The sequence below is a fragment of the Crinia signifera genome, chromosome 1, assembly GCF_055691185.1.
Source record: "Crinia signifera chromosome 1, ASM5569118v1, whole genome shotgun sequence".
Taxonomy (NCBI): Eukaryota; Metazoa; Chordata; class Amphibia; order Anura; family Myobatrachidae; genus Crinia; species Crinia signifera.
In genome coordinates this window covers 246,229,215-246,301,303 of record NC_139217.1, presented here as the reverse complement: position 1 = coordinate 246,301,303, position 72,089 = coordinate 246,229,215, and the positions used below count along the sequence as shown (strand labels likewise).

General features: G+C 42.2%; 2 protein-coding genes across 4 annotated transcripts; one reads left to right on the top strand and one right to left on the bottom strand.

Moving 5' to 3' along the window:
* Positions 1–31,828: 31,828 nt before the first annotated feature.
* On the bottom strand, positions 31,829–54,850 carry LOC146072532 (uncharacterized). 3 transcript variants are annotated; one of them, XM_083179754.1, is made up of 6 exons: positions 54,760–54,850; positions 46,751–47,880; positions 44,811–44,980; positions 38,281–38,407; positions 35,249–35,357; positions 31,829–33,297 (listed from the first exon to the last, which is right to left on the bottom strand). In XM_083179754.1, exons 2-6 carry the CDS (start codon positions 47,824–47,826, stop codon positions 32,947–32,949), a joined length of 1,833 nt encoding a protein of 610 aa, XP_083035880.1. In that variant the 5' UTR covers positions 47,827–47,880; positions 54,760–54,850; the 3' UTR covers positions 31,829–32,946. The 3 variants fall into 3 exon arrangements, with proteins under 3 accessions (XP_083035880.1, XP_083035889.1, XP_083035892.1); XM_083179763.1 differs by lacking the exon at positions 54,760–54,850 and adding an exon at positions 53,509–53,603; XM_083179766.1 differs by lacking the exon at positions 54,760–54,850 and adding an exon at positions 53,459–53,592.
* A 65-nt stretch (positions 54,851–54,915) lies between these two features.
* Positions 54,916–68,305, top strand: LOC146072552 (THAP domain-containing protein 3-like). The gene is made up of 5 exons (XM_083179774.1): positions 54,916–55,108; positions 59,638–59,818; positions 60,826–60,916; positions 61,637–61,832; positions 64,302–68,305. The coding sequence occupies exons 3-5, from the start codon at positions 60,849–60,851 to the stop codon at positions 64,590–64,592; spliced, it is 555 nt and encodes a 184-aa protein (XP_083035900.1). The 5' UTR covers positions 54,916–55,108; positions 59,638–59,818; positions 60,826–60,848; the 3' UTR covers positions 64,593–68,305.
* The last annotated feature ends 3,784 nt before the right edge of the window (positions 68,306–72,089 follow it).

Genomic DNA, 72,089 nt, shown 5'->3' with positions numbered 1-72,089 from the left:
GGGGGGGTTCCTAACTTTTAGCATCTTATGGTGCCTAGAAACCTACATGGTGCCTAAAAAATAATCTCATAAAAAGGAGGCTCCAAAATCAAGTAGGTGCTCCTTCTATTATGAAGCCTGTGGTTTGGTCAACGTGCACACTAGGGCCACATATAGGATATTTATGAAAACAAAAGAATTGGGGGAATAAATTTTTAGTCACATTTCTCTAGTAAAATCTACTGTGTTCCTTAGAAAAATGTATTAAAATTGCAAATCTGCAAAAAAAATGAAATTTTGAAATTTCACCTACACTTTGTTTTAATTCCTGTGAAACACCTAAAGGGTTAACAAACTTCCAAAATGCTGTTTTGAATACTGTGAGGGGTGCAGTTTTTGAAATGGCATCATTTATGGGGGTGTCTCACATACAAGTCCCTCAAAGTCACATCAGAACTGAACTGGTCCCTAAAAAAATCAGTGTTTGAAATTTTCTTGAAAATTTGAGAATTTGCTATTCATATTTTAAGCCTCCTAGTGTCCAAAAAAATTAAAAGGATGTTGAAATAATGATGGAAACATAAAGTAGACATATGGTCTATGTTAGTTATTAACTATTTTGAGTGGTATGATTATTTGTCTCACAAGCAGAAAATTTAACATTTTGAAAATTGCTAAATTTTCCATTTTTTTACGACATTTTGGTATTTTTCACAAAAAAACACAGACTGTATCGACCCAAATTTACCACTAACTTGAAGTACAATGTGTCACGAGAAAACAATCTCAAAATCACTGGGATAAGTAAAAGCAAAAAAAAGTTATCCCCACTTAAGTGATACCTGTCAGATTTGAAAAAAAGGGCTCTGTCAGGAAGGCAAAAACAGGCTGCGGCGGGAAGGGGTTAAGGATACAAGCTTTGGCTGGGAAAACCAATTAGATCTGAGATGTAAAATATTTTAGTTGACCATTACAAGAGAAAGTGTACCATGTTGTTCTAGTCTGGCTTCTACTGTGGTCACAGCCCTGTACCTCTAGAAACACTTTCTGATAGATCTGCTTTCACACACGGACAGTTCCTCCTCCACTTCTTTCATTTTTATTTTTTTTTACGGTAGATTTCCTGTGAGTTTTCCAGATGCAGTCTATTCTTTTGCATTATGTTTCGTTATGTACTGATTACACTAGCTATGCCTTTGATGTTTAATCAGAGATTTATGTTTACCACAATCTTTAAAATTAATACAATAATTATTTAAAAAAACCTTTTAAGCAGCACATTTTAAATTTTATCCTATTCAGAAGTATTGCTATGAAAAACCTTACATTTTATGTGCCATTAATTATTTTGTGATAATTTGGATTTTCCTGTTTACTGTAAATTAAATATCACAACTATTCCAGTGATTTGAACACAATATATGGTTGACAAAGCAACCGTTAATTTTCTGATAATGAACTATTAAGTTTTGTGTTAGCTTGGGTGAATTGCAAACATCACACCAGATAAAACAAAGCATACTGGGGTATGAGTAGAATTAATTTACATACATTTGAAACATTCTCAGAATTAACCCTAGCAGAGAACAAATTTGCTGTTATGCAAGAGTATATACTTTCCATGTATTTAGACATAGTTCTGTGATTTTCTTTCTATTGGCAGATAGTCTTTTCAATTTATGATATAGATCTTTATAAATACATTTTAGATGACTACATTTCTTAAAAAATTATAAAAAAATGTAGCATCCCTGTATCCCATGCAACAAGCAAGTTCAATAGTACCTATTTTTTGTGTGAGTTTCTTTCACAACCACAGATGTTCCCTGAAAGACAACCAGTGAGCTAGCCATACAGCATACCTCCAAATTGTCCCGATTTTCACAGGACCATTACGTCGTTTTGAGACGGTCCCGTATCTGGCCCAGGGACGGCAGTGTACCAGGGGGGCAGTTTTGGGAGTCCCCCTGCTACCTGCTGCTTTGCTGAGCAGAGCCATGATGAATAGGCGCTGTATTCTCACAGAGCCACTGGCCATGCCCCCATAGCAATGGAAACAGATGTGGCCTTTCAGGGGTGAGGCCACGCTCCCTTATTAGTAGGCCACACTCCCACACTATGGCGTGCACAAAACTCATATTCAGAGACCTCAGATGCTGGTAGTAAGCGACTTTGACTAAGCAATTTAACTAGATACAACAGTGATTATGACTAAGCGATTTTGTCTATGGGCGATTTTGACTATACCAGAACTAACATACTTGTTTGGTATTCATTGCAGATCGCCTAGTAAATATCTCCCTCAGCAGTGAATATTTCCCTCAGCAGGGAATATCAGCGATTTTGACTAGACAGCCAGCGATCTAGTCAAAATATTCTTGCCTGGCAACTCTTTTTTACTAAGCGATATTATAGGGAGATTTGTCTTACCTTGACAGCGACCCTTACTAACCTTCTAAGCAATTTTTACTATGTAGTCAAATTTGCTTAGAAGGCTCGCTCCGTGTGTACACCCCTTAAGACCCATGAGGGCTGTTGCAGCAGATGCGTACACCTCTGTGCTGAGCATAGTTTGTTTGAATTTGCACCACACACTCCCTGAAAATGGGCGCATGCATATAATGGACTTTTAAAGTGTAAATGTAGACTCATAAACATTATCATTGCATCAACACTATGACCACTGGAACAAAATATCAGGGTAGCAGTAATAAATCATTAAGGAAATAAATTAATAAAGCTGCCAATAGAGAGGGGAAAAAAACATAACCAAAGGTGCACCTGAAGTAATGGCTATATAAGTAAGGAAACTGAAAAATAACTCCATAAAAGTGGCACACTGGAAAGTGGGAACATACAGCACAAAAATGATCATCATTTTTTTTAGACTGTTATAATCAATCATAACTAAACAATATAAGTAACTAAAAATGTGTATTTGGGTCACATGTGCAAATGTCAAATTCTGGGTGAAATGTAATAGGATGAGAGATTCAGAAAGTGAGAGATTTGGAAAGAAATCTCCAGTTTTTTTAAAGCAGCAATCACTTACAATTCAATATCAAACTGGCTTTGCAGTGTAAATGATTGCCGCTTTAAAAAAAATGGAGATTTCTTTCCAAATCTCTCACTTTCTGAATCTCTCATCCTATTACATTTCACCCTTTATGTTTATAACTGTGATACCAAGATAAATCTACAAATCTGTAGGTGATAGAGGTGCAAGTGCTCTCACAAAGAGATAGTGACAGAGGGGGACAAAATATATATAAAAAAAATCAAAAGTAAAATGCAAAATCTAAAAAAAAGCAACACAAATCTGGCTATGTATAAATATGGATAAATATTACAAATATGTGGCTCTGGGGATTATCAATTGGAATACTAGGCAGGGCTAAGAATTATACACCCTATAATAAATAAAATAATGATGATGATGAAGCATCCGCAACCTCTTTCTTGCCTGATTATTATCTGTAAATATCTGTGCGCCAGATTTACAAACTTTAGCCATGGTTATATTTTATCCCCATTGCAGTTGGTTGCTACTGTACCTCTTACTTCCCACCATGACCTTTAACTAAATGCTAATATTTTACTAATGGCTCAGTTGGCCCTAGAAATGGACCATTGTGCTGATGGTGTTCTGAATATTACTGGCTTTACAGTTATTGGGATGATCTACCGATAATTGGATGATTGATCAAAATGCTCATGCTTACACACTAGGCCAGTGGTTCCCAAACTTTTTTGAATCACGGCACCCTAGAGCATCAAAATATATTCAAGGCACCCCTAGGCCAAATGCTTCTTATCGAGAAATTCAGAAAAAAAATATTAAATTAAGTGCATTGTGTTTATATGTCACAGTTATCTGGTGAGGGACAGGATTTGCTTCTGTTTGTCCACATATGTTATGATTGGCAGCCACAAGCACTGGTTTTGCCTGGTACATTGACCATAAATAATATGAATTGATCTTGGTCCACCAACCCAAGGCACCCCTGCAAGTGTCCTGGGGCACCCCAGGGTGCCTAGGCACACAGTTTGGGAACCACTGCACTAGGCAATAAAACTTGTGAAACAGCCAAAAAAGTTACAAAAATATCCAGAATAGCTTGGCTTCAATTACCCATGTGGTCAGACCTAATAAAAGATATTAATACCAAGAGAAAGGGGAACCACAAGTGCTGCTAAAGCTGCTGTATCGGGAGAGTGTGAAGCTCCCAAATAATGCAGAATGAGAAAGAATATATATGATACAGCGCTGGGGTTTTTCTGAAAAGAATTTATTACAATATCTGAATATATTTAATAGATAAATATATAGATAAAAATATCACACATTATACATTTCATATGAGAATTCTCTTTGAGTAATAAAAGATTGTGAAAAATCAATAAAAGATATTGATGAAATATGGATTTTCCAGCTAGCATTCAATGTTATGGAGAATTAAATTTGTGTCCAAATCAACACCAATTTGTATATATTTACCATATAATATGGATATCCTTGTTTTGAAGAAGAATTTTACAAAGTCCCGGAGATTTCCCAGTGGTGGATTCCCAAATGTCACACAATGGTGGAATGATGCAGTCCTTGCAGGGTGTATCTCAATTATGGGATCCAAGATGTTGGTAGTAAAACTGGTCCGGATGAAGTCTGTTTGTGGAATTCCAAGGATTTTGGCTAAGGAGGTGTGAGATGGAATACTCTCCAATTGTATGCTGGAACAGGAATGCTGTGGCTCAATGCGTATCGGCGTGTTCATCAGGAGCTGGAGTGTTTCTCCACGAGTCAGCACACCACCAGTTTAAATGCAACACATGTTTAGTGAAAAGATATCATAAGCATAGCCAACGATGTAATTCCATAAACATGAATAGGCATCTACTTATCCGCATCTTAGGGAGCTCAATCCAACATGTCAATTCCCCATGTGGCCCGACAGCTGTTTCCTTCATCAAGGGCATAACACAAGTGACCACCACCATCGGCTAAAATAGGGAGTGAGTCGCCCGCCAAACGCAAACACACCTGTACTTTACCTGCACAATCTTAGACCATGCCCTGTGGAACGCCATTCCGCCATTCAGTTAGGGTATTATTTTTAATTGTGGGGGCTTTTGTTTTGTCACAGCAGTTTAAAGGTCTGGACTGCCAAGCATATTGACACCAACGGCTTCCACACAGGTGTAGTAATCCCATCTATTTTGGTGTTGGTTCTGCCTATGTTTGATTTGGTGAGGCCCCTTCTGGAAATGTTTCCATGTCCACTTTTCTATCCCAATCCGTCCTTTCTTATGTCAATGTCGACCTAGTGTATGTCTACCCTTTTCACGTGTTGACTTAATCATTGTCGACCATTAGTGGTCAGCTTAATGACTGTCAACCTAAACACTGTGTATTATTTGTACCAGAGCCAGATTAACAAAGGGGTGGATGGAGTTGCCATTTTTATAATATTATTATACATTACAGAAGTATGGGCATTTATGTCAAAGAAAGGTTAAAATAAAATGTTGCATCCTGTCCCTAAGTCTAAAGGGCCCTACATACGCAGAGATTCATAGCGGGAGATTCAGGATGGGAGATTTCACTCTCAGATAATGAGCCACATACAGAGATTTGTGTCAGAGATTCATAATGGGAGATTCAGCATGAGAGATTTCAAATCTGTCACAACTCTCAACTTTATCACACAAATAATGTTATATGGTATATACAGTAATTTCCTAAATAAACTTAAATAAATAAAATAAATTTCCTTTAATACACAATCGTTGGTGATATAGTGGGGATCCCTCCCAAACATAAATAAACGTTGGTGGCACAGTGGAAAAAATACTTACCCTGTCTTCAGTGGTCGCACGTCCTCACTCCTGCAGGCAGTGCTGAATGAAGATGGCGGATGAGGCAGGCGGCTCCAGGGAGGGATGAGTGAGGTGATTGGCTCTGGCAGCTGCAGCGTGTGATGTGCCGGGTGCACTGTGTACAGTGGGCGCTGCTGCTGCTGACTCCATGCTTGGTCTCCGGATCCAGACACATCGCAGGGGACCATGGTGGACAGCATGAACTGACCTGCTCCCTGGGGGTGGCGGTGGAGGGGCTTCAGGGTGAGCTCAGTTCAGCGTGTCAACGGGGCGGCATCCAGTGGGACTTCAGACGCTCAGAAGGCCCTGCTCATCTGCCCGTGGCCACACATATGGGAGATGAGCAGGAGCTTTTGAGCGACTGCTCTCAATTGACTGATGGGTCCGTTGTGAATCCTGGGCAGATTCAGAACGGCAGGGCCACGCATTTAAATCGCTGTGTGGGCTATACACACAGCGATTTACATGCGTTTTTAGGTATTTTCTTAGTGATTTATTAAAATCGCTCAGAAAATGCCTGAATAACGCCCAGTGTGTGGGGCCCATAATTGTGTCACATATAACGGATTGCTTTTTTAATTATTTTGATTGCAAAACAAATATATGCAAGCATTGGAATGTAGCAAACTAAGATTAGAATGTTACTGATTAGATTAGGTTTTCTCAGCTATAAAGCCCAATTGCCCACCAGGTCCTGTCTTGAGGATAAATAAAATAGTAACTTGTGGTAAGTTTGCATTTTTTATACAGAAATGTAATAAGTTTTTTTTTCTTGTAAATTTTTATTAGTAGTTTGGAAAACACAGCCAACGAGAAAACAAATAACAAAGATATGTGACATAAGGTGCCCATACATGCTGCAAGAATCACATACGTTATGGGCTAGATCGCATCGCACGACATGCGTTTTGCATGCAATGTGCGTGCGATCCGAAAGCAGTTCAAAAAATACGTGCAGCACCTATTTTTATACTATGCGATGCCCGCAGGAGCGCACATCGCTTCGCATTGCGCGCTGCTACCGCAATGTGTATGGGCACCTTCAGAATAATAAAGATCAAAACTTATTATTAGCCAATATCTTATAAGCAAAAACATTGTATGATTTCTAACAAAGAAGATTAAAGCTGTCCACTAACGTGCAGGTACAGTAGGTGGCCAAATTGGACAAATCGGCAATCCTTCACTCAGGCAGTGCAATCAGATTACATAATGGTGCATGTTCAGTGGCATAGCTAGAAGTTTTTTCCCCCCCTGCCAAAAAAATTTTTCATTGCACTTTAGTACACAACCATTTTGGCAATGGGATATTGGTATTGATGGTGGTATAATGTGACATTGGCTAGTTTGGCATGCTGGGAATAGTTTTCTTATCAGATTGGGAAGCACAGATTTACTTCTCCACACTTATCAGTTATTAGTAAGGTATTGTGCGGTTTATCATTTTATATCATTTGTTAGGTTCTTTGTTCCATTTTTTGTTCTTAGAAAAAGTATAACTCTAGGCCAATGTAGAAAATATCAGATAGAAACATAGAATTTGACGGCAGATAAGAACCACTTGGCCCATCTAGTCTGCCCCTTTTTTAAACATGTTACCTCAAACCATATTTGATCCTTATTTTTTTGTAAGGATATCAATATGCCTATCACAAGCATGTTTAAATTGTACTACTGTATTTGCCTCTACCACCTCTGATGGGAGGCTATTCCACTTATCTACTACTCTTTCTGTGAAGTAATTCTTCCTCAAATTTCCCCTGAATCTTCCTCCCTCTAGTTTCAGTGCATGTCCTCGTGTTCTGCTGCTCCTCTTCCTGTGAAGAATGTCTCCCACCTGTACCTTGTTAAAACCCTTGATATATTTGAAAGTTTCTATCATGTCCCCCCTTTCCCTTCTCTGCTCTAAAGTATACATATTAAGATCTTTTAGTCTTTCCTGGTACGTTTTGTGATGTAGGCCATGCACCATTTTAGTTGCCCTTCTTTGTACAGTCTCTAATGTATTTATATCCTTCTGGAGATATGGCCTCCAGAACTGTACACAATACTCTAGATGAGGTCGTACCAATGACCTATACAGTGGCATTATTACTTCTTTCTTTCTACTGCTGATACCTCTCCCTATGCAACCAAGCATCTGACTTGCCTTCTTCATTGCTTTGTTACATTGCCTACCTGCCTTTAAGTCCCCTGAAATAGTGACACCTAGATCCCTCTCTTCCTCAGTAGTTTCCATTATAGTGCCATTTATACTATATTTAGTCTTTGGATTTTTGCAACCCAAGTGCATGATTTTGCATTTTTTGGCATTAAACTGTAGTTGCCATGCTCTTGACCATTCCTCTAATCTACCTAGATCATCAATCATTTGTTTTACCCCTCCTGGTGTGTCTACCCTGTTGCATACCTTTGTGTCATCTGCAAAAAGGCACATTTTACCCTCAATTCCATTTGCAATATCACCAATAAAGATATTAAAAAGCACCGGTCCAAGTACAGATCCCTGGGGTACTCCACTTGTAACCTTTCCCTCCTTTGACTGTACTCCGTTTACTACAACTCTCTGTTTTCTGTCCTGCAACCATGCTCTTATCCATTCAACTATCTTAGAATCCAATCCCAAGCTTTCAAGTTTATTTAACAGTCTGCGATGTGGGACAGTGTCAAAAGCTTTACTAAAGTCTAGATAAGCTACATCTACAGCCCCACCTTGATCTATTACTTTAGTCACCCAGTCAAAAAAGTCAATAAGATTTGACTTTTTTGACTGGGTGACTAAAGTAATTTGTCTGTAGGGCCCCCACATTTTTGTTGTCCAGGGCCCCCACAGACCTTTATCCGCCCCTGCTCTCCAGCCACCATAGCTCTGAGAGATTGTATGAGTATATGCAATACTCCTATAGAAAGCGAAATGAGCAGCAGACTGTGTAATTCCTCACAAGCTTGTGTGCATTTACATGGTGTACAATTTACATTTTCATCTGTGCAGAGAGGTGAGTACAGTCCAATTAATATCAAGAAACAGATGTTTAGTGGTAGGATTAGCAGCTGGTATCCTCATGTGACACTAAATGAAATGCAGGAATTCTTTAATATACTCTTAATTCACAATCTTTCTTTACTTTATAATGATTGGTCAATCATTTTTATAGTCTTGTACTTATAATGCAGTTCTAACGTGTCTGTGACATAAGTCTACCCATTTATTTATCTTTCCAGATTCTCCTGCACTTTACGGAGAGTATTTAATTAATCACATCGGTACCCCAGTGGATTTAACAATTTATATTCCCTACCACATGGAAACGTACACTCTAGGTTTAATTTCATCCAAACCCAATTAACCTATTAATGTGAAGTATGGGAGGAAACCTGTGCACCCTGAGGAAATACAAACTGCAAACAGATACAGAACTGGTTGCAATCCATAACTCCAGTGCTGTGATGCAGCAGTAGTAGTCAACCTGTTGTCTATATCTGTAAAATAAACATAACACACACCAGGCCGCATAAAATTATCAGACAAAGAACATTAACACTAGATCAAAATATTTATCTGCCAAGATAAAGTTAATCTCAGTGCAAATGTGTTCTATACAATGATTGAATTGGATCTTGATAAAATACTAATGATCAGAACATTTATTTATTGCCAAGTGTATCAGAGATGCACAAGGAATTATTTCACATTAGCCAAAACTTTCATGTTGTCCTACATTTAACCCAGCCAATAAACACCCAACAATTTAAATGAAAGCAGGTGGCCCAGAAGACCTTGCTGTAAAATCCATCACTTGTTTATATCCTTCGCTAAATGACTGAATCACACCATGGCCCTTATTCTGGTTGGTGCGGCCAGAGCCGCACACGGGGCTCCGGCCGCACAAACCAATCCCCGCCCACCCTACGGATCGCCACGGCCGTCCGTACACGGACGGCTGGCGATCCGCATAAAAATGGTGGAGGCGTACGCCTCCACCATGGTGGGAGCTGCCCCCTGCATTCGATGGTCGTCGACCATCGAAGGCAGGTCCGCACGCCCCGGCAGCTCCCGCAAGCTGAGACCACACGGACAATCGTCCGTGTGGTAGCTTGTATGGGGGCTGAAAGCTGACATCCGGCGACGTCAGCTTTCCGCCCCCATGAGTTGCGTCATGCCCTCATTACCATGCGTACGCCCCGCGTTTGCATGGGAACGCCCATGAAACGCGGGGCGTATACATAGGGAAATGAGGGCATGAAGCCCCTCACTCCCCTATACGCCCCCTTTGCGGCGTAGTAACGTTATGTGCGGCGAATTCGCCTGCACATGCGCAGATTGACCTCTGCGCATGTGCAGACGGAAAACATCGGCGGTACGGCCGCACGCGGGCCGTACCGCTCGAAACAGAATAAGGGCCCATGTATGTGTAATGGTGCCACAACATACAGTACATACTGTAGTAGTTGAGGTTGAAAAAAAGACTTTCATCCATCAAGTTCAACCTTTTTGTCTAGGTGTGGTAACCCCAACTTGGTTTATTTACATTTCTTTTTATTAAAAAAGTTATGGGTTATACCCATGAATGTGGGTTTTTTCAGTACATACTTGTCCAATCTTATTTTAGATGTATTCAATGTGTCTGCCAACGCCACCTCCTCTGGCAGAGAGTTCCATTTAATGTCCTTAATGTAAAAAAAAAAAAAATCCTTTCTTTTTGTTGGTTCTTAATCTCCGCTTGGTCCTCCTCTATCTGCCTTTAGAGTATTGAGGTTGCCAGATAGGTCATTATATTGTCCCCTGATATATTTGTACATGTTGAGCATGTTTCCTCTTAAGCATATTTTTTCCAGAGTGAACATACTTATAGTGTGTACACATGGTCGACATGATGCCATGCGATGCGAGTCCCGATGCAATCTGATCGCATCGGGACTCGCATCGCACGGCATGAAGGAGAGAGAGGAGAGGGCAGTACCTGTCACCAAGTGCCGGGCAGGGGCACAGAGAGCAGCGTGAAGAGGAGAGGACAGTACCGGTCACCAAGTGCCGGGCAGGGGCACAGATGGCAGCGTGCTGCGACACCCCACAGCAACAGCTTCCCCCCGCCGTGCATACATCAGAGGCCACACCCCCGCCCTCCTCTTTAGTGCAGACTTCCGGGTCATCAGCCCTGCAGCCCCAGGAGAAGCCCCTCTGGCCGCTGGAGCTATAGTGAGTATTAGGCACAAAGACTATATAGTGCAGATCTGTACTATATAGTCTTGCCTGCCCTCACTATGTCGCTGATGATTTGCGCTCACTCGGGAGCGTGCATTGGGCTCGCAAGCCCTGAAAAGTACACAATCAGTATGCGATATGGCTTCCGATGTGCACTATATCGGCAACATCGGAAGCCATATCGCCCACGTGTGTACACACCATTAGTGTTCCTAATCTGTCCTCATTTCTTAAGGAATCCATCCTTGTTTTCAGTTTAGTTGCCCTTCGCCGAACTATTTCCAATCCTCTCCTATATTTCCAATCCTATAATGTCCTTTTTGAAGTGAGATGTCCAGAATTTTACCCTGAATCAAGGTGAGGTCTAACTAGTGCCTTGTAGAGTGGCATAATTACATTGACATCCTTAGCTGCCATACTCCTTTTATACATGCTAGTATCTTATTGGCCTTAGTGGATCAATTTTCATTTCAAGGTCCTTTTCTGATTCTGATTTGCCCTAGTCTACCCCATTTAGATTATAAGTAGCACCCTGGTTATGTCTCCCAAGGTGCATGACCTTATATTTATCCTAATTTTAAATTTGTTTGCCCATTTGTCTAGTTTATTTAGATCCTCTTGAAGTGTGGAAACATCTTGGCCAGTTCTGATCACCCTACATAGTTTTGTGTCATTCGCAAAGATGGACAGATAGCTTAGTATTTCGTCTTATATATCATTAATAAATATGTTAGGTACTTGCGTAGTTTCACGGCACCACTGCATGCACAGTCTGTGCCTGAAACTTGCCAGGTGTTAACCTGTGCGCGTGCCGCTCTAGATGTTCTCAGCGCAGCGTGTGCCTGCTTTACTTATGTAATCTATGTTATCGGCGTAGCGCTGGCAGCAGCAGCTGCCCAGCGCTGACAGGTCATTGTGGTACTTGTAGTCCCATAGTGAAATAGACAGTCCTGCACACCGCTGACAACGGGGGCAGTTAAACTGGACACCCCGGCACACCGCTAACGTATGGGGCTTCTAAACTAGACACCCCGGCACACGCTAAAATTTAGACGCTTTAGCATCTAAATCCAGACTCCCTGCACCCCGGCACACGCTAAAATTTAGATGCTAAAGCGTCTAAATCCAGACTCCCTGGAAACCGCTAAGAAGGGGGCATCTAAATTTAGACGCTAAAGCGTCTGAATTTAGTTGGGTCTTATAGGCAGAGCTATTTTTCTGCAGGCTCCAGCAGGAACTGTGGCCCTTATTCTAGTTCACTCTTTCTGACAAAATATTTCTTAGATGGACAAAAACCATGTGCACTGCAGGTGAGGCAGGTGTTACTTGTGCAGAGATAATTAGATTTGGGTGGGGTTTTACACCTGCCTCACCTGCAGTGCACATGGTTTTGTCCATCTAAGAAATATTTTGTCAGAAAGAGTGAACTAGAATAAGGGCCACAGTTCCTGCTGGAGCCTGCAGAAAAATAGCCCTGGGTATAGGGGTGCACTGTGCAAAACACTCTTAAAACTGTTCACAATGACACTAGTCGACGTAACAGCTGTCGACCTTGTTAATTCCACTATCCACGGCACCCCGAAGCGTGGCGAGCGGACGCGGTACGCATCCGACCAACCTTTTCATGCCCCCACTATCCACGTCAGCGTGGAGTTGATTTTATAAAGTGTGGCGAGTGCAGCAAGCCACCGAGCCCGAAGCATGGCGAGCGCAGCCGGATTACTTCACAGGTATACGCGTCCCCTTGTGGGGCTCGGTGGCTCGTCACACTTTATAAAGTCAACTCCACGCCGACGTGGATAGTGGGGGTATGAAAAGGTCGGTCGGACGCATACCGCGTCCCCTTGCGGGGCTAGCTGCCCTCGCCATGCTTCCGGGTGGCGTGGATAGTGGAATTAACAAGGTCGACAGCTGTTACGTCAACTAGTGTCATTGCGAACAGGTTTAAGAGTGTTTTGCACAGTGCACCCCTATGTACCCCTATACCCAACTAAATTCAGACGCTTTAGTGTCTAAATTTAGATGCCCCCTTCTTAGCGGTTTCCAGGGAGTCTGGATTTAGACGCTTTACCATCTAAATTTTAGCGTGTGCCGGGGTGCAGGGAGTCTGGATTTAGACGCTAAAGCGTCTAAATTTTAGCGTGTGCCGGGGTGTCCAGTTTACATGCCCCCGTTGTCAGCGGTGTGCAGGACTGTCTATTTCACTGTGGAACTACAAGTACCACAATGACCTGTCAGCGCTGGGCAGCGCGCGCTGCTGCTGCCAGCGCTACGCTGATCGCATAAATTACATATGGAAAGCAGCCACGCGCTGCGCTGAGAACAGCTAGAGTGGCATGCGCACAGTTAAACACAGAGTCTGGCAAGCTGGCAAGTTTCAAACACAGACTGTGCGCGCGGTGGCGCCGTGAAACTACACAAGTACCATATGTTAAATAGAAGAGGCGTTTGCACTGCGCACCCTGTGGTACCCCACTTAATACTGGTATCCAATTTGAACATGCCTCATTTACAACCACCCTCTGTTCTCTATCCTGCAACCAATTTCCTATCCAACTACAAATTTTTCCTCTTAGTCCTAATTCCTCCATTTTTTGGATCAGTCTCTTATGTGGCACCGTGTCAAAGGTTTTTGCAAAGTCCATTTAGACCACATCTACTGCATTGCCAATGTCTAGGTTCACACTAACTTTATCATAAAATCTAATTACTGTAGGTTATTTTGGCATAAACAGTTCCTTACAAACCCATGTTGGTTACTAATGATTACCTTATGTATCTCTAAACATCTAGAATCACACTTGCAGACTTCTGTCAGGGGTCTCTGGTAGGATCTCAAACAGGCATCTATCATCCAGATAGTTGGTATGGAAGTTATTCTATGAACGCCTTATCGTGACCCCTCTGCTATACACAGCTATGATTCCATTTTTTTAAAGCAGGGGGTGGATCCACAATAATACAGGTATATGTGTTTGAGTGAATCAGGGCTTCAAGCTACTTATACCACACATTTCACTTGTGCGGTGTGCTCTCAGCAGGCTGCAGAAGATTCTGAAAGACTTGTCTGCTCTTCCCAGAGTCCAGAAGAGCCATCTGAGACTCTGGTTGCTCAGGGAGTGTAGGCAAGTATGGTTAGAATGCTTGTTAGATTTTATTGTGAAGTCAAAGCAGTCGTGTGCAACTTGCAGCTCAATTGATGGGTAACACAACCCTCTAAACCAGAATAAGCTATTTTATCCATTTTGTGCCTCAGTTAAAACTCGAGTTAAAATATGTGTGTCTGCCTATGCAACACAATAACAAAATATGAAAAATGAAACATTTCAATAAAAATGTATACTGTATGTTATTTTGGGTCCTATATATATATTATCAATGCTGGATGGCCCCCAATAATTAAGCATCCTACTCGCTTTGAGTAGCAGTGGTGGATAAGACAAAATACTAACATCCAAAGATCATCGGGTCCTGCACCTTGTGTAGCAGTTAATGTTAGCCCTGCCGAGTCTGACTTATTATATTCATGTTATGACACCCTAGAGCTGGGGTAGCCAACCCTAGTCCTCGAGAGCTACCAACAGTGCATGTTTTGCAGGTCTCCTCACAGAATCACAAGTGAGCTAATTAGCTCCACCTCTGGATCTTCTAAAATGTGTCAGTGATTAATGAGTGCAGCTGTGCAGCAGCTAGGTTGTCTGGAAAATGTGCACTGTTGGTAGCTCTCGAGGGCTAGGGTTGGCTACCACTGCCCTAGAGTATCATCATTTTTTCACAGCACCCCTTGACCAAATGTTTTTAATAAGTGATGGTCAGTAACTTTTCTTTTACAAGTGTCATCCTTACATGGGGGCTGATACATAAAAAGTATATAAGGGGTGGGTGTTATGATAGCCATTTTTTGTATATAACTAGTGTTGGGGGTGTGTGATAGGCATATAATATATAAAAGGTGTGTGTGTGTGTGTGTGGGGTGGGGGATGATAAGACATCTATGTATAGGGACGAAGTGATAGGCATAAAGCATAAAAGGGGTGTGGGTGGTTTATATAGATGCTGCGAGCTGGCACTCGTGCACTGTAATTTAATACCCAGGTGCCTTTGCATTTTGGTATGCAGATTGCAGGTGGAGCCTTATTTTTATCCCTTATTTATATGGCGCCACAAGGGTTCCGCAGCACCCAGTTACAGAGTACACATAATCAAACAGGAAAAAAACTTAATTTACAGTTGAAGACAATACAGGACAAATACAGGGTAAATTATTATAGGTATATCAACCAATTACTGCAACACAAGTATCCAGATGGAAGCAAACAGAATGCTTTGGTGCAGTCGAAGAATGCTGAAGTAAGAAAGGATAAGCACATGTGGTAAGAGGTCCCTGCTCGTGAGAGCTTACATTCTAAAGAGGAGGGGCAGAAAGACAGGGGTGACACGGGAGGGGTCGACAGGGCGAGGAACTTATTAGATGTATACACGGCACTCCGGGATTTTGCAAATGAAGAAGTTTAATGCACATTAAACTTCTTCATTTGCAAAATCCCGTAGTGCCGTGTCATGCATACATCTAGTAAATTTCCACCTGCAATCTGAATACCAAAATTCAAAGACACCCAGGTATTCGATTACAGTGCCATTCGATAATATATATTTATATATATATATATATATATATATACATACATATATAGCGTGCGTTTGGTCCCAGCACTCTGGTGTCCCCGCGAACTGGCTGACTCGGGTGCCCTCCAATGGGATATGCAAGTGTCCTGGATATACAGCGTGGCATAGGCAGCACTCGGAGACTGTCTTAAATGCGTGAAAAAACTTTAATGGGTGGCATCTACGTTTCGGGGCTCTAGTCCCCTTCGTCAAGATGAGGAAGGGGACAAGCCCCGAAACGTAGATGCCACCCATTAAAATTTTTCACGCATTTAAGACAGTCTCCGAGTGCCGCCTATTCCACGCTGTATATATATATATAAGTATATGGTGCATAAAAAAATAATAAATAAATATATCTTAAGTTGTGTTGGAGTTGCAACATTTTTAACAAATTTTTTTGTGTGATAGCGTATATACACTGCTCAAAAAAATAAAGGGAAGACTTAAAACAACACAATGTAATTCCAAGTCAATCACACGTCTGTGAAATCAAACTGTCCACTTAGGAAGCAACACTGACTGACAATCAATTTTGCATGCTGTTGTGCAAGTGGAATGGACAACAGGTGGAAATTATAGGCAATTAGCAAGACACCCCCCAATAAAGGAGTTGTTCTGCAGGTGGTGACCACAGACCACTTCTCAGATCCTATGCTTTCTCGCTGATGTTTTGGTCACTTTTGAAAGCTGGCGGTGCTTTCACTAGTGGTAGCATGACAAGTGGCTCAGGTAGTGCAACTCATCCAGGATGGCACATCAATGCGAGCTGTGGCAAGAAGGTTTGCTGTGTCTGTTAGCGTAGTGTCCAGAGAATGGAGGCGATACCAGTACTTCGCCACCGCCAGTACATCAGAAGACGTGCAAGAGGCCGTAGTAGGGCAACAATCCAGCAGCAGGACCGCTACCTCCACCTTTCTGCAAGGAGGAACAGGAGGAGCACTGCCAGAGTCCTGCAAAATGGCCTCCAGCAGGCCACAAATGTGCATGTATCTACTCAAACTGTCAGAAACAGACTCCATGAGGGTGGTATGAGGGCCCGACACCGTGCAGGTGAACACACCAAGATTGGCAAATTTGCTACTGGCGCCCTAAGCTCTTCACAGATGAAAGCAGGTTCACACTGAGCATGTGACAGATGTGACAGAGTCTGGAGATGCCAAGGAGAACATTCTGCTGCCTGCAACATCCTCCAGCTTGACCGGTTTGGCAGTGGGTCAGTAATGGTGTGGGGTGGCATTTCTTTGCGGGGCCGAACAGCCCTCCATGTGCTCGCCAGAGGTAGCCTGACTGCCATTAGGTACCGAGATGAGATCCTCAGACCCCTTGTGAGACCATATGCTGGTGCGGTTTGCCTTGGGTTCCTCCTAATGCAAGACAATGCTAGACCTCATGTGGCTGGAGTGTGTCAGCAGTTCCTTCAAGACGAAGGCATTGATGCTATGGACTGGCCCGCCCGTTCCCCAGACCTGAATCCAATTGAGCAAATCTGGGACATCATGTCTCGCTCCATCCACCAACGCCACGTTGCACCACAGACTGTCCAGGAGTTGGTGGATGCTTTAGTCCAGGTCTGGTGGAGATCCCTCAGGAGACCATCTGCCACCTCATCAGGAGCATGCCCAGGCATTGTAGGCAGGTCATAAAGGCATGTGGAGGCCACACACACTACTGAGCCTCATTTTGACTTGTTTTAAGGACATTACATCAAAGTTGGATCAGCCTGTAGTGTTTTTCCAATTTCATTTTAAATGTGACTCCAAATCCAGACCACCATGGGTTAATACATTTGATTTCCATTGATATTTTTTGTGTAATTTTGTTGTCAGCACATTCAACTATGTAAAGAACAAAGTATTTAATAAGAATATTTCATTCATTCAGATCTAGGATGTTTTATGTTAGTGTTCCCTTTATTTTTTTGAGCAGTGTAAAATAATGAAATATTATTAATAATATATACATTTTAATTTTAGGTTCTTTGACTTGTAAGGAGGAAAGTTCCTCCCTATGAGAACAATGATAGACAGAACTGGGAGTATGTGCACTACTACTACTTTTTATACATTTTGTGACACAACTTCTGCACTGTGGTATTATGTGTAAGGACTGCAACTGTGTGGCTTAATGTGCAAGGAGCGTTACCACTGCTTTGTGGCATAACTTGTAAAGGGCACTACTACTTCAGTGTAGTGTAATATGTAAGAGCTTTACTGCTAGGGGTATGGCTCACAAGGATGGCAGAGTAGGTGAGGCCACACCCCTTGTAGCAAAGCCACATCACTTTTCTGGAAGCACGTGTACAGAAGGTGCACACAAATGTACCTAACTCCACTAACCACCACCTTTTTTTGTTGATGTATGTCCTTGCAGGTGTGCCTTTGGTTCAGGGGCGTATCCAGAAAAAAAGTATAAGGGGGGGGGGGGGGGTATACTTTTCTTCTGGATACGCTCCTGAACTAAAGGCACACCTGCAGGAGCCTTGCCATATCCTAGGGTGCATAAACACACAATTTCAGAACCACTGCTAAACGGGACAACCCTCGTAACTCGCTACACAACACTGGCTCATAAACACCTTAGCTCCTTAATATACTGCGCACAAGCTGCAATAACACATTCAAATTACCAGGAAGTCCCCTTAACACCATACTTGCCTACTTTTGAAAACTAGTTTTAGGGAGATTATATTTGGTAAAAGAATTTTGCAAAGTGCCACTTTGAGGAGTCGTGTCGGGAGTATCTAGTTCCATATATGGAGAGATTGTGAACGTGGCACCTAGAATTGTGGGTGTGTAGTGCTACATCTGAGAGGAATCTTTTAAAATGGCTTATATACAAATGTAGATGAGCCCAAAGCAGTTAGTAAGAGCTACTATACTTGGTAAAGTGCTAGGAAATTGTGGTGATGATTCAATGTAAATGTATATATCTCTCATTCCTTTTTCACAAAAAAATGTAGCAGTGTAATGTGGGCTAAGTGAAATGAGGGAGATTGCTAGACTAATGAGGGAGAGAGGGAGATTTCAGGGAGTCTCCATAGGGTAGGCAACTATGCTTAACACCCTACACTACATTTTCACTGACTGGATTCTACTACTAAACATCCTGCCACATATAGAGTGGGTAAGATGTGTGTGTGTGTGTGTGTGTGTGTGTGTGTGTGTGTGTGTGAGAGAGAGAGAGAGGGGGGGGGTGAGTGTATATGTGTGTGATATGAGCAGCAGAAGGTGTTATAGAGTATGTTGGCAATCATTTTCTCTACAAAAATAATAATCCCTCACACAATATTACACATATACAAATAAAATAGAATAACTGAGGAAATTAAAAAACAAATGCTGTTAAAGTCAATGCTAGAAACATATATCAAAATAGCAGTTACAAATGTACAGGGAAGACTTGTTTTTGCTCTTTCATTTAATCCAAAGTACAACATGAAATCTGACAGTTTCCATCTAACCTTATTAAAAAATTCAAGAAATATTATTCCACCGTGTTTGGTATATATTTTTTGTCTTTAAAGATCTGTCAGTCTTCACTCCAGAGATGCCTAGGACTGAGCAGCACGCTGGTCTCCAGAGAGGAGCAATGTCTCAGGGTCACAACTGATGTATGCTGCAGGAGGAATCGGAGAGTGCATACATAGTGTGCATAAATAAAGGGCTTCTCTGTGGTCCTGGGGTCCTAGTAATGCCTAGTAATAGTGGCTCCCAAAGCTGGCTGATTATAGGAGAAAAAGAAGGGAGAGGAAATCTGTTGTGTGTAGCGTACAACAAAACACCATCTATAGGACCTTTGGAAACCTAAAATTGTTTAAATAGTCCAAATTTGGCAACCTACAATACTATGTAAAATAGCTGCTATTCCGTTTTTCAATACATTTTTGCTGTATGGTTGGTGTAGCGGTCAGCATTGCTGACCAGCAGCCCTGAGGACATTAATGGTCAATGCAATAAATATGTGGAATATGTATGTTCTCTGCGTTTGTACTTTGCACTTCAGTTAATCCCATAACCCAAACACGTGCTGGTAGGTTAATTGAATTCTGTCAAATAAATTAACCCTAGTGTGTTTGTCCATGTGCAATACAGATCGCTGTATAAGCTCCGCTGGAGCAGGGACAGATGTGAATGACTGGGACTGGGATGTGAATGACTGGGACAGGGATGTGAATGACTGGGACACTCTCTGCAAAGCGCCATGTAATATGTGTGTACTATATAAATAACTGTTTATAAATAATAACTGAATATATAAAAGGCAGTGTAGCAAAAACAAATCTCTAATAAATATAAACTATATAGATACATAAAACTGGAACCATAACTGAGTTAATGAGCCATTTGCAGTTTCACTGTAGTGTATTGTGATCATTGATAGTTTTATTATATATACATACACAGTGTATAGATGCGCTCTCAATATGTCATAAAAAGTATTTTAATTACACTTCTTCAGCTACTGTACTGCAAATACTGCAGACAATTAAATAACCCATCAAATAAACTGACCATGTACAAGTAAAGTGATACAAACAGCAAATTAGTGGGTTGACCTGTCAAAACATTTTCATGGCTATATATGAAACAAGCCAAATGATTTAGCACATTGCAGTTTGGCTGTGTGCCACTGAATTAAACAAAGCAATGGTAAAGGGACATTAAATCATGTATAATTGGCATGCTTATTTACAAATAGATTTAAGTGGGACATAGATATCCTCTATTAACTAATTGCAGTTTTTCTTAACCTAGCATTGGGGCAACAACAGTCACCTGAAATATAGTCTATTATCACACTTTATATATATATATATATATATATACAAACTCCAATGGAAAAACTGGCACTCAAGAGGCAAACAACTATGCAAAAAAGCAAGTGTATTGTGTCAAGCTTTCGGGGAATTAAACCCCTTCTTCAGGACAAAACCTACAGCTGTTGAGCAAAGTCCTATCGTAACCCCTTTCTGCAAACTTTGTAATGAATGTGTCGAGTACCTCTGGAAGTTCCTCCGATTTGCTCACTATTCTTGCTGCCCTGAGCATTTGAGATTTTGGTAGGGCTTTTTTTAGTGGGATGGGATGGAAGCTGTTCGCCTTCAGAAGGGTATTTTTGTCAGTCGGCTTGACAAATAGAGATGTTTTCAGCATTCCTTCTTCCAGGGTAATAAGTACATCTAAGTAGTTTACAGAATGGTAGGAACATTGCATGGTAAGCTTGATTGGAGAGGGTTTGCTATTGATGTCGTCAATAAGGATTTTTAATTCATGCTCATCACCCCCCCATAGCATAAACAAGTCGTCTATATATCTTGTTAGTAAGACGATTTTTTGGGAGGCCAGCGGGTTTTTGTAGAAGAGGTCACTCTCTGCCGCGAACATGAAAATATTGGCGAATGAGGGGGAGACACAACTCCCCATTGCGCACCCAGACACTTGGCGAAAAAAGCTACCATTGAAAAGAAAATAGTTCTTGGTCAAAGTCAACCTAAGAAGTTGCATAAAGAGGGAAAGGTCTAGCGAGGTCATGTTGTTGTTAATTAGGAAGTCCCTCATTGCATCTAACCCCTGTTCCTGGGGGATGCAGGTGTAAAGGCTGGTGACATCCATTGTCACCAGCAGGGTGTCGTTGGGGATCTCTTGAAACTTGGATAGGATATTGAGGAATCTGGTAGTGTCCTGCATATAATTTTCTTGTTTAAGTATCAGCGGCTGTAATATGCTGTCCAAAAATCTGGAAATCGGTTCGTAGATGGACTTGCGTGCGCTGATAATAGGGCGGCCCGGGGGCCGAGTCAAATTCTTGTGGATCTTAGGTACCGTGAAAAACACCGGTACCACAGGGTGTTCTTGGGTGAGGGCTTGCTTGAGTTTCTTCGAAATCAGTCCATTGACGAAAGCTTCTTCCAGTATTCCATCCAGTTCTTTCTTATAGCTGCTAGTTGGGTCAGCTGTCAGATGTTCATAAACTGAACGATCTGCTAGTTGTCGGTTGATCTCAGCCGTATAATCGGTTAGGTTCTGGACAACCACTCCGCCCCCTTTGTCCGCTGTTCTAAATATTACGTCCTTGTCCTCTGATGAGGATTCAGGCAGAGTCCTGTTTAAGCAGAGCCTGTCCAGCATGGAGGACAAACCCAGCCTGGAAGCCCTATACAGGCAGTGGTACAGACTTCGGAAGAGAGAGGTGGATTTTCTGCTCCACGGGGTGTCACTATCCGACTACCATCGGGATAGGATGATACCTCGGGGGTTCAGAGTTCGCAACGTGCCCACTATAGGCCGCCACAATCCCGAGTTCTGCCGCAAGTGGCTGGGGGTCCTCAATAAATGCAGCCACGACCTCATGCTTTTAGTCGTGGAGGAATCGGGACAGGAATTGAGAGCTACCAAGGAGAACTTAGCCAAATTCGAGCATGAACACAGAGAACTCTTTGTCCAGGATACCAGCCAGGACTGGATCACCAAACTACAAAAGCAAGTAGACTCTTATCAGCAAGAGTTACTAAAGTTTAAGAAAAACAAATTCTTTGCGGTGAAAGAGGATTATGAAAATAATGTAGTCTATCGTTGGCTAGCCGGGAGCAACGACCAAGGTTACAATCAGGGGCGACCACAACGCCAGAGATCCTTTAGAAGACCACGCAACGCCACCCCCAGGAAACCACGCGAGTCATCCAACAGTGACAGCGATTTCCAGGTGGAACCTGAAACCCCCATGGAGGCTGTCCCTTTAGGACCAACCACAGAAACCACCAAGAAGGGTGGCAGAAGGGGAGGAGGTCGACCACCCGTAGGTCCGGCCAACACGCGCGGATCAATAAAAGCAAAACCCGCGCAGAATCAATAGTCTACAACTTATCCTCTAGGAATTTTAGCAGAGAAGAGATACAAGTCATGGAACATGGACTGTCCTTTGTGTGTACCACTGATTATGACGAACTCACTTGGAAAACCGACCTTCACAGGTTTGGGAGGGCCTTGAGACGTAATGAATTTTTTCAAAACCAGCCCAAGGTGACCGCGGTTGAACCACACCACGAGTTCATTAGCAAACACAGTAGCTCCACCTTCGACCCCCAATCACAGAACCCGTCTATTGCGTCATATCTACGGCTTATGGACGATTCAGTAAATCGTTATGTACGGGCACCACATCCCACTCATAAGAATCTTTCAGCCAACGAACAGCGGGCCCTAAAGCAGCTGAGCAAGTACAAGGACGTAATATTTAGAACAGCGGACAAAGGGGGCGGAGTGGTTGTCCAGAACCTAACCGATTATACGGCTGAGATCAACCGACAACTAGCAGATCGTTCAGTTTATGAACATCTGACAGCTGACCCAACTAGCAGCTATAAGAAAGAACTGGATGGAATACTGGAAGAAGCTTTCGTCAATGGACTGATTTCGAAGAAACTCAAGCAAGCCCTCACCCAAGAACACCCTGTGGTACCGGTGTTTTTCACGGTACCTAAGATCCACAAGAATTTGACTCGGCCCCCTGGCCGCCCTATTATCAGCGCACGCAAGTCCATCTACGAACCGATTTCCAGATTTTTGGACAGCATATTACAGCCGCTGATACTTAAACAAGAAAATTATATGCAGGACACTACCAGATTCCTCAATATCCTATCCAAGTTTCAAGAGATCCCCAACGACACCCTGCTGGTGACAATGGATGTCACCAGCCTTTACACCTGCATCCCCCAGGAACAGGGGTTAGATGCAATGAGGGACTTCCTAATTAACAACAACATGACCTCGCTAGACCTTTCCCTCTTTATGCAACTTCTTAGGTTGACTTTGACCAAGAACTATTTTCTTTTCAATGGTAGCTTTTTTCGCCAAGTGTCTGGGTGCGCAATGGGGAGTTGTGTCTCCCCCTCATTCGCCAATATTTTCATGTTCGCGGCAGAGAGTGACCTCTTCTACAAAAACCCGCTGGCCTCCCAAAAAATCGTCTTACTAACAAGATATATAGACGACTTGTTTATGCTATGGGGGGGTGATGAGCATGAATTAAAAATCCTTATTGACGACATCAATAGCAAACCCTCTCCAATCAAGCTTACCATGCAATGTTCCTACCATTCTGTAAACTACTTAGATGTACTTATTACCCTGGAAGAAGGAATGCTGAAAACATCTCTATTTGTCAAGCCGACTGACAAAAATACCCTTCTGAAGGCGAACAGCTTCCATCCCATCCCACTAAAAAAAGCCCTACCAAAATCTCAAATGCTCAGGGCAGCAAGAATAGTGAGCAAATCGGAGGAACTTCCAGAGGTACTCGACACATTCATTACAAAGTTTGCAGAAAGGGGTTACGATAGGACTTTGCTCAAACAACAAAAAGAAGAAGTCCTACAGTTGGATAGAACTTCTTTACTCTCCTTCAAGAACAAAAAGCAGAGAGGAGAGATGATCCCCTTGGTCACCAAACTCAACGTCAGCAGTGCGGTCTTGCCCAGAGCATCTAGAGCCTTGTGGCCTATCATAAAGACAGACAAGAGTTTGCCTGGACTTACCAATAAAAGACCCATGCTTTGTTACAAGAGAGGGAGAAGCATTAAGGACCACATTGTTCACAGCGACATCACGGGTTTTGCCGACAGTAGACCTAAAACACACTTCTTGTCCAAGGCACCCGGGTGTTATAAATGCCCGAAGTGCACTACATGTGAAAACATGCTGACGGGAAGGTCTTACACACATCCTGTTAATAACAAAGTCTACCACATCAACCATGTACTATCCTGCAGGTCGACACATATAGTGTATGTCATTCAGTGTCCCTGCCGGAAGATATACGTGGGCAAAACAGTGAGGTCCATGAGGGATAGGATGGCCTTGCACAGGTCCGCAATAAAGGCAGCATTGGAGGGCAAAGATCAAGAACAACCCGTAGCTAAACACTTCGCTACCTGCCACCACAAGCTGAGTGACCTGAAACACATGGCCATAGACCATGTTCCGGAGTCCATTCGAGGGGGGGATAGAGGGGGGACTCTCTTGAAATTGGAAACAAGGTGGATCTTCAGATTGAATGCTACCAGTCCGAATGGTCTGAATGAAAGACTACCATTGGGAACTTTGTTATAGACTGCTACAATAAGTCGACACACAAGTGTATTTCCAGTGGATCTGAGATCACCTCCTGCTAATGATAAAAGTCATTTTCCATAGATTGACTTAGATGCTAGATAGCAACTCTGCCAGTGACACTTTACTATTGTAAACGTGCCAAAGAGATTCTTCTCCATAGTAGCCAAACAAAGGTTTATGATTAGTAATTAGCCTAGCGCAAACCCTCGTTTTTTCTGTTTCTTAACATCTTTTATATAATTTTTTACAGTACATTACCTCACAGTGTTTTTCAGCAACAATTCAACACAGTTTATTCACACTGCTTTATTGTGTTTTTTTCACCAGTTTTTATCACTTGTTTACTAAATACGCTGATACGCTCTATCAGAGATGCACTTGATTTAATACTTATTTTAAAATGTCAATATTTATTGAATATTAACTTTACTCAGCATCGCTATTTCACGTTTATTATATGTTCACTATTCTGCACAATGTTCAGTGTGCCTTAATCCTGCGTTGTCACTTGCAGGTCCCCAGCCAGCCGAGACGCCGTCAGTTACATGTGAGAGATCACCATGGTGACCAGGAGCTTGCGTTTCAAGCAGGCCCGACGGAACGCTCCACATGCGTCATTTCCGGGTAAGTCAGGTTGACTTCCGTCACACAGCGTGCACGGCGGGCGAGGACCGGAGTGCGGCGCGGGAAGAAGGACACCCTATTTAAGGTAAGAAATACCTGTATGCATTGTCTCACCAGTCTCACTTTGAAAACGGGGCCAAGAGCTCCGAAACGGCAGTTTTTTGTTCACTGAAATATATTCTTTGAAAAAGACCCGTCTGAGTGCCGCTATTTCCTGTTACACGTTATCTTGAATTTTGCTGAGGGCACCGTGGGCAGCTGACTACTGAGAGGAGAGTGCCGGGCCGACACAGAATCTTATATATATATATATATATATATATAGTGACAAGAACACTGGAGTAGTGTTTGAGGGCAGGTATATTTGTCCCAGGTTCTTGTCCTACACCTTTTAGAAACAGGTGTTTTGCCTCACAGAGGGCTAATCAGCAAGCAAGCTGTAAAAAGGCTGCCAGAGTGAACAGTGTGAGAGGATTGCCTGGGAGATTGCAGAGTCTCTGTGTGAGAAGCAAACCTGCCTTTTACAAGTGAGCCACCCAGTGTTGACTGGGAAACTTTGTATTTTTCTTTAGTGACAGTTAGGAGCACCCTGTGTATAGTTAGTGCCGGACAGGCAAGGTATTTTCTTTTATGTTTATTTTGTTTTCTGCTGAAATAAAACTGGTTGCGGACAGTTGTACCACAAAGACTGGACTGGTGTGATTACTCAGCTGCTGTTGGCTGCCTTCTACCCCAGGAAAAGGCATCCAAATTCCCCTACAGTGTTACAACTTATATATTGGTGGCTTTTCCACCTGGCAGTGATCCGGTAAATGCAAAAAATCTGACAGTATGCTGCTTTTTGTTGCAGGATTACATGACCCTCACACTGTACACAAGAATAGTATAAATACGAACATTTGTTTATACACCAGGCATATGACCAGTGCTATTTAACAGCAGAAACTCATTTACTGAACCTCTTATTAAATATGACAACTACAGGAACCAGGTTCTGGAACCTGTACTGTGCCAAAATATACTTCTTACAAAATAAGTTTTATTGTAAAGTTCTTTTTGAGAGCCTCCTTTCCTAACTAATATTCAGATGCAGCCATTTTCATTCATCCCAATAACATGCCACGGCGTTCCCCAAGAATGGGATGCATGTGCGTGTGAGGCGCTTATTTTGTGGCAAAGGGATATGCGAATATGTGAGATTATTATAATTTTATTTATAAGGCGCCATAAGTGTTTTGCAGCGCCGTACAAAGGAACAATACAGGAAGACAAAGCTTTTCATAACATTGAATAAATAACAAAAATACAGTACAAATAAAGAGCGCCACAGTTCAATACACATTACAGCTTAAATGTAAGTAGTGAGGACTCAATCTACATACAACTAGAGGCTTGATGCCAATGATGGAGATGAGTATGCAGACAAAGATGGTCACTGAGTGTTGGAGTATAGGAGAGCTGTGAGTGAAATGTGAAGAGAAGTGGGCTTTGACAACAGGAGGGAAGAGGGCCCTACTGGGAGGAGCTTACAATCTAGTAGGAAGGGGAGACAGACAGATTACAAGAGGTGCAAGCGAGTGGGTGGTGGTTAGATAGCAGGATGTAAACAGGCAAGGGGTCTGAGAACCAGCTGGTTCATGCAGTGGAAGGGTATGCTTTGATGAATAGGTGAGTTTTCAGTGCCCGTTTGAAGCTTTGCAAGGTCGGGGAGAGTCTAATGGAGCGAGTGAGATGCTCGCCGAGAAGGGAATAGGCGCTGCGTTGTCGGGATAAATAAAAATGTCTCCATCTATATGTGTGTGTGTGTATATATATATATATATAGTAGTTGGCGGCCTGGCACTCTCCCTGTGGTTTCACTGAACCCCGGTGCCCTTGATCATGAATTTGTAGAGTATATGAAAACTCACGGCACTTGAAGGAATTTTTTCAACGAGATATATTCAAAAAGTGTAACACACCAACGTTTCGGAGCAACAACGCTCCTTTTTCAAGGTGAAGTAGTGTTAAAAAGGAGCGCTGTTGCTCCGAAATGTTGGTGTGTTACACTTTTTGAATATATCTCATTGAAAAAATTCCTTCGAGTGCCGTGAGTTTTCATATCCTCTATATATATTTATGTAAATAATGTGGAGTGACTCTATAATGCACTAAGGGAGATGGGCACTACTTTATATCATCTATGTTAGTTGAAGCGAAGTATAAAGCTAGAGTATAGGGTTAAAGAAGTGCGCTCAATTTAGAGGAATATTGATACAAATTCAGCAATAATTATTTGTAGATAAAAATCTCTAGATTAACATTATAAAACATACAATGTGTTCAGTTTTTTTAAATTTTCCATGTGGAATCACCACTGTTAAGAGTGTGTTAAAATACAATATCTAATAGTAATCTTTCACAGTGCATTCCATAATGGCATCATGTTTCTGCCTTAATTGGTTGAACATACTTAAAGAATAGAACTAACCTATGCGTTTCGTCCTTTAGGGGCAAAAATGATAGTATAAAGATAGATTCCCCCTCAGATCCTAATATGACAGGATCAATATTTAGATGTGGTAAAGAAACATTCTTTGTTTAATTGGCTCACATCGGAACGCTCCTCGTGACGGTGACCACCATATAGGGTCTTGTATTGTAGGGTTCATCCTATATAATTTGTCAAGATATGGGCCCAGAATTAGTTGGTAGAAGATAATGATTTTTTTAGTCCTGAGAGATGGTCCTCACTAGTTCAGCTCTAGACTATGTACACAGTCTGGAGCTGAACTAGTGAGGACTGTCTCTCAGGACTAAAAAAATCACTGTCTTACCCTGGGTAGAATAGGTCACTCCTAGAAGAATTGATGCAAAATGGGTGGTAACAGTGTCCTGCCATACACAAACCAAAGGCATATATGGGAAAACTGATGTGTGTAATAGTATGGTGTACCGTGTATGAATAAATCCACATGTAGTACATCTGCCCATGGAGGAACCACCCAAAGTAAATAACTGTGGTTGCTGCTGGCAGAGTATACAACCAGCGGAGGTACAGAATATTAGTATAGCATACAGTGGTGAAGGAAGTAGACGGTAAAAAAAAAAAACATGCAAAGAAACAGTGAACAGCAAAGTAATACATATATTTTACCAGCTCAGAGAGCGGCGGTGTTTGCCAACTTGCCTACCCGGTGCTGGTCTGGCCATCAGAAATACATTTTCTGAAAAGAAACACAGGGGGAGTATTCAGACACAGACTGAATACCCCCTAAAGGAGGCAAACCTCACGGTTCATAAACTAGTGTATAAATGTCCCAATCACAGCTGGATTCTTTTGTTACTTGAATTTACATTAATAAATGGAAAAGGTAATGCAAAAATATCTATATAATACTTTTCTCAGATATTAACAGGAGATGCGTAATATGGATTTAGTGTTCATTTTAGCACCCGCCATCTTTAAATACCCATGAAGTTCCTCTTCCCTGCCTGGGGTGTCGATGTCTGCTGTAGTGCTTCTAGCACAGTGTGGTCTGTATATCAGCACTGATCTGCAAACCAGACCTGTGCTAGAAACACCCCAGCAGACAGCGACACCCCAGGCCGGGAACAGGAAATGCATGGGATTTCAAAGATGGCGAGTGCTAGAATGAACACTATAGATTACACCAATTTTTGGAGGTTTGGGATTTACTGTATTTAGCCCATTACCTAACTGTACTTTCATGACAATACTGTGCAATGACTGCCTTTTAGATACTGCCACTATCCATATTACTCCTGCCAAAATTAATTTGTTACCATCTTGCATTTTCTAACATGACAAATAATACACTGGTTGCAGATATGATATTGCAACCTGTGTGGCTAACAGTGTACACTGCTAATCTGGCCTGGCACGTTAATTCTAGACACAAACATTTGTTCTCAACAGGAAAAAAAAAACACTAGGAAAACAAGGAAAAAACCCCCCACAAAATTCAATCTTTTAATAAAAGAGCACATTTAGGTAAAATGTAATGTTATGTGTTTAACAAGCTTCTCCATATTACACAGCAGCATAGGTTACAAGAACATTTTGTATTAAAAACACCAGTGGCCACATTTGCAAACACATATAAATGATCTACACCCAATCTAATTAGAACAAATGAAGAATAGTCAGATACAGTACACAATAAAATAATAAATAAGTGTCTAAGATCATAAAGCAATGTGGAAAGGGAAGTTCCAATAACAAATTGAGAGCAGCTTTCACAAAAAGACATAGAATCACAGCAGCTTTCAAAAAACACAGAAAGCACTATAAATCCCACACCAAAATGAGTTCCAAACAACATGGCTAAAGTTACTGCAGAAAATTGTTGGAAAATGGTGAACTGGTAAAGATAGTTAAAATCATTATTTGATAGAAACAAAAAAGACTTTATCGTGACATTGCTGGCAGATTGTGTGGCAAAATACTTACAGCCCCAGTGGTTACATGGATTTTTTTTCTTACCATGTCCATGTTGTCAAAGCCTAACAGGAGCCACAATATATATATATATATGGTAATTGCAAATATTGCAGTTCTTACATACTGTAGCTCAACGAACCACACATGAAGCCCACATCCGTTTATGTTCAACATAGGATACTCGTGAGCAAGAGTCACTAGCGAGAATATTTTTTTCCACACACAGAGACTCTGCAGACACAGTACGTGACTGTTCTCATCGGATAGGTACCTCAGCAGCAGGTGACTGCACTGCCATTCACACGAGACTCCTCCACAGTGACCTCCCTATATGTGCTTGAAGGCTCTAATCATTAGTGTGCTTTGGGATGTTTGTATTTCTATAGATATCATTGAAACCTTGGAATCTAGAGGTGCATAGGTTAAGAGTGAAGAAGTGTTTATCACTCAATTTCAACATTCAAGTCTCAAATCAAATCGTTTGAAATCAAAGGTATTTAGTTTTAAGTGTTTATAAAACAGTTATAATATTTGAGTCTCGCACAACTCCATAAAATCAAGTTCTAAGAAAGATTTCCTTGAGGAATACAATGTGGAGGGCTTGTTTTACTGAATTCTTCTATTGCCAGATAATCACCATCAAAGAGGTCTACATTATACTGTTTTGTTAGATCAGTTTGTGAAAATGAGTTCATAGCTATGCTATATTATTAAAACGACAGTATACATCTGTTTTCTGCCCGAGTGTACTTGCCACAGTAGCAATCCAAATTGTTAAAACACTGCACCACCGTCTCCACACTGCAGGTTAATCAAAATGCTGGGTTGAAAATGCCCAATAAGTCCTTACATTGGCCTTTATTCTGATCTAATCGCAGTACAAATTTGTTTGGAAAATGGGCAAAACCATGTGCACTGCAGGTGGAGCAGATGTAACATGCAGAGAGAGTTAGATTTGTGCGAGTTCTTTTGTTTCTGTGCAGGGTAGAAACTGGCTGCATTATTTTTACACTGCAATTTAGATTTCAGTTTCAATACACCCCATCCAAATTTAACTCTCTCTGCACATGTTACATCTGCCCCACTTGCAGTGCACATGGTTTTTCCCATTTTCCAAACAAATGTGTACTGCAATCTGATCTGAATAAGGGCCATTGTGCAAAAAGAGTTGGTAAAAACACCCTTTCTGCGCTAGATTGGTCAGTTTTCAGGAGAAGAAATCAGAACTTTGTGTACAACTTGATAGTGCAAAAAGAATAGTGAAGGTGGACGTAGCAGCTGTCATTAAGTTGTTTTTGCTTTTACGATCAATAGTTTCTCAGTTGCTTTGTTTATTTTCAATGTAACATTTGAGTTGTTTATGCATCAGGTGCTATGTGAATTAATATGCAATCATTTTATATACACATATTCTCCAAGACTGTAAATGCACTATAGACAGTTCCCAGGTGAAATGTATTAGTTAAAGCATTGCTTTTATCCTTATGCATGACTTTGATGTAGTTTCTCACACTGGGGTAGATGTATTAACCAGTGTAAAGTGCATATGCTGCACTTAATGCTAGTTATCTGGGGGGGTTAATGGATTTTTCAATGTATTAAAAGTGCACTAGGGACAGCCCACACATTAACACTCGTGCTGCTGTCCCCTTCAATCCCTCTCCTGTTAACGGCCCAGGTGATGTATGACTGGCTGTCAGGCTGTCATTAATGAGGCGAAGCAGGAAGTTTTATATAATACATCTACCCTTTTGATCGTGTTGCTATAGTAACTTATTGTTTGTCGGATGCACTAAGCTTCAAAAGTGATAAAATGGAGAGTGATAAACAACCAGCCAATCAGCTCCTACCTGTTGTGTCACAGACTGTATTTGAAAAATGTCAGGTAGGAGCTGATTGGCTGGCTGTTTATCACTCTCCATTTTATCATTTTGGAGTTTAGTGTATCTGACCCTGTATCTGTATAGGGGTAGCATCACCACAGATTAGAATAGCCTTCATAACCTCCTCTGAGATGGTGATATATAGCTTTTTCACCTGATATCTACAAAGTATTTATCTTCAGAATATTAGTAATACTAATATCTCAATATATTATTACCTTGAAAGATCATTGTTTTTTTGAAGGACTATCAAGAGCAATCTCTTCTATTATCTAACACATTTTAAAAACATTATATAATATACAAATATAGTAGTAAAATAATGTTTCAAGCATTTATGCCTTACATTTAAATCTAATGTAATAAAAATATACCTAAGAACTCAATCTTCTTTTTATCCACATATAATAAAGCTTTTAAAGATATAGAATCGGTACTTGAACCAAAAAAAAAGGAATGCTGCTGCTTGACTCATTGCATTGTAAAGATATCAAGAATGTAAACAGAAAATGACTGATTCTGTGGGACTGAAAGCACTTTCACTATGTTTCTGGTTATACTACATATAGTAATGCAAATGGTCTTGTAAGATGACACTGTGAAGGCAGACATACTCTTTCTCCATGAAGCCATGCTGCAGCAGGGGTCACTTACAAGTCCTGTAGATTTGTGAGTGTTGGAAATAAATTTAATGTAAAGATCAGATATGTGATCTGTGCCTGCTCAGATAATGCATTGTTAAATTATATTATTGTATTTATATTCAGATTTAATTAAAAATCACACTTTGGTTCTTTTTAGACATCAATAATGTCGTTTTAACATTTGCTGTCCTGAACAGCCATAGAATTTACAAAATGATGCAATATGTACAGTAGCAAATCACCTACAATACAAGGGTCCGTACATTGACAGGTACTAAGGCTATACAGTATAGCTGGATTGATCAACTTGCCACAAAAGTGTTTGTTGGGAACGCAAGTAAAAGTTGACTGGTATATTCTCAGACTTTGGCAGTCTTCCACCTAAACCAGGAACCTTCTGAAGCTAAGTTATGATTTTCCCATGGATGTACTTATTAAGTCACATTTTCGCTGTTCAAAATCCCTCAATTTTCCTTAAACAAGTGTTGGAAACATAAACAGGAGTCCTCTGTTATAGTGACCTGCTAGCCTCAGGGGATGCATTGTGAGAGTCATATGGTACAAACTCCGTAGCCGAGTGTTCGTCACCTGTAAAGATGGAGATATAGGAAAGAGATACGGGAGACACAGAGGAGTCTGTTTGGTGAACATGTTCTGCAGCAGAGCCCGACACCGGCAAAGGGTGGTTAGCAGGTAAAGTCTGCGGCAGCATCTGTGCTGAAAATTTAGCAGCTGGCCTCCTGTTTTTGCAGAACCTGGGGGAAGCATGTTCTCTATTGATCTGCACCCGCATGTCTGCTTTATGCACAGTTCGAATGTGCTTCTTCATGTTACTTGGATGCCGGCAGCCCTTCCCACAAATCTGTCAGGGAAAAAACAAGAGCAGAATGTTGAACATGACACATTGAAAATCAATCTATATCTCTCATAAATTAAAGTCTGTTTGTTTGTTTGTCTTTCTGTCTGACTAACCGTAACCCATCCCTGCATCACTGATACACATTTCTGACAAAAAAAAAAAAAAATGTCATTACTCACAGGACAATTTTTTACACCTACTCTGTATCTGTTTCACCCTACATTATCTTGCATGTAACTAGTGACCATTTTCTAAGATATACCACTCTAGTGTGTGTGGTGACACCTTGGCTGGTTGAACATACTCAGAGGGTTATTCTGGTCCTCACGAGTGCAATGTTTTTTAAATGCGCATGTGCAATTCTGCTCATGTGTATGCCCCGGGTGCGTGCGGCCACAGCAAACAGTGATCACCGCGCGCACGGACCCAAGACTGCGGGTGGGTGGCGGGGGGATTTGCCCATGGGTACACCAAGTGACCTGAAAGTCACTTAGATATGCGTGCATCTTCCACATCAGTCGGTGGTCGGCGACTATCGAATGATGTGGGTGTTTCCCCATAGGGTGTGAATTGATGTTTTACGCTAAACATCCATTCGCAGCCACGAGGGCCAACCCGCCGTGAGAGGGGGCAGGCGGACCTGTGAGCGGCATCTGGGGGACACGCAAGTCTGTGAATGTAATAGCCTCGCGAGTCAACCAGAATAAGGTCCTCAGTGCCTGCAAAATCACTTGGTTGGGATGGAATAAGAATCACACTGATTTGAAAATTTGCACAATAAACACATTGTTCCTGATCCTTATTAACCCTTTGAGTGCCAACATCTGTGAGAGATGTTCAAAATATCTGCTAAAATTGCCAGCACTCACATTTGTTATAGAAGTTCAAATAAAAAAAAATGTGTCAAAAAATAAATAAATAAATAAATTTCCTATATAAGCTGAACATTGCTGTTTATTATGATGAATAAAAATGTGTTCTTGACAATTTTTACACCTCTTTTGACAAATTCACTTGGCATCAAAGGGTTAAGAATAATGGACTATAGCAAATGTACGTTTAAATGTATTATTATTTATGTATTAATTATATTTTGAGTCACTAAATCAACACATTAACTACAGATGGAGCGGGTCCGAGCTTTGCAGGGGATGGCGGAAGATTCACCAGCTGCCATCCCCCACCAGCAGCCGGAGGAGACGCGCGCGCATCCCCTTACAACGGGGATCCCCCCCGGATCCCCGCCGCCTTGCCGCACCCCCCCCCCCTAACCCTGTCCGTCTCCCTGAACGGGAGACGGACAGGGTTCCCATCGCCCCGACGACAGAAAACTGGGATGCACGCGCGTCCATCTCTATCGCCGGGGTTCGCCAGTGCAAGGGATCTGGCGAGCGCCGGCCAAAGATGGGACCCGCTCCATCTGTATCTGCAGCTAGTACCACATATTGTGAAATGCACAGATTTTGTCTAAATATGACACACTGGATATAGCAAATTATCACATTAACTGTTTTCAAATGAGAATGACCTACAGTACTGTATGTGTCTTAAACTGGATGATGATTTAACGGGCACAAAAAAAACAGGTTGTAATTAAAAGTGTGAAAAAGTTTGAGGTTACCCCGTTTTTCACCCCTATTAATTAATCAGGGCTAATTGAATCCATCCCTTAATATCTTAATGCAGTGGTTCTCAAACTCAGTCCTCAGGACCCCACACAGTTCATGGTTTCCATGTTACAAGACAGGTGCACTCATTACTGACTGACACATTTTAAAAGATCCGCAGGTGGAGTTAATTATTTCACTTGATTCTGTGAGGAGACCTGCAAAACATGCACTGTGTGGGGTCCTGAGGACCAACTTTGAGATCCTATGTCTTAATGCAATGCACTGGTTGTGGTCAAGTTTCAGTCATTTACCGCAGCTACAGTGTTACAAGACATAGTCCTTACTTTGCAGCGATATGGAAGTTCCCCAGTGTGTGTCCATGTGTGTCGCTTTAGTTCTGAGATACGGTGGAATGACTGAACACAAAAGTCACATTTAAATTTCTTTACTCCGCTGGATAAAGCAGGATGAGAGAAAAACAGCAATATTATCTTAAAGTGTTATAGCAAAAAAAAACTTTTTTTCAAATGTGTTCTAAAATGTAATTAGCAATTAAAAATCATACCCCTTTCCAACATAACAGCAAATTACCGGGTAAATCAGTTCTACCCGGTAATTTGTGTAGTGTGAAAGGGTCACTGACCCTACTTTTACCAGGGTGGTCGACCAGGTATATGTGACCCGAGTAGACCCTTTCACACTACACAAATTACTTGTGTTTTCAGCAAATTGCCGGGTTGACCGTTTTTAACCCAGTAAATTGCTGCTATTGGGGGGTATTCAATTTCCCACCGCTAGTTCCGATGGGAGAAATATGAGCGGGGCCCTATTCAATGCTGTCTTTCCTGACAGCATGAAACAGGGATCTTCGCGTAACGGGCCGACAGCCATGGATTGTCGAGCTCCCAGCCGCAGCTCGATGATCCACAGCTGTATCTCGCAGCCACGCCCCATTTTCGGTATTCGCCAGGCGGGACATTGAATCTTGCCTGTTGATTCTTTGTTGAGATGGCGAGAATGGGACAGGGTCACGGCTGTCGAGCTAACCAGACAGTCGTGACCCAGGATTGAATATCCCTTTAAGCGTGAAAGGGGGTCAGACTGCACCCGGCAAAATGACCCGGCACTCAAACTGCCGGGTAATTGCCGGGTCAATTATCATCTATACATGTGTATAACTACATCTCTCTTTCTCTCTCATGCATGCACAAACACATAGGAAATCACATGGTAGCAGACTAGCTTTCGAAGCATTTGCTTTGAGAAGGCTTTCTAGTAGATAGATATATATAGATGTGTCTAAATGTGCAGAAAGCAGGATTTATTTTCTAATGGATAATACTAAATGCAAAAAGATAAGAAATATATATAGGCCCCAGTTCCCCCCACCTTTACCCATTGGATTACTTTTTGGTGATTGATTTGGCAAGCCACACTGCCTTGAGAAAGGTCCTCCTGGACCGAAACGTCGGCAGGCTCGGATAAGAACATTAAACTGGTTGACCCCCCCCTCAATAGAATGTTGGACCACCTTTTGCCATTAATACTGCATGGATTCCACTTGGCATGGACTCTATGAGATGTTGGTAGGTGGTATGAGGAATTTGAGACCATATCCGATGAACTGCACTTTCCAATTCCTTGAGATTTGATGGTACTGGATCCAGCTGCCTGATGGCCCGTTCGATCTTATCCCACAGATTCTAAATTGAATTGAGATCTGGTGATTGTGCAGGCCAACTAAGCAAAGTGAAGTCTCTGTCGTGCTCTTCGAACCATCTGCGGACAATGCCAGCTTTATGACAGGGTGCATTGTCCTGCTGGAAGTATCCATCCCCAGCAAGGTACACCATTAACATAACAGGATGTACTTGATCTGCAATAACACTCAAATACCCTTGGCCATTCAGACGTTCCACAGGAATCAAAGGACCCATACAATGCCAAGAAAACATCCCCCAAACCATAATATTGCCTCCACCAGTTGGAAGTGTTGTGGGAATGCAGTTGGGGTCCATGCTTTTAAGCTGTTTTCTCCATATTCGCATCCTGCCATCTGCATGGTGTAATTAAAAATGCAATTCATCGGACCACATGACCCTTTTCCAGTCATCTACTGTCCAATCCTTGTGCTCAATTGCGAACTGGAGACGTCTGCTCTTGTTCAAGGCGGACAGCAGAGGCTTTCGAACAGGTCGTCGGTTTCCATAGCATATACGGTGTAATGTGCAGCGAACAGTTTGTTCAGAGACCTTCACAGTTGCTCCTTGATTAAGGTTCTCTGCAATTTGAGGTACTGTTGCTATTCTGTTGGACTGGACAGCTCTGGCAAATCTCCTTTCAGATTGAGCAATTATTAGCCTGTGATGACCACAAGCCTGACGTTGAGACCCAGTTTTCTGCTTGGTAGTCCACTCTCTGTATACATTAATAACTGCTGCTCTCAAACACTTCACAAGTGCAGCCATTTTGCCGATACTGGTTCGGACGGTTCGAATGCCTTCAATCATCCTGCGTTTAATGAAGTTTTTTTGCCCATTTCTTCGCAAGCAACACAGTGCAATTGATGCTTCACTTGTCCTGCATTCCCTTTTTATAGCCATCTTGCCCTCTAGCGGCAACAACGTGAAGTTATGGCCAATCTGCGTATAAGTGTCAAGCGGTCATAATAATTGGGGACTTGGTGTATATAAAAAATAAAACATATGTATAGCAAAGCCAAGAAGTTCATATCACATGTCCATATTAGATAAAAATATGTAATTTTGCAATTTTAAAAAATTAGGGTTATTCAGACCTTGTCGTTGGGCTACTAATTTTAGAGATCTGGTAATCTCTGCCTTCCAAAGTGAAATTCTGCCCTCTGCAAGCCTGCGGAAAGCTTGAGAAAATATTTTTATAGTGTGTGCAGCCTGCACGTAGCCCAGGACTTACTCGGCCATTCTGATAGAAACAGGCTGATCAGGCCAGAGCGGACGTCATACAGCCTCCCTGAAAATGCTTGGGCACACTTGAGTTTTCCCAACACTCCCATTAAATGGCCGGGTGGCAACTTCTTGTCAATCAACGGCCAGCGATATAAAGAGACACTAGATTTTATTGCAGGATGGCCTCGATCCATTTGCATGTACAGTCTATCGATAATCGTCTGGTCTGCGAATTTGCAGCCGTGTGATCAGGTCTCAATAACCCCCAAGGTTGCTATGAAAACTATAGAGGGAAGCTGCATTCACAGTGCGTCACCTACCACTACAGCCTAAGAGGATTTCTAGCACAATCACACAGATCAGGCCTCACTACAGGCTCGGTTCTATACCACCTGGAGAGACAGAGGTTGTCCAATCCTGGTTATCATGGTTCTGACATTAGCTTATACCTGCAGAATATTTTGTGGCTTTTGTAATGCTTCACAGCTTGGCCACAAAATTCACAGAGTTGAAGCAATGGAGGTTTCCCAGTTGTGGCTTCTATGTGTTTCACTCGAACGTGTTGGGTGAGGTCATCTGCAAAAATAAATAAATCTTCTTATTTTCCCATTAAATTAAGGTTAAAAAGAAAATAACACAAAGGGGGAAATTTTCTAAGATGTGTATTCTACTTCACATGTGATGTTTCTATGGGCAACCAATCAGATCCTGTCTACTATCTTCTAGAGGGTGCTAAATAAATAAGTAGTAGATTCTGATTGGTTGCCCATAGCAACATCACTTGTGAAGTAGAATACACATCTTAGTAAATTTCCCTCAAAGTATGAAAAAAGCAGTAACTAAAATGTAATTTTACATTTATCAAGATAAAAATACCTTAATAGGGGGATATTCAATTGTGGCTAATATTTCCAACACATGGAAAGATCGGCCATTAGCATTCAATCCTGGCCACTTGCCTGTGCAGATTCGACTTTGTGTAAAGTCGAATCTGCATTGCTGAAAACAGCCGCTGGATTTTAGAATCTGCACCCGTATTCACCGATCCATAGACTTTCCAACACAGAATAAGTCGTAGGTTAATTTTCAGTTGATGTATCGCATATTATTGTAAGCTGGAGGTTTGACAATATGCCCTAAGTTTGGAGTTAATAAACTAAGTCTTTGTACATGAACGACTTTGGGACCCAGAAGTCTTAGACCATTAAAGTTAGCAAAATGGTGTACACATAAATTCCATACAGGGCCTGAAGCCAGCATAAAATTGGGTAGCATAGTGATGTACACATCAATTCCATACAGGGCCCAAACCACAAAATTGTCATAAAAATACATATGTAGGGGACAAAAAGTATTTTTGACAATTATCTGTCTGGGCATACCCAAGCTTAAAGTAGCAATAATAATTTAAGATGGCAGAAGTCATGTATACATGCAAAAGAACAGTAATAATAATGTTTTGCGTAATACATCTTCAGCAGATTCACCATGTATCCTAGCAACTGATCCATACAGTGTTTGAGTTAATTCTTCACATAAATCGCCATAAAGGGGGAAAACTGAACCTTTAATTTACCTCTGACAGCCCAGTTATATTGATATCATTGGGGGTATAGGGCTGCAATTACATCTTTATGTTTTTCTATGTCAACCTGGAGTACTACCGCATACAAATGGCCCAACATAAATACACATGAAGCAAAGTAGCTAAAATAATCCAGTAAACAACAACAAAAAACATTCCATGTTTTAAGTAGGTCTATGATCATACTGTGTATTTTCTTAAAAGCATGTGAAAAATAAAACATTTTACTTTATTTGAATGGTCTCTGGAAAACAGATTATTACACTGACAGGATGTAGGATGAAGGCTATGGGGGGGATTCAATAGTCTGCAGTAATTTACTGTGGGCTAATTGATTCCCCAGGTCTATCCAATTAGCCCCGAAAGCTGGCCAAAACCAGCACTTACCTAAGTTTTTTGGGGGATCCGTCAAGGTCCCAAAAAAACCTTGATAAGTGAACTGATTTGGCACCTGTGAAAACACATACTGAAGGATCCAGGATAAGTTCTCTGACCTATGTTCTTTCCACCAAATTGTTTCAGGAAAAAAGTCAGGCTGCAATTGAATTGCCCCTTGAAAAAAGCATGCACATTATTGTGGTAAAAGCTTGTTTCTCATGGAAAACTTTGGGTATAATTGAATTTACATTATTTAAATGTAGATGTCACCTGAACTGTTTTGTTGGTGCTTTTTATTCTAGAGGAAAGGAGTTTGTAAACTTATTTTGCCCTAAATTTATCCCCTATTTTTGAAAATACTTTATTAAATGACCTAAAACAGCAAGAGAACAGCATGACTGGATGGCACCCTTCTATCTTTAGGGGTTTATCAGATTTTAGTGATTCCATTGAGAAAAAGTAAACACTTGCCGTTTCTTTTGGTTGCAGGTTAGAGATTGTGTTTAATCTGGGAGACAATAAACAATAGCCTTTATTTCTAATATGGGAAGAGGCTGTCACATAAGTCCCTTGGGAGGACAATGGAAGGAAACAGGGGAATTCATGTGAACTTTCACTCTTTTTTTTACAATTTACACTGAATTTCACAGAGGGAGAAGAGTCTTTACTATGCCAAACAAGACTGTGGGTGAAAAAAAAAATGCATTCATGACAAGAGAATATACCATGCAATTGACAAATGGATCGGGGAAGGGTGCTTCCTTTGTATTCACGACTAAATAATGTCTGTAACAAAACCCCTTTTTTATTCCTAATCAGAATTCACCCTTTCACCTACCAAATGTTCTTCTAAGACATCTGCAGTACTCAGATGAACTCCGACACTAAACATCTTGACAGCCTGTAATTGCCTTTTTTTGCAATGCAAAATGATTATTAACTTCTCAGTTCATTACCAAAGCAAATTTAATTCTTAAATATCAAAAAGCAGGATGCGTATAACAATGAATTATTGTTTAAATAGGCAAGGAAAAAATAGATTACACTGTGACAGATGTGGGAAAATAAATAGTCTTTAACCTGGACAATATTTGACTGTGTCTAATTGCCCTTTGCCATGTAAAACTGGGATGCTTTTCCAGAGCAACGGAAAATACTTTTTTTTTGTATGTGTGCGAGATTCTATTACAATGCAGCATCCTGGGAATCCATGAACAGAGAACAAGTGCAGAGACATTAAATCAAATTGTAGTGAGTTCTAGAGGAAGTCTTAGTACATTATCACAAATGTTTATTCATTCTCTGTCAAATCATATCCAAGAATTGAAATGCTTGGCAGACATAATTTCCAGATATATATTACTATATGCACACATTCATTCTATAATATATGTGCGTTATTGTGTGTGTGTGTGTGTGTGTGTGTGTATACATATAGACACATTTAAGTTTCAAATACAAATATATACATTGAAGTGCCAAAAGTCACAGGATAGGTGCCAAATATCACGTAGGCCCCTCTTGCCTGGCAAAGTGCACTAACACCAAGTGGAATTGAGTATCAAGATGGCTGACAGAAAATGTCTCGGTTAATAACATGGTCAAAATGTCGACACAAGAAATGGATCAACATGGTAATGGCCAACACAAATTTTTCATAATTTATTTCTAATTTTTTGGGGACATTTTCTTACTTCACCAATGCAAAGGAACCTGGTAAACTAATTGGGGGTCCATTTGCTCAATTATTAACATTGACACAAAAAAAGAGGAAAGGAGAAACTCATGTCAACTTTTTCCTATGTCGACATCGTGCACGTTGACCTTTTGGGGTCCATCTGCTGTACAACACTTGAGATGCCACTTGCTGCTGCCACCACCAGGCTCCTGGAACAGCTCCGGCTGTGTATGCACAGACAAGCTACGACCACACCTCCTGATTGGTGTCAGTTGGTTCCCATTGGTCTCTCACTATGGACCAGGCCCTGCACAGTAGCTGGAGGAGTTTTAAGACACGAAGCTCAACCCAGGACATCCAGAAACCGGAAATGAGTGACAAGCAGGGAGCAATTGTGGGATGTATCAGGGGAGTAGTGATTCATACACAGGCGTATACCGTTACAATGGCTCTGGCATTGTACTACCCGCACCCATACTGCACGATCAACAGGTCAATGAGAAGTTTGATTATCCACTAATGTACGTCTGCATCTTCGCCCAAGTGACCAATCTGTGACCTCTCCAGTTGCAGATCCCAATTTCTACAAAAAGTCACTGAATACTGTACTAAATTGCAGCTGCAGTGGAATTAGCGGGCGGCGTCTGGGGTACTTGCAAGGCTGCAAAATTCGCAGCCTTGCGAGTCAACCACGATAAAGACCTCAGTTTCAATATGCAGTCTGCGATTACTAGAGACGAAACAGGTGGGTGGGGTGCTACTTCAAGTTAAAGGATTCCCAACCTTCAGGTGTACTATGTGCAGTATATGGGGGAAGGAATTACCATTCCATTGATAATCACTAATATATCCAATTACAAGAATCATGTTATAGGAGCTCAGTCAGCAATACAGGCCCTGAGTCCCCCAGATGCCGCCCGCCGGTACGCACACCCCCCCTCGCACGGCTGTGAATGTACTGTATGTTTAACATAAACATCCATTCACAGCCTATGGGGGAACACCCACATCATTGATGGTCACCGACTATCGAAAGATGTGGAGGGTGAACGCATATCTAAGTGACTCTCAGGTCACTTAGATTTGGGTGCACACTCAACAGGAAATGGGCGGGTGGGCAGCTGAGATCCGGTGATGTCAGCTGCCTGCCCCCCTGTGTCAAGGGGCGATTTCCATGGGAACGCCCATGAAATGATGGCCGTTCCCATTGGAAAATCCCCTGCCCCACGCATGCAATCGTGGGTGCGTGAACCCATGGAACACCACACCCTGCGCAGAAATGCGTCTGCACATACACAAACGCAAAACATCGTTCCCCCGTGCATGGAGGACCGAACAGGAAACCCTGACAGTATACCAAGCTATATCTGTACATCACTAATCATAATGACTGTGAAGCTTTCCCCACCACCTCCTGATTTTCTCTAATACAAAGATGTTCTATCCTATGTCCATATTCATTTTACTGCCTGATATAGTCTTTCATTATTGGAAAATGACCCACTCTACAGCAGTGGTCAAAAAAAAAGTCTCAAATTATCTAACTGCTTTCAACAATGGCATTTTGACTGGTATATCCAATAGAATTTAAATACAATTGCGCACTTGCATAAAAGTACAGTGGGTTTGCACTTCTACATACTTGTAAGTGCTTTATTTATATACATGTGCCAGTGAGTCTACACAAATATTTCCCTACACATGCACATCAGGGCCAACGTTTGACAGATCATTAACCTACCAGTCTACCTTTGGGCAACCAAAACAGCTAGAAACCCCATCATTCCAATCAACGAAGGGATAACATACAAGACACACATAGGTATTTATTACGAAGTTCTATTGAAGATGGGATGTTGCTATGTGTAACCAATCACATTTTATCTATTATCTTCTAGAAGGTCTAAATTAATAAGTAGAATCTGATTGGATTCCCATAGCAACATCCAAACTTCAATAGAATTCCCATTTTAGTAAATAATCCCCATAGAGAAGTGGTTCCCTAACTGCGCCTCGGAGCACTTGCAGGTGTGCCCCAGGTTGGTAGTCTAGAACCAATGTATTTATAGTCATTGGGCAGTATTCAATGAGAAAAATTATCAGTGTTTTATGGCGAGTTTGTGCTTTTCTCGCGTTGGACGGAGACTTTTACTCTCAAAAAGTGAACAACCCTATTCAATGTGCACTTCTCGCCGTCTTTCTGAGTGATTTTCGCCGTGTCTCTCCGTGTAGCAATTCTCCATCTTTTCATGGAGAAGTGGAATGTGAACTTTTACAATAAAAGTTTTTTTGTTTTCATTTTGGTGTCAAAAGATCAGGAATTTTATTCTGTGAAGGGGCATGCTATTTTTATTCATGTGCTTATAGCACATGAATATATATTTAATTTTAAAAAATAATATATATATATTTTTTTTACACAGAGCAGCCAGCAGGGGGCCGGGAGCCGAGACGCTCATTAGATATTCATATATTCACTGCACCCGATCATTACATATGCATGATCGGGAGCAGTGAATACACGGTCCCCTGCTGGCACCCCCCGGGGGGCAGCCTGTGCTGCCTGGCTCCCCGGGAGCCCACCTCCCCCCCACATACGTTCTGGGGCAGGCAGGGAGACTTCCATCTCCCTGCCTGCCGTCGTCCTCATACAGCGTCACCTCATACGCTAGATTGTCTGAGACTCGCCGCGAGGGGCGGCGAGTCTCAGTCACATTGAATAGTGTATAAAGTGCCATGACGGAGAGTCTCCAAACATGGAGAATCTCCTCAAAAACACGGCGAGTGCATGGCGAGCGAAAAAAAGCGCTCACATGCACGGAGAATATTGTCATTGAATACTGCCGAATGAAATAGACAAAATCAGTGCTTGCGGCTTCCATATATAAAATATGTGGGTAAGCAGAAGCAAGTCATGTTCCTCACCACATTACAGGACCTAAGGATAACATTTATTCACAACTTATTTAATTTACTATTTTTTTCTGAAATTCTCTGTAACAAACTCTTGGACTAGGGGTGCCTTGAAAGATATTCTTATACTGTAGGATGCTGTGATTCAGTATTGGGAATCACTGCCATAGACTGTAGCATGGGTCAGAACTAAATTCAGGGCGACAACATTACAGGGTAGCAATGCTATCCACTATGCCATCTTCTAATGTATAAGAAAGCCTTATAGTTATGAAGGATGTTTACTTTTTCAAGCATGTCTTCAAATAAGCCTAAAAATATAATCAGCTGCAAACATCTCACTCAACCCGTGTAATTATCTGACTTTCGCATGCTCAAATGAAATGACAAATAATTAGAAAAAAAACCCTCTTGTGTATACATACTTTTCACTTTATATGCCTTGTCACACAGATGACATTTATGAGGCCTGGCATCTGAGTGGTAAGCAGCATGATCGTGTAACTTCTTCAGCGTACTCAGTTCCTTACCACACTGGTCACACTGGTAAAACTTCTTGTCATGGTGGCTTGATTGGTGCAAAGACAACTGACAACTTAAATGTGAGCAATAAAGAAGAGGGGAAAACAACACTTACAAATGTGCACAACATATTATAATAGAAGCTAGAAGATAATTACTATAGTAGTCATGACAGAGTGGTTAGCATTTTTACAGTTGGGAATTTTTTTAATTCAAATTATCCTCCTAAATGCACCAGCGTAGTCATACGTGTAACAGGGCTCTGTACTTACACCTCCAGCCCCTTGCCTGAATGCTAATGGAGAGCAGAGGATGGAAGTGGCCATAAGTGTCATCTTAAAGTCCAGGTTTGGGTTACTACGGACTTTTCCAACATTTTTTCTCGCACCTCTGTAGGCTGTTAGAAAGAATGTGTGTGTTGCTGCTAATGGGCCTCTGATCGGAAGTTATCCATCGGCCTCAATGTCTATGTCGACAGTCAATAGGTCTACATCAAAAGGTTGACATGAGCAAGGTCAACATTGACAAAAGGTCAAAGGACCCCGATTGGGAACAGTAAAGTGTGCAGAGCGCCACGGTAGCAGAGCGCAGCACCTGGTACCCAGAATGGTGAGCGAAGCAAACCGTGCTGAGGTGTTGACATGGACACCAAACATTTTTTGAAAAACTCACATTGACCTTTCCACCTTTTCTCAATGTCAATGTGCATATTGACCTTCTGCTGTCGATGTAGACATTGGCTGTCACCTATACCACACCCTGATCGGAGCAATAATTAAATAGCTCTGATAAGACGCCTAGTCATTTAAATGGCTAGGAGGGTGCACGTGCCACAATTGAATCACCTCCTTTGTTTCTAGAGGCTTTGTAGAGCCTGTAATAAAAAAGTGCTGTACATGTCACATGTCCCTTTTACTTACAGATAGATGTTCCATTAACATCTAAGGGGAAATCCCCTGGCATGGCAACACTTACTATTTATATACAACCATAAAATGTGGGATTTATGTATGGCCTTAGAATATATACTTCTGGACCGGACATACTGTTCCTACACTGACCACACATGTGAAGATTTCACAAAGCCAAATCTGTGCCCAATATGACCACACGTATGTGCCAGAAAGCATATATCTTAAATCCTGAAATAGTTGATCAATCCCGATGAAATCTTATTGGGATAAGGCAATCACTTTTATGCCCTGTCACAAAGCCATGCCAAGGTGAATTATTGAAAGCAAACAGATTTCTCAACATGACTGTTTGACATGTAGCCAGCATTATTTATAGTATTTGGACATTAAGTCCCTCGTTCATTTTCTTCTATTACTTGCTTTGCTGACGGATTAAAATTGTGTAATGTGGTTTGTATTTAGGGATAGGTATAGCTTACTCAGGATACCGATAAGCACCTGGGGTACAGTGGTATGTCACACCTAACATGCTAGTAATGTCAGCTTTAGAGCTTTGAACATGGTAAAATATAATGTTTAAAGTAATAAAGCCGACATAGCGATGATGCTGTACATGTCAGTATGAGGTATTCAACATACCACTGTCCCCTGTAAACTTGTCGACATTCTGAATGGTTTATAATCTAACTATATCCCTGTATTTGTATTGCCAAAAGTAAAACAATTAAATTAGATTCAACGATTTTGTTTATACTAACAATATTTTACATGTGTAAATCAGGACTGGTGGGGCAAAGCTGTTCTGCAAGCCATACCTGCCAATTTCCGCAATGTCATACACATATTGAAAGTTCATTAGCTGGAGTATTAAACGCCACATGGATTATATCTACATGGATGTCCATAACTCTCACTCTCATAGCTCTCACCTGTAGTTGAACTGTTTATCACAAAAACTACATTGGAGGAGGTTTACACCTGGATCATCTTGGTGATTGAGAAACTCAGAATAGGTCAACAGAAGTTCACACTTGTCACATTTGTGTACAACCTCCGCAAGGTTTCCATCCCCATCCACTCTTTCCACCACGCCGCCACCCTGCAGTCCAACTATTGTAGAGTAAATCTTAGGTTTAATTGCCTCTCCATGTAATCTCAAGTCATTAAGTGCAATCGGTTCCAAACTATCAGGGGTGTCTGGCTCGTCACATAAATTGATGCAGATATCTGCAGCCTCATCATCTGCTTCCTCTGAAGAACCATCATTGTGAATCGTAATAGGCAACGGCCTTGAAAATCCATTGCTAATAAAGGTGGTCTCTCTAGGTTCATTTATAGGACTCTCTCTACCCATCCTTCCATTTTTAGCAACTTGTTTACTCATGAAAAATCCAGGGTTTCGGACAACAAACGTGTCTTTATAAAATGACGGCCTTTTATGAAACTTGGCTTTGTCTTTTAGTTGGGACACAGTTTCAAACTTTCTTCTATCCTCACTATAGAGGTTGTTGTTTATATTGGAAATATTATCCTCTCGGTTTCTTCTTAAAGAACGACTCTCAGCCTCTCGCAGTTCTGGATCTTGATCGGGAACATGATAGTCATCATCGGGGATAGAGATTTCTTCCTTTGTAGTACTGTTTGGTGGGCTGCTGGACACATTGACTACTTGCTCAGTGAGTGGGAGGCTGACTTGTAACAGTTGAGCAGCCTGCATAAAGTCCTGCACATGACAAGTGGGGATTTTGTAGGTGTATATGAAATCCAGAAGATGACTAAAACCCTCCAAGCTGACATTATCAAGAACCAAGAACTGCTGCTGCTCATTTCGGCTTAGGGCTGCATAGAAGTATTCACTGCAAGCTGATAGGACATTTTTGTGGGCAAGGAATATTTTACCCTCCACCATCAATGAAACATCACAGAAAAGACCCATCGACTTCTGTTCATTCAGTTTCTGAAGAATAGACCAACCATGGGCTTCTGGTGACATTTGATCCATCATGTAGTGACAAAGGAAGGATTTATTGAAACATCAAGCAGCTACAACGTGCCAGCCCTAATGAAAAAAGAAAACATATATATATATTATATTGACTTTCCATGTGTCTACAGAGAACTACAGTACCAAGATTATATTAACAAAGGTATCCAAACAACTGCTAATCTATGATATAACTGCAGTACATTTTAAATGGATCAAAATAAAAAAACATCATCACATGTACCAAGCAGCCAAGAAGTTTTATTTTATTTTTATTTTCTGTTATTTAAACATCAACTTAAAAAATCTATACAGTAAACCACTGATTCCTAGGCTAAAGAATACAACTATGAGTAGTCAGACTGAGGAAGCCGCCGATTCCAGGGACAGGCGGAGAAACGCGTTTTTGAGCCCACATCAGTACTGGTCCTGCACGTATTCCGCAGAAGCGCATTCATTTGGATTACAATTACTCACCCAGCTGGCTGGTCCAGCAGGAGAGGTCCCCATCGCAGCTATCTCCGGAGTATATCTCTGGTAATTGGAGAGACTGACCTGAGTTCCACTTTTTCTTCAAAACAGCGCATACCAAGTGTACAGGACTGGTAATTATATCAAGCACCATATAAGCCTCTTGCTAATTTGCACAAAAGCCTCATTCACTTGCCTACCTATTGCTACAATCCAAGTGACTGTAATAAACGGCACCCTCAGCTAATTTAGCTTTTACTATATGTTTTCTGTTGTTTGTCTTGTCTGTCTGATTGTATTGTGCACATGTATTGTTAAGGGGGGGATGTTTAATTGTTTTTTATGTTTCCTTTTTAATAATAAAAAATTTTGTTATTCTTTACCACAAATATTTGGTCATTTAATTACTGAGCAGATTCGCGCTTCTTAAAGCGACAGACACTCCTTTGCGTGTCTGCCACTTATTCTCCACTTCTTATGAGTAGTCTGTACTGATGCTTCTAGGATCAGGGTAGGGCAGGGTGCTGGGTTATGGGGGCAGCATGAGGAGGGCAGGCCATGCCCACTGACTTCACTGTTGGGGGGCAGTTGACTGAAGCAGACGCCCCCATTATTCCTGTATTTACTGGGGTACAGACTTAGGACCTTATTCTGGTCCATACGCAGCCGGCGTTCGTTTGCACAGAGATCGATGTTTGGCATATGCGTAGCCGCATTTCTGCACATGTGCATACACCAGGGGCGTGCAAGGCTGCGGCCAGGGAGCATGGGGAGGCGGTGGATAGTCACACCCATGGGAACGCCCGGCATTTCATAGGCGTTCCCATGGTAATCAGGCTGTGACGTCAGTGCCGAGGGTGCGCGCATATCTAAGTGACAGAGAGTGCACGCATATCTAAGAGTCACTTAGATATGCGTGCACTTTCCACATTATTCGATGGACGGCGACCATTGAATGATGTGGGTGTTCACCCACAGGCTGCGAATGGATGTTTATGTCAAAACATCCATTCGCAGGCCCTGCATGCCAACACACGCTGCGTGGTGGTGCAGGCATACAACCATTCGCAGGTCAGGTTCTGGTTGACTCGCAAGGGTGCCAATTCGCATTCTGAGTAAATCAACCAGAATAACCCCCTTAGTTACATAGTAGGTAAGGCTGAATAAAGACTTGCGTCCATCGAGTCCAACCTAGTATGCTTATATTAAGTTAAGTGTTTATCCAACTTTGTTTTGAACGTATTTATTGTGGGAGCCGACACAACCTCTCCCGGAAGAGAGTTCCAGAGTTTGAGTGCTCTGACTGTAAAGAAATGTATTCTTCTAACTATAGGAAATCTTTTTTCTTCTAATCTATACTCATGCCCCATTGCTTCCTTTCTAGTAGAAAACAGGGTGTTTGACAGTTCCTTAGGCCCCTGATATACTTGTACATATTGAGCATGTCTCCCCTTAGACGTCTCTTTTCTAATGTAAATAATCCCAAATTGGATAATCTTTCCTCATAGCTTAAATTCTCCATTCCTCTAATAAGCTTTGTTGCTCTTCTTTGGATTTTTTATAATTCTGCTATGTCCTTTTTAAAGTGTGGGGCCCAGAACTGTACTCCATATTCGAGGTGTGGTCTGACCAGTGATTTATAGAGGGGCATAATTACTTTTGAGTCCCTAGTTTCGATGCCCCTTTTTATGCATGCTAGAATTTTGTTGGCCTTTTTGACTGCTACATTACATTGGGCACTACATCCCAAATTGATATCTATTAGGACTCCCAGATCCTTTTCGAGTACTGACTTACCCAGTTCCCTCCTGCTCAGATTATAGTTTGCACACTGGTTGTGTCACCCAAGGTGCATGGCCTTTATCCAAATTGAACCTCATCTTTCACTTTTAAGCCCATTCCTCTAGATTTGCAAGATCCTTTTGAAGCGAGGTGACATCTTCCGCTGATTCAATAACTTTGCTTAGTTTTGTGTCATCAGCAAAGATGGATACATTGCTGAGCAACCCCATCCCAATATCGTTGATGAAAATATTAAATAAAATCGGTCCGAAAACCGAACAATGGGGCACTCCACTTAGTACCGGTATTGTGTCTGATATGGCACCATTCACAACCACTCTTTGTTCACTATTACACAGCCAGTTCCCTACCCATCTGCAGATATTTTCTCCCAATCCCATGTCTTCAATTTTATTTATCAACCTATTGTGTGGTACCGTATCAAAGGCTTTAGCGAAATCTAAGAAAATCACATCCACAGCGCTTCCGCTGTCAAGATTTTTGCTAACCTCCTCATAGAATCCTAATAGATTAGTTTAGCATGAACAATTTTTTCACAAATCCATTAGGTTCATATTGAGTAAATGGTGATCATCTAGATATTCCTGGATACCATCCCTTAGGAATCCTTCAAATAGTTTACCCCCTATTGATGTTAAATTTACAGGTCTGTAATTTGCGGGATCCTCCTTTTTTCCTTTCTTGAATATTGACACTACCTCTGCTATTCTCCAGTCTTTCGGTACTCTGCCTGTCGATAATGAACTGCTAAAGATGTACTGGAGTGGGGTAGCTAGTTCCTCCCTTAATTCCATTAGTACCCTGGGGTGAATCCCATCTGGCCCGGTGATTTATTTGTTTGAGTTTGCTGAGCCTCATGATTATTTCATTGGGCGTAAAATCAACTATGAGATCTGCATCTCATCTGCACATGAAATCAGTAATAGTATTACTCAACTGTTAGTACATGATATTCCTGAAGCACCCCGGGAATTACCCCAGATATTACCCTTATTAATCCCCATGACAATGCCTGTGCCTCTAACCTCCCCCCTTCTCCTTCCCCCAGATGATTCTTGATCCCAATCCAACTACGGTACTCTCTGCTTGTCCCATAATAGCTAGCTACTCTACCCCACTCTAGGCCTGCTAGAACAGCCTACCTGGTCCGCTGACGTCAGAGGTTGGGCCCGACATATCACACAGTCTCAGCGACGGATGGACAGGCTGTTCTTGCAACCTTATTGTGAACACTAAGTCTTTACTCCAGTAAATACAGGAATAACAGCAGTATGCGTCAATCAACTGATCCAGTAAATATTTGTTAAGCAACATAGTTGTATAACCAGCGCTAGTATTAGGAAAGACACTGAAAGCCAAGGGTGGATCTACTAAGAACCTCATAAAGCGTAATCCTAATCCTGGAGGGGCCATGTAGCAACTTTTTTTTTTTTTTTTTTTTAATTTTTAACAAAATCGATGGAGTTTTTTTTAACAGTTTGTTATTAAACTAAGGTTATTTTAATGAAAGACTCATATCACCTGTGCATTTTAACACCAAAAATCATTTTCACCTCTTGTTTTTATGTACTATCATCACCAATAACACCATAACAACCAGGCTTAAGGTCCATACACACTGAGCGATTTTGAGCTGAAAGCAGCTCAGTTTTGTTGTTCCACCTGCTTTCAGCTCAAAAGCTGCGATGAGCACTGATGCGTGCTCCCACGTCATTCCCAGTGGATGCTGCTTATCTGCTGGTATTACCAGTAGATGAGCGATGGGGTGGATGGCTTTCCATAGCATCCTGCTATGGAAAGTCGTCCACCCCCGGGAAAATTTGCTCAGTGTGTATGCACTGATCGATTTTCCCCATTATTGTTGTCCATACATGCTGGGCAAAATGAGTCAGTGAGAATGGACAGGCTGCTGCTGCTGCAAATGCTTCTCAGTGATGTGTGCGTAGCTGGGGATAGAGCAGCTGCTGCAGATCCCCGAGCCCGGCATTCCTGTCTGCGCCCCTGCTGCTATTACAACTTAAATGCACATCACTCAGTGCCGCGGATGCTGCTGGGCAGTGCCAGATTAAGGTCCCCATTGACCTGGAGCAAAAATTAGATGCCTATTGTGTGCCTTGACGTAGGGTGTGGCCAGCGCTGCAGGAGTGTGACTAGTTATATGGATAAAACAAAGGGTCATTCATAATGGGCCTGAATCTGCAGTGGTTGGTAATGAGTGATCGCTCTTATTATGGGTGATTTTCTCTTTGCCACTGTGCATGCCTCCAAGGGGGTATTCAATTAAGTGCAAAAAAAAACTAGTCTTTTTCGATGCAGCATGTTTAATTATGGGCGGTTTTCAGTCTTTTTCTTCGCTACTCACTTTTTTGGCAATGGTCTTCTTACTGAAACACTCACCAGCCATGAAGCTAATCTACTGCTATGAACACAAAAACACACCATGGGCCGTATCATCAAACATTGACGAGTTTGGGGGGGTGCTGATCGCACCCATAAGTGTTGGGTTTAGCCGTGTAACGGCAAGCAGAAATGTCAGCAATGGAATTGCTCCATGGGGCGCCATCCGTTTCTCCTCATAGAGACACCACTAGATGGTGCCCAAAGAAACAATTCAATTGCTGCCCATTTGTACGAGTGTTTTGCTCACTCCCACAGCTGCATGTGAGGTCACCTGGTTGGCTGTGCTGCACGGCAAACCGGGTGCCGGACGGTGTCCCGACAAGCATTCACCCGACGTCGGGATCCTGACTGTCAAAACACTGAGAGCCGTGTTTCCGACGGCCGTCAGCTATTTTCCCTCGTGGGGGTCCACGACTCCCATAGAAGGAGAGTAGAATAGGTGGCTCGCGTAGCGAGCCCGCAAGAGGCTTTGTTGCGCTCGCCATGCTGTCTGGGTCCGGCCAGTCGGGATAATGACTGTCGGGATCCCAACTGTCGGACCCCTATACCATACCGGGCAAACCCTTAAGGTGCCCATACTTGGAGCAATAATCTCTGTGCGTTTTGAACTAGAAGTTTGGATGGTGTAAGGGTTAGCATTACTGCCTCACAGCACTGAGGTCATGGGTTAAATTCCCACCATGGCTCTAACTGTGTGGAGTTTGTATATTCTCCCTGTACTTGCGTGGGTTTACTCCGGGTACTTCGGTTTCCTCCCAAAATCCAAAAATATAGTGGTAGGTCAATTGGCTCCCAACAAATATTAACCCTATTATGTCTGTGTGTGCATGTACATATGGTAGGGAATATAGATTGTCAGCTCCACTGGGGCAGGGACTGATGTGAATGTTCAACTATTATCTGTAAAGCGCAACGGAATATGTATGCGCTATATAAGAAACTGTTAATAAATAAATAAATATCACATCAAAACACATACGTTGTGCTAAAGCAGCGTGCAGTTTGAAATAGATCACGTGCAGCACGTACTTTTTGTCCCACGCATCGCCTCGCAAAGCAGGATCGCTCCATATATGGGCACCTTCAGACATGGCATGCAACCTGGTGTATCCTAACAAAGGACAGAACAATATATTGTTATGACTAGAGACAGGATTATATGCATTTGCATATTTTACCCATTCTCACTTGTTATTGCATATTTTACCTAAAATCTAGTGATGGTGCATATTTTAGGACCCACCACCTTTCCACCCACGAATCACAGCACTGATTTGCCCTCCTGCTGGCCAGGTAGTGGTAGAGTGTGCAGGCCGGGCCAATATGTGCGCAGTGTGGGGGACATTGCTCTAGGCTGCCAATCTATTTTAATAAAAGTCAGTCGGGGCGGGTTATGCTACAAAGCTCCTGAACCTTTGCCTGCCCCTGGCCTGGGACTTTGCGCCAAGAGAGACTTCTGCAGCACAGGAGGTGGGCGGAAGGATTGTGATATCACGCGGCGTGGAGGAAACTCCAGGTCACAGTGAGTATGCGGCGCAGGGAGAAAGCCTTCCACTGCGCCGCTTTCACATGCTATGCTGACATTTGATCCATCTGCGCTGGAGATGAGGGTCTGTGTAGTTGATAAGAGAAGAGCCTAGGACGCTGCAGTCTGATGTAGCAGCCTGGAAGAAAATCCTGTGTATAGCACTAAACATCTGCAGGTGCTGTGGGCCTATTTGTGAGGATTATTTGCAACTAATAGGATGCTGATTTTTAAATAAATATGTTGAAAATGACTTTTTATTATTATTTATTTGTAGCATATTTTAACACTTTTCATGCATATTTTAAGTATTTTTCATGCATATTTCAAGCTTTTTATATTGCATAAAGTCCTGTCTCTAGTTATGACATTCAATAAGTTATGTAGTCGTATTTAGGCTCAAAGGAAACCGCAGCTTAAATAGCTTAACCACTGACTCACTCAAAATAATACACCCCAGAAAGTGCATCAGCACATACAAACTATTCTAGATCATGTGTGTTCCATTTAGGACAGAACAAAAACATTTTGAAAATGTGATTAAATAATATCCGTCTATAGCATTAGAAAATAGGATAAAATCTGTATAAAATTATCCCTTCAGTAAAAATTAATTTCAAGTCCCTCAAATAATGTTGCTCAGTAGCTGCGTACACCTGTCCACATAGGTATAATAATGGAGTACATGCACAAATATGGCCGTGTCCCCGCACCCCCCGTACATACACCGCAGCAGGGTCACACACACTACTTACCTCTGGTCACTGCTTATTGCAGCCTCGTTTTCACTTTGGATGGCGTGACGTAATTACCGAAAAAAAATGTCGCCCGATCTGTCTTATGTGAATAAAGTTTTGCGAAAAAAAGTCTCCTGTTGAATTAGTTGCAGTGTCGTCATGTATACATGGAGCATCCGATTGGCTGTTCAAGTCATATGACTTGATAACGCTATTGCCATATCATTCGGATCGTTTTAGTTGATCTGCGACGCCATTTTGGTACACCCTGTCCCTCTGTTGCAGGGTCTCCTAATTAATGATAATTATCACTAAAGGAAGAAAGGACCGGTGACTGGACCAAGCGTGGGATACTATTAGGTCACAGGTAGAGTAACTGGGTGATTATGCTTAAGTATGAGAGGATGTGCACAGAATCTATCCAGTGTAAAATGAGCTGGGTTTGATTCTTATGTATAATGTTGGTCATAGTAAAGTAAATCTAGCTATGTGTCTGTATGGATGATGGTTATGGTGCCAGTGTGGTGTTATTTGTTTTTGCAGCATGTTACTTCCCAGTGTCTCTCAAACCAATGTACATAGCACTATGCATTATCAGGGAATAACTGGTAGAATCCTGTAATTTAAAGCTATACCTTGTTAGGCATGCCTATCAAATTACACTTTAGTAACATGATTCATTGGAAAATATTTAGATTTAATTGTGACAAGAAAACTGGCAGAACCGCATATGCAGCAGGGATGCTTCAACCTATAGCACATATTCTGGTTCAAACTGTGGTTTCTGTAGCAGCATATAAAACTGTGATGGGAACCTAAAACATACAGATATGTCTTCCAACATCTAGCCCTCAATACGCCATGCAGCGTGAGATGCCTGTTGTAAGCAATAGTATAGGTCCCAGTGTACCGAAAATAAGACTTATGAGCCATACACATGGGGCGATTACAGCCCCATTTCTTAGCGACTTGTCTAGATCACTTAGAAATTAAGCACAGATCGCTCAGTCTGTATTGCTGTCGGCGATGGGAGGGTCCTGCGCAGTGTTCTCCCCAGAATTTTTTTTCCAGCTGGGTGGCAACAAGAAGAAGCTGGGTGGGGGCTTCGCAAAAAAAAAAAGTGTGGCGAGCAGCGGCGGAATGCGTCCTCCCGACCTTTTCATACCCCCACTATCCACGTTAGTGTGGAGTTGATTTTAGATAGTGTGTCGAGCGCACACAGATTACTTTACATGTATTCCGCGGGGCTCGCCACGCTTCGGGCTCGGTGGCTCGCTGCGCTCGCCACACTATATAAAATAAACTCCACGCCGACGTGGAGTTGATTTTATCAACTCCACGCCCCCCTCACCACTAGTCACACCACGCTTCGGGGTGGCGTGGATAGTGGATATCCACTATATAAAATCAACTCTGCGCCGACGTGGAGTTGATTTTATCAACTCCACGCCCCCACCACTATCCACACCACGCTTCGGGGTGGCGTGGATAGTGGGGCGGGGGGGGGGGTTTGACAAACATTGTATGTCATACAAGTGTATAGCTAATGGCATCGCACCCGTTTTGCGGGAGGTGCGATGCGATTCCCTGGGGCCAACAGAGCAGTGAATAAATTACATAAAAATATTGCATCGAAAATGGCTCATGTGATGAGATTTCACTACGGTAGCGTACATAGGAAAACTGGGCGCCCTGCTAGGAAACAAGTACCGTAACATGTGCAGAGAGATTTAGATTTGGGTGAGTTATTTTGTTTCTATGCAGGGTAAATCCTGACTGATTATTTTTTACATTGCAATATAGATCTCACTTTGAAGTAAAACCCCACCCAAAACTTATTCTCTCTCTGCACGTTACATCTGCCCAACATCTGTCCATTTGAGAAGGAATTTGCCTTTGCGAGTATACAGCATAAGGGCCTTGGTATAATGCATTGTCTGGTGAGTGCTTTCTTAATCACTCAAAGAGCCGACGCAAATGCATACTATTAGTGCAAAGATGTAATAGCAAAGCAAAGGATATATTGAAATGTAGAAAGTGCTTCTGAATCAAAAATATCTCTAGCAGCACCTAGGAATACAAATGGTACTTATGTAGTATCTGGACGCCCGATTAAAAAATCGGGTCCATCGCATGCGACCAAATTTAATGCGATGCGATGGACCCGATTTTTCCATAGGATTCAATGTTAAAATGGACTGAGTCCATTTTAACATAGGATTATATGGGAAAAAGGGTCCTTTTCATTTCCCCACTATCCAACTACGCATGGAGTTGGATATAAACCTGTGGCGAGCGTAGCGAGCCACCGAGCCCCGAAGCGTGGCAAGCGGATGCGGAATACTTTTTAACGAATCCGCGTCCGCTCGCCACAGGTTTATATCCAACTCCATGCGTAGTTGGATAGTGGGGAAATGAAAAGGACCCTTTTTCCCATAGAATCCTATGGAAAATCGGGTCCATCGCATCGCATGCGATTTGGTCGGATGCGATGCGATAATCGGGCGTCCAGATACTACATAAGTACCATACAAATATAAAACATACACAAATTAAATCTCAAAATATGACCAAAATTACAAATTAAACCTAAAGTAAAAAAGGCAAAGTTATGGAGTGTAGGATATCGCAGTACTATTTAAAAATCTTTTGATTTATTCTTTATATTCTACAGTAGTGGTTTCCAACCCTGGTCCTCAAGTACCCCCAACAGTGCACGTTTTCCAAGTCACCTGGGAGATGCACTCATTATTCAGACACATTTTAAAAGATCCACAGGTGGAGCTAATTATTTTGCCTGTGATTCTGGGTGGAGACATGGAAAATGTGCACTGTTGGGGGTACTTGAGGACCAGGGTTAGGAACCACTGTTCTACAGAATCTTGGTTGATCTTAAATATTTATTTACTGAACGGATGTCTCGGACATGCATGTTTTTTTCTTTCTTCCTCTTTGTTATCTCCCCACCCCCCTATTTTTTTTTCTTCTTTTCTCTTGGTTTCTCTATTGAGTTCTCTATATGATCAATATTATTATTATTATTATTATTATTATTATTATTAAAGAAGTCCTTGAGAGACTTCTAATTCACCAAAACAAAATTTTATACCATTAACTCACACGATATACTTGATTAACTGAGAATTGGAAACACTGTACTCAAGATTTAGTGGTGTACTTATGAAACATCTTTATTGTATAACTTACAATTTTACATTTATTCTTTGTAATCCTATAATTATTACATTAAGAAAAAAAAATATTACCCAAAATGAAAGTATACTATTATTCACCAACCCAAATTAGAGCCTTTACTAAATCAAGGTGCAAATGAGGGTAATTTTCCAGCGTTGGTGTGGTATGATTGGTCAACACTCATTAAGTCTACAGGAGATTGCCAACAGATGAACTCTTGGCATCCTCAGCGTGTTTACAGTGATTTAGTTGACATTTATCATGCATGCCCGGATCATTTGTGGACATGATGAATTGTGGGGTCTAGTGGCTTCTAACCTTCTCCCTACAGGTGCCAGCGGCAGTGTCTGTTGGTGCGGATGCATTCCAGGGAGTATATCTCTCTACCTCCATCTCTAATTTCCCCTCGAATAGACCACAGCCCACTAATAGTAAATATAATAATAGTAGCAGTATTAGGGGGAGGGTTAGAGATGTACTCAGGAATTTAGAAGATGTTGCCGGTATCATTGGTCTGTGTTTTGTACCGGGGTTTAAGCACTCACAGGATGGTATACGGTTGTTAGGTAGACATGCATTGGGTTGACCCCTGAAGCTTGACATGGGCCAAGGTTGACACATGAAAAGGTCAACATTGGGCTTAGTAGTTGCTCTACCATCCACTAGGGTGCGGTTGAAGAATAAAATAGTGTGCCGAGCATAGCTAGACACCGTGCCCAAAGCATGCCGAGCGGATGTGTTCATGTTGGGTCAAAAAAATTAGAAAAACCCCATGTCGACCTAAGCCAATTTCGACCTTTTCATGTGTCATCCTTGGCCCATGTCAACCTTCAGTGGTTGACCCAATGCATGTTGACCTTAGTCCTGTCGACCCTATGACCTGTACCTTACTAGATAGTCTCTCCTGGCAGATATAGTTGCATCTTTGTATCGGTCTGCCAGTTGCATTTGAACACGATATCACTGTACACAGCGGATGTTTGTGCATCCCCCCCCCCCCCCACTCTGCCTCTAATGCTGGGTACACACCCATCCAATGGGACCCTGTATTGTATAGCTTATGCACACTTGCCAATGCAGAGGGCGATTAGGTGATGTGGGATGCACAGCATGGTGGCATTGCTAGAGATGCCTAGTCGTCCATGCAGAACCCAATCAGAAGCTATCACTAAAAACCGTGAGTTGCACATTTCCCAATATGCACATGTGTGAACGATATATCATCTAGGCCAGGCATGTCCAAACTGGCCCTCCAGATTTTGTGAAACTACACATCCCAGCATGCCTTGCCACAGTTTTAGCATTCCTTATTAGCAAAACAGTGGCAAGGCATGATGGGACTTGTAGTCTCGCTACAGCTGGAGGGCCATAGTTTGGACATGCCTGGTCTAGGCTGTACCCAGGTTAAGCAGAAGGAGCTGTATGTGCCTGATGCAAACTAATCGTCATACAAATGAAAGTGTTATTGTCTGTGCTTGTGGTCCTATAAAACATAACTGTCAAACAACATCTCACATCGCGTTCCACATTTATCCCAGTATTGCTAAACAAACATGCATTTTTTTTTACTTTGTTCGTCCCTATTTTATGAAAATCGAAATCTCTCTATGAATTTATTTTACCAATGTCCAGAAAAACATAAATCTGAATGTGGTGTGCTTTTCTACTACACAGCTATATGTCTCCCCCTTGTTTTGACAGGTGCTGTCACATGGTTTATCTTTCCTACTTAATGGCTGTTGAATAGATGGACAGACAACACATTTTGCAAGGTCTGAATCTCTGACCTGCCATGTATAACCTTGCTCATCCAACAAAAACATCTAGAGAAAGAGAGCTCTGAATGATTTTAGATATAGAGGCAGCTATAAGAATATTACAGGTTAGTCCTATTTCCTTGCTGGTTTGTTTTTGCTTCTCTGTGTCACAAGTCCTGTGAAGCTTGGCTTGCCCTCGCGAAGCGTCTTTTTAACTCAAATGTGCATCAAGTAAGGTTTCAGGGGCAGATTTATTAAGCTTGGAGAAGAGATAAACTGGAGATAAAGCGGAGAAAAGGTAAAAGGAGATAAAGCACCAGCCAATCAGCTGTGTTTGAAAAAGACAGTTGGGAGTTGATTGGCTGGTTACATAAGATGGCTGGTGTTTTCTAAGGTTTTGCAAAACGGTCTTCATTTCCACCCACCACTCCAGACATCCACAGCCTGACAATGCTGCGGCCTAGGGGGCACTGCAAGCTACACCGCGGTACCCATTCTGCTAAAGTGAAGCTTTTGCCCTTCACACACGTGCAGTCCATCCGCTATCAGATTAGTACTTAAATCATCCGAGTTTGTGGACTACTCTGAATCAGGCCCTGGATGATGTACTCCTATTGATGATGGCTTTAAGAAAATGCACTCCGCTAACAGATTTTTCCCTGAGTTTGCACGCATCCAGCATATACACATGCGCAGAAATGCTGCTGCGCATAAGCAAAACATTTGTCCCAGTGCAAATTTGCGCCGGAGCGAGTCAACTAGAATAAGGGCCAACCTTTCTTAAAAACAAATCTGTGACAACTGTAATCAAACTAGAGATGTGCAGGTTTGGATTTTCTCAAAGCGGGATCTTATTGGCTATTGGTGTTTTGGCTCCAATAGCCAATAAGATCTCATTTTGAGATCAGAGCAACTCAGAACCTACACAGCTCTAGACCAAACTGAAGAAAATTATATATACTACTTTCAATATAGTGCAGGATACTGCAGGGGGTGTACAACCGCTGAGAGAGGTGTGTGGGTGGGTGGGTGGGTGTGTGTGTGTGTGTTTTTTGGAATGTTTGCACTGGGAAAATTCTTGTATATTATTTTCTTTGTATGGCTTACGTTCTCTTTTTACTATCCACTGCAGGTTGCTTTATATGGCATCTAACAATGCCCGCATGTGCTGCCATCAACTGCACAAGTAGGCAGACGCGTGGATGCGGAAAGTCATTTCATCGGTAAGCATGGTATAGATACAGTAAAAGAATGGACTATACAGTAGTAGTTTTCAGACTTTATTCTGCCATTCCACACTGAAGATCAACCTACACATTAATCACCCAAAGTAAAAAAAAAAAAAAAATCAATTGGTTTTCATGTAATCAGAGCACAAATTCACAGCACTGCTTTACATACCAAACACATAATTATATTTAACCATTGCAGTTTACTAACCTTATTACTACTTTTCTCTTCATCTCCTGTCCTACTTGAATCTACTACTGCTCGGTCCTCTCCATGGAAGATGTAACCCACTGTCATTGTGCGGGTTAGCCAGAGGTTCCCAAACTCAGTCCTCAAGGCACCTCAACGGTCCCGGCTTTATGTATATCCACACCAAAGGTGACTTAATTATTACCACAGGCAATTTGAATTAACTATCTGCTGAGCCATAGATATACTTAAAACCTGGACCGTTGGTGCACCTTGAGGACTTTGTTTGAGAACATCTACACAGTGCAATGGAATATGCTGCGTTCTGTAAATAAAGAAATCTACACTAAACCTATTGTGATACAGATTGAGAAACACAGATATAAAGTTTCTATGGCCACACGCTTTTATATCCTGCTTGTCAATTGGGCTTTATAATTTATGACCATTAAAATGATCACGGAAAATAATCTCAAACTATTTTGGATGAAAACATCAATGTCACTTGATAAATATCTCTCTAGGTTTCCACATGGGAGACCAGAAATCCTGAAAAAATGGGTTATGAACATGCAACGTGATACATTTAAGCCATCCTCCAAGGCAGTTCTGTGCTCTGACCATTTTGAGGAGTACTGCTTTGACAGAACAGGTCAGACCATCCGACTGAGAGTAGATGCTGTGCCAACCGTTTTTGCTTTTCCTGGGAAATTGAGAAAGGTCTGTAGTGATTTGCATAAATACATTTAGAATGGTACATTTTATTGATTTTGTATTCTTACATTTTCCGTAAGCTTTATTTAGCAATGATGGCTTTTTGTTTTGCTAAATTGTGTACAGTATGTTATTAATATTATGCAGTTTGAATATGTTTTTGCATGCTATGGGAGGTATTCAATCCCAGACAATATTTCCAACAGGCGGAAATCTCGTTTATGCAGATTCAACTTTTTTTTAAAAGTCTAATCTGTATTGTCGAAAACGGCCGTTGGATTGTTGAATTCGCAGACGGTTTTGACTATCGGCAGCAATTTTCACTGATCCATGGATCTAGCATTTCATAGATTGACTTATTCTTGTCAAACGGCTGATATTTCCGCCAATCTAGTCATTTATAAACCCATACACTTTGGCCCTTATTCTAGTTCCCTTACAAAGACAAATTCCTTCTCAAATGGACAAAACCATGTGCACTGCAGGTGGGGTAGATGTAACTTATGCAGAGAGAATTAGATTTGGGTAAGTTATTTTGTTTCTGTGCAGGAAAAATACTGACTGCTTTATTTGTACACTGCAATATAGATCTCACTTTGAAGTAAAACCCCACCCAAATCTAATTCTCTCTGCACATGCTACATCTGCCCCACCTGCAGTGCACATGGTTTTGTACATTTGAGAAAGCATTTGCCTTTGTGAGTGAACCAGAATAAGGGCCTTTGATACTACCTGAATGCAGTTGTACAAATTGTGGCTCCAACAAAGCAGCGGTGGGTTTGCTTTTTATATTGAACCTGCAGCATCTCTTTGTGCTTAAACATTGTCTTTCTTCTTATGTTTATACTTTATTTACTCATTTCAAATTTGTATATGCTGGCTGCATATATGTAGTCAGTAACTTTTTAAATGATGCCATCTTTCTTCTTTTTTGTTTTTTACTAAAGTCTTATGAGCTGCAAAGAACGATAGTTGTAGGTCGTAGGAGTCTTAAGGTGCCTATCAGTGGCGTAACTACTGTAAGGCAGCTCCAGCTGCTGCTTTGGGGAGCAAGCCACAGTGGGGTCTGTGTGGGCACCGGCACCCGCTCGACGCACTGATATGCTGCTGCCTGTTGCTGCCCACTGGCTTAGCACCGGAGGCTAGTCAGCCACAGCACGGGTGCGGCCATGGCAGAGATGACAAATCCCTCCACTGATTCAATTGACTGTACACAGAGCCGGCTATTGTGTAAAGGATGGGCAGGTGGATGGCATGCTAGGGCGGCCTGGGATGCATCGGAGCCAAGGGAAGCAGCAGTGTCTGCTGGTCTCTCTTCCTCTATCCTGCTTCAGCTTCTCCGTTATGCGTGTGATGTCATAACGTCACACGCTGGAGAGGAGTCGGGGAGGGGGCCCAGAAATTTTTTGGCAGGGGGGAGCAAAATTTAAAGTTGCGCCACTGGTGCCTATACACAGTGCGAGGGTGCCATGCGGGCATCCCATCGCACACCACATAAAGTTTGTGCAGCCCATGCTTTTCTAACTAGCTTTGGATCGCATCGCACAAAATCGCACGTAATATAGTTCAAAACGCATGAAAATATTGTATCGTGTACGGGCACCTTTTAGAAAAGTGACAAGAGCAATATTATAAGTCATTTCCACAACATTTTACGTGTGTTGCCTTTGTGTGGGCTAGACCTATGTTCTTATAATAATTTTTAAAAAATGTGTTTGCAAACATGTAAAAGATGTGTAGGAATATGTTGCTTCATTATAAGAGCTGTATTTGTCTCTAATATAAAATGTAACATCACCATATATGATGCCCTTCATACAGAGAGCCATTTTGAGACTGTGCTTCTGTAATCCAGCAGTCTTCTGCCTTCAAATAATGTCAATATGTAGAATGTCAACACTTACATTAAAGGGTTCAGTTAAATCAGGGCTGGGCAACACCGGCCCTCCAGATGTTAGTGAACTACACATCCCAGGATGCTTTGCATTAGTTTTGCTATGTGGCCATGCTGAAACTGATGCAAGGCATGCTGGGATGTGTAGTTCACTAACATCTGGAGGGCTGGTGTTGCCCAGCCCTAAGTTAAATTATATGCAAGGAGGTGAATTGCTGTTCTAATGGCATAGAAACAATGCCAACAGCAGCTGATCTTTCAACAGGATCCCGACCTTGGCTCAATGATTTTTGTACATAGTCCTGTCGGACATATAGCGGTGCTTACTTACCAGGACTTGCAGGAGGAAGTTAGTTAATGTAATCCTATAGAATGATGACAAAGGGTTTTAAATGTACCCTGTTTGCAATTGCAGTCTAGCTCTAAAATCTGTTTAATATGGTCTATATATGTCAACATAACATAACACCCCCTTAAGGCATAACTGAGGTCAAAGGTTCTTTTAATAATACAGTAATAATCCATGTGTGGCAATGCTACTGATCAGCACTAATTCATCATTTATTGTGTCTTGCTTGCAGGATAGAAAGTCCCAAACCTCTGCCCAAGTGTTTGAAGATCTTGATGAGGATTTTTCCTTTACACCACCATCGTTACCAGAACAGGCAACAATGCCAGAGCCAGCTGAAAAACGTGTCACCGTGGAACATGACTATTGTATCACAGACAGTCCAAAGGCTCTAAAAAAGAAGCTTGATGAAGCTTTAAGCAGCCTTCACAATGTGAAACGGAGGCTGAAGATCACTCAGCAAAAGTTCAGAAGGCTAAAATTTAAGGTTCAGTCTCTTGATTTAACTGACGATCCTGTGTAGAGAGAATTATGTTTTTTCTTTTTTTATTCTTATGTTATTTCAATGTGTCAGTGCTTTGATAATGTATCTACTGAATATGTTTTTGTAGAAACAAGCTTAATGATGTACATACAGAGTTTTATACTTTTTAATAATGCTCCTACATTGTATTTTGTCTTTCCTGTCTATGAGAAGAACAAGGAATACAATACTGTACAGGGTTCCCTCTTTCTACTAGCTCATGCATAACTCCGACTGTTTAAATGATGTGTAAGAAATGGTATCAGTGTTTCAGACTGGGGAGCCATGTTGTAATTGCTGTTTCAGTGCATTAGTGGAAGAGCTCACTGTGAGAACGGATCTTCTTATTAATGCGAGTATAATGAAAAGCCCAAACATTAATTCTTGCAGCTACATATTTCTGCTCCTAAAGATGCATGGCACACTGAGATGTATGACTTATTATAAGATGTTGTGTTGAGCAGGAGTAATGAAAGCTCAAGCACGGGTCAGAAAAGTCATAGTTATTGCACATGAGCCCAAGCTGCTGCACGTTTCCTTGCTGTGCATGTATGGCGGCTCAGCACTGAGAGCAGCGGCTCTCTGTGAGCTGTGTTGTTTATTCACATAGGATTACTTCTGTTACATTCATTTTAGTGTAGAGCATGACAAAACCTGATCCCTCTGCTGTCTGTAAATGCACACTAATGATCTGATTGCCATATGCTTTTTTTTCCAGGGTCTAGCAAGCTGGTAAATTCCCGGGTCTCTGCTTCATGACCATGGTCGGAGATAGGGTTGTTTCCTGTCACACATGCATAAATCCCGGGTTGAAGTGTGTTCACACCTGGGACATAGCTGCACGTGTGAAAGGGGGTAGTAGTTATAGGAACATAGAATCATTTCTGTCTGCTGGATTCTTCACAATGTACGGAGGCATGAGGGGGACATGGGCTGGTATATTTATGGCTTATGTGATATGTTGGACATTATAGCATGTATAAAAAAAAATCCACAAATTCAACAGATGTTATTAAAGTCTCCTAAGTTAGTAGGTTACGCAGCTGTACTAATAACCACATTATTATTTTAAACCAGTGGTTCTCAACCTCGGTCCTAAGGACCCCCCCAACAGTTCATGTTTTCTAGGTCACTGGCAGGTGCACTCCTTATTCACCAACACATTTTAAAAGATCCACAGGTGGGGCTAATTATTTGGGAAACGGCCATCTGTCAGACCAGACTTAGGTCGACAGTCATTAGGTCGACCCCGGAAGGTCGACTGTCCCCAAGGTCGACAGGGTTAAAGGTCGACATGGTTTTAGGTCGACAGTCATTAGGTCGACATGAGTTTTTCACTGATTTTTGAGCCGACAGGCGGTATTTCATGCCCTACCAACCACTAGGGCATGGTGGGAGAATAAAATAGTGTGCCCGAAGCATCGCGAGCGATGAGAGGGGCTGCGGTTCGACTCCAACTAATGAAAAACACCCTTAATGCAGTCGTTAACTAATTGAATAGGTGAGTGCAGATATTTCCCCTGTCAGGAAATAGCATCACATATTCAGTACCCCTCATTGTATGCTACAGAGCTTACATTTTGACTTGGATTCTAACGTTTTGACGGTACTTGTGTATTATCACGGTGCCGACTACTCCATTTGTGTAGAGGGCTATTCACAGTAGTGAAATCGCATTGCATCGCATGCCATATTGTATGGCATGCGATGCGATTTTCCTATCTAATGTATTCACTGCACTGTGTCAGTGAATCCATTAAAAGATAGGATGCGATAAAAAAAATTGCATCGCATGCCATTATTGTATGGCATGCGATGAGATATCGGTTCTGATGGAACCTACAATAATGCCATTTAATGGTAAAATGACATTTAATGTCATTTATTTTGGGCCCCCCCCTATCCAAGTCATCCCGAAGCGTGGCGAGCGCAGCGGTACGCGTCCAACCGACCTTTTCATACCCCCACTATCCACGTCTGTGTGGAGTCGATTTTATATATAGTGTACCGAGCCCGAAGTGTGGCGAGTGGATGCGTAATACATGTAACATAATACACGTCCCCTCGCTGCGCTCGCCACACTATATAAAATCAACTCCACTCCGACGTGGATAGTGGGGATATGAAAAGGTTGGTTGGACGCGCACCGCCGCCGCTCGCCACGCTTCGGGATCACGTGGATACTGGGGGGGGGGGGGCCTTAATAAATGACATTATATGTCATTTAATGCTATAGTACATTAAATGCCATTATTAAGTGTCAAAATTGCATCGCATGCCATACCAGAACGGCATGCGATGCAATGCGATTTCACTACGTTTGCGTAAGTAGTAAAATCGGGCGCCGTGCTAATACACAAGTACCGTTTTGACACCTTTGAAAGCCCAGAAAGAGCTCAATTCAAGGTAATGGCTCCCCCCAAAAGAAGTTAGAGCACCTTTAACATCTATGGCACAATCATGCTTTCGCCCCACAATAGTATACTGTGATATGGTCTGTGGTATAATTCACCGACAGTTGGGATTCCGACAGTCATTACTCAGATGTCGGAGTCCCGACTGCACAGCGGGGAGAGTGCAATGAAGCCCCTTGCGGGCTCGCCACGCTGCGGGCACGGTGGCGAGTTGCGCTCGCCACCTATTTTATTCTCCCTCTATAGGGGTCGTGGACCCCCACGAGGGAGCAGTCGGGATTCCAACGTCGGAGTATTGACTGTCGGGGAGCCGTCCAGCACCCGTGATATGTTGGCTACAAAAATTGCTGTGCAATGCAGTTATTACTGTACTAATGACCTCATTCAGTAACTGTTGCAGTCTTGCAGGGGAAAAAACAGCATGCAGAGTATCGCCACACAATGTAATTGCTAATTATTTGCAGCTGCAGAAATGCGATCCATTCACAGAACTATGGAAGCTCCCTGCATTAGTCCAAATCTGCCAACACTCTCCTCAATGATAAGCAGCTTGCTCCAGGTGCCAAAAACAGCAACAATAGCACATCTAAATCCCCTGATGGAATAACTGGCACTCTGGAGACGGTTGAATAAACAAAGCAGGCAAATGTATTGAGAACGTTTTGGGGGACAAACCCCGTCTTTAGATATATAATCACTTATAGTGTGTGTATACTCAGTGTGATTTTTGACTATAGAGTAAAAATAGTAAGTTTGCCAAAATTGCACAGTGTTTAGGAGGCTTGCGATACCGATTTGCGACGTGGGTTTTGCAAGGGAAAATAGTCTGTGCCGGCGAGTCTATATTGACTATCATCTGTAGAATGTATTTGGCCTAGGGCCAAATAACAAGATAATCAAATTCGCATAGTCTAAATAGGATAGTTTTAATTGGCCATTAGGCTGAATTGCACTCTGTGTACACACCATTAGCCTTCAAAAGGTATTCTCCATTCCCCACACCATGATTCAGGTAAATGCCTCCATATACCTTGTAACTGGCATCTGCACATTTTTGTCACTTTCCTCACAAATCTAACTAGTTATGTTGTTCCACTTCAGCCATTTTTGTCATAAGAACAATTCTGATTTTGGCTATATGAAATGGCCTTGTGGGCAGGATTAAGCTTTGGAAGAGCTTAGTTGTCACTCTTCTGTTCTCCAATGTAAAATTAGCCATAATTCTGTTATATATCACTGCCAAACGTTTAAGTTCATCCCTCTTCATTCTTATTGGCTTGTATAAAGATATATTATTTATTTTTTTGTAGTGTTAATTTAAGCTGGTTACACATTAGCTGATTATTGCTAATGATATGCATGATAACAATATTGTTAATGATATCTTCATGTAATGTGTACGCACTATGGTGGTTCTAAATCCCCTTGATCGGCTATTAGCTGGAAATCCATTCATAACTCACTATCGAATGATTTTCCCAGTGTGTGCAGCCTGTGTGTAACCCAGCCCTACTCTGCCTGTATGGTAGAAGCACGCTGATTCACTCATCCTCCCTGATAATGCCTGGGAACTATCGATAATCGTCAATCTTGCTACAAGGCAGGGCTGCGATCAGGTCTGAATAACCCAATATATCATTAACAATGCATGCTCCCACAGGTCATTATCACCCCTTCCCCTCTGTTCTCTGTGCATGCAGTAAAATACACAACAGAATGCTCCTGGATGTGGCCACTAAAGATATGTATGTATGTATCTTTTGTCCAGAAGTTACAGGCAGTTTAAGGGGAATCCTTAGCAATATTGTTTCATTTACACTATTGGTTAATGTTTTTTTCAGCTTTAAGGTGCTCATACATGGTACAATTGCTTGGTGCTATGAGTTGCGCGCTCTTGTCACACATCTCATCGCACAGCTCAGAAAGTATGTGCTGCACATAGTTTTTGTACTAGATCTCATCTCATTGCATAGAAAAACCTATGCGATGCGATCTAGTCCAAATTGTACAGTTTATGGGCACATTTATGCTGCTTTCACATCGCCTAAACGGGTAATGACCTAGTATTTATAAATGGGTCTTTAAACGGGTCTGAGCCATAAAGACCCTTTCCCACTGCAGCTCTCAAACGGTACATTACCATTTTTTAATACAGTTTTTGACACATTCACATTGTACCCGTTTAAACCACAAAGCAACCCGTTTAAAGCCATAGTAATATACCCCCCCTCCCCTGGTACCTAGCAGCTCGCAGCAGTCCTGGCAGCGGGCAGTGTGCGGCAGCTAATATGCCCGTCCTTCATGATATTATAGGTGACTTTTTATAAGGCAAGCAATGTGGTCATTGTATATAATGTCACAAGCCCCATCCACTCGCCTCCTGTCGGCGGCAGCCACGCTCATGTGGGCAGTGTGCGGCAGTGGTCTGTTCGGCAAATATGAAGTAATCGGCGGGGGTCCCTGCAGCGGATGGGAAATAGTAGTGCTAGTTCCCATCCGCTGCAGGGACCCCCTGCCGATTAATTCACATTCGCCAAACGGACACTGCACACTTGAGTGGAAACATGGAAACAGCGCTGCAGTTCCCGTCCGGCTACTTCCCAGAGCAGCAGCACAGCCCGGAGCAGCAGCAGGACGGCAGTGGCGGCCAGTGCCTCCAGTGCAAATGCTGCTCCTTCAATGGGGGCCAGCTGCTCCTCCTGCCGGGTCGTTCTCAGCGGCAACTCCTCGCCGCTGTCGTCCTCCTCCCGAGAGGGCAGCCAGCTCAACGTGAGAGAGCTCACGCCTTCCAGCCATGCCAGTTCGTGCAGAGCTCAGTACAAGCAACAGCACCAGTGCCACAGCTTTCAGCAGGCGAGACCACATTGCTGTTAAAAATGCACCATAATATCATGAAGGGCAAACACTGCCCGCTGCCCAGAGTGCTGCAAGCTGCCAAGTACCAGGGGAGGGGGGGGCAGGACAGGTACCCGGGAAAGGGATGACCAGTGAGGGATCTTAAATACCGTTCTCACTGCCAAAAAAACGGCTCTTATAAAAGGTAGGACACTGCTTTTTACCCGTTTAACAAATACCAGTATTTGTTAAACGGGTAAAGCACCCTGGAACTTTCCCACTGCAGCTCTACTCGTTTAAAAATGCTAAAAAAAATGGCACCGTTTAAGAGCTGCAGTGGGAAAGGGGTATAAGTCTTTTAAGGGATGATGCAGAGCTGAATGCAAGTCCAATATGCTTACAGATATTCCTTATTTTTGCTCAGCACATGCTCCAAAGCTGGGCGTATGCATCTACTGGTAATTCACAGTCATGCATTTCTGTATCTTCAATTGCAGCAAGAGAAGAATAACTGGGTGGTAATGAGGCTTTAGCGTGTAGGTGCAGTTTAGTAAAGGTATGTTGATGGAATTATGGGCTTAGGGGGGAGGCATAGGTACATTAAGTTGCAAAGCTTGCAGCTTACCAAGCAGTTGTGGTGAAGCCCCGCCGAATCTCCGCTCCCCGCCACCCGTCACAACCATGCGAGGGAATATGTTCTGAAAACACCTTCCTTCACATGTGACCGGAGCAGGAGAAATCATTTGATGGTTGTGACCATGGAATGATTTCTCCTTGGCCCGCAAATGTAAGACAGTGGAGTCTGACTTTTATATTTGCGGGCTCTGGGATGAAGACAGGGCGGGGGATTTGTGCGTGCCAACAGTGTGGCCACAGCTGGCCAGTGCCTAGTGGCACCACCCCAGTGTTTTCGAGCCCGGCTGGTGGGAGAGAGGGCCTCTAATGTCAGCAGCAGCCCCGATCTCCCCAGGGCCATCGCAGAGCCGAATATGCCTAGACTTACATGCACGCAAGGGGTGATCCTTGGATGGGGAGTAATTGCAAATGCATTTCCCCATCTTCGCAGGATTTCACTCTGGCTAACTGATTGCTGGGATGCAAAAAGTTGCAGCCCTGCGGTCCGGTCATGTTAATCATTTAAGGGTTCAAATGCTCCTTGATAGTGGGTCCAGATTCCAAAATGATTTTAAAGAAATTCTTATAGACTTTAAACCCATTTCAATAAAATAAGAAGTTGGTCAATACGGCTGGTTCCCAGATTTTCCGGTATTATCCAATGGGAAAGGTGATTTCAATGTTCTACCACTAGAACCATTGCTTTGGCATTTACAAATGTATTTATAGCATCTGGAAACATGTTGCAGCCTTCCCCAAATGTGGGCTTAATGTACAGTATGTGGCTAAGTATTCTGTTCTCAACTAGCCTAAACTAGGTGCCTTGTGAAATGTTCATACAGCATCTTGAGTATGGCATGGAGTCGTTGACCTTTCTCTACCTAGGTGTATACAGAGTGGATAATAAAATAAAGGCAGAGTGTGCTTTAAAAAAATTTAGTTATTCAAATAGTGTCAATGGAGAGGACTATGGGCCTGATTCAGAGATGAATGTCTATGTCATGTCATCTTGGTTGTTTTTTTTTGCCACTGCGGGTGTCTAAGCTGCCTGGCAAATATGGCATAATGGTCTTGTGAAAGACACAGGTTTGATTTCGGCCCCTTCTCCGATGGTGGGGATCTACGCATGTGCATAGTCTCTAATGTGCATATGCAGGCCCCGACTGTGAACACCTTCGTCAACTGATAGGCAAGGGCATTCCTAGAAATGCAGGATGGGCCCCAGCGAACGGGGCGGGTGCATGACATTGGCACACTACCCGATTTTGCATCACTACGATGGGCCCCTCCTCGGGGCGGGTGCATGACATTGGCACACTTCCCGATTTTGCATCACTACGAGCAGCTGCAGACTCTTGGGTCATGTCGGCCAGGGGAGAAATCACTCAATGGTAAGTAGTAGTCCGGGCACTAGGGAGCAGATGTGTACCGGTGCACATCAGTTTGCAGGCCTGCACATGGGCTTGGCCCGCGGGGGCATGTGGTGGATGGCGTTAACCTGCTTGCAGGGCTCCGAACACATGCAGCCCAGTGGACAGGTCTGAATTGGGCCCAATTATCTTGCACAGAAACAATATAAATGCATTTGCTCCTCTTGCATTGCAACATTGTGTGTTCCAGACACATAGGGGGG

What these genes read in the sequence shown, in the direction of transcription:
- LOC146072552 (XM_083179774.1), top strand. Translation starts at nt 60,849, where the DNA reads ATGCCCGCATGTGCTGCCATCAACTGCACAAGTAGGCAGACGCGTGGA. An exon ending in TGCGGAAAGTCATTTCATCG is followed by an intron (nt 60,917 to 61,636) that starts GTAAGCATGGTA and finishes ATATCTCTCTAG; the next exon opens with GTTTCCACATGGGAGACCAG. An exon ending in TTCCTGGGAAATTGAGAAAG is followed by an intron (nt 61,833 to 64,301) that starts GTCTGTAGTGAT and finishes TCTTGCTTGCAG; the next exon opens with GATAGAAAGTCCCAAACCTC.
- LOC146072532 (XM_083179754.1), bottom strand. Translation starts at nt 47,826, where the DNA reads ATGATGGATCAAATGTCACCAGAAGCCCATGGTTGGTCTATTCTTCAG. An exon ending in AGCCACAAAATATTCTGCAG is followed by an intron (nt 35,358 to 38,280) that starts GTATAAGCTAAT and finishes TGCTTTATCCAG; the next exon opens with CGGAGTAAAGAAATTTAAAT. An exon ending in AACTTCCATATCGCTGCAAA is followed by an intron (nt 33,298 to 35,248) that starts GTAAGGACTATG and finishes TTTCCCTGACAG; the next exon opens with ATTTGTGGGAAGGGCTGCCG.